The sequence below is a fragment of the Abramis brama genome, assembly GCF_963993115.1.
Source record: "Abramis brama genome assembly, chromosome: 3".
In the NCBI taxonomy this organism is placed as follows: Eukaryota; Metazoa; Chordata; class Actinopteri; order Cypriniformes; family Leuciscidae; genus Abramis; species Abramis brama.
This window is the reverse complement of record NC_139965.1, coordinates 9,342,238-9,402,291: the sequence shown is the minus strand read 5'-3', so window position 1 is coordinate 9,402,291 and position 60,054 is coordinate 9,342,238. Positions and strand designations below refer to the sequence as shown.

Sequence of the window (60,054 nt, the reverse complement as noted above, 5' to 3'; positions counted from 1 at the left end):
GGAGAGAGTTGTTCCACCACTGCTTATTTCAAATATGAAACGAAAATGTGTACAGCTAAATAACATGAGAAATAATCTAAGTAAATAATCTAAATAATCTTCAGTAATTGCTGAATAAGTCACGGCTGAAGGGCGTTGTTAGACACGACGCGAATATGAAACATTGGCCGAGGTTCTCGGTTAAAGCTAGCGGGTATTAATGTCTGGCTATAATTGTTGTAGAAATTGTGTTACTAAGACCTTTGTTCACCCAAATAGTTGAATTTCCAAAACAGCCTAATACATGAATGAACCTCATCGTCGATCATGGTCTAGTCTGAGTCTAACATCATAACTAACATGGTCAGGCTGGTTGTTTCCATGTTCTAATGCTGCGGCAGCTTCCCGCAAAAGCTCACTAACAGATTTCGCCATATCTCGTCGTCTCGATTACAATATTATTTAAATAATTTTGTTTCACACATTCAACTCATGCACACGGGACGTCGACGACTTCGCTTTACAGAAGGCGTGCCTCTAGCGCCGTTACTAGAATAAGCCACACCCACTCATTAACATAGAATTTGCATGCAGGTTGTCTTTGAAAATGAAAACGAAAATGAAAACTGTGAAATAAAAGAGGAATTAAAATGAAAACGAAAATTTACATTTGTATTTGAATTGTGTCACTATTATTGCGTGAGCATTACTAAAGAGCATTGTAAAAACTGCATTTGTACTTTCTTTTTCACGTTTGGCTTTTCATTTTAATAGTGGCAGTCTTGCCTCGAGACTGTAGTGAAAATGAAATGTGAAATCACCAATTGCATTTTATTTTTCAATTTGACAGGGATAATGCTGTGAAAATGAAATCATTTAATTTCATTCTCAATTTTGTCACATATTTTGCGTACTGTTTTCTGTAATGAAATCATTAATCTGGTTTTAATTTTCATTTTAATCATTTAATTTATTTATTTAAATTTGGCAGAAAATGCCCTCCATAGGCAACCAGCCGTAACAATCAGTTACAAACTGCCAAAAGAAAAGGGAAAATGGCTCATAATTTAAACATTTACATTTCTTCTTGTTACTTCATTCTCCGCTAAATTTCCCAAGTAAAATGTCCTTGTAACTGTTATACTCCTCCAACAAACATATTTTCCGCTGGGGTAAACTGCACTGAGCGGTTGAATGCACTTACTCGATCCGCCATGTTTTTTGTTTTGAAAAGTGTCTTATTTTACCCAGAATGCATTGCAGTGTAGTCCTACTTAATATAGTCAGAGTCTTAAGTGCTTTGTGCAACGGTCTGATTTAGATGTCTATCTGAAGTCTGACTATCTACTATATCTAAGCCATAGTCAAAGTCTATCTTTGTGAAACTCTCTCAACACACAAACCCTGTCAACACACAAACCCTCTCAACACACAAACTCTCTCAACACACAAACCCTCTCACCACACAAACTCTCTCAACACACAAACTCTCTCAACACACAAACTCTCTCAACACACAAACCCTCTCAACACACAAACTCTCTCAACACACAAACTCTCTCAACACACAAACCCTCTCAACACACAAACCCTGTCAACACACAAACCCTGTCAACACACAAACCCTGTCAACACACAAACCCTCTCAACACACAAACCCTCTCAACACACAAACTCTCTCAACACACAAACTCTCTCAACACACAAACCCTCTCAACACACAAACCCTGTCAACACACAAACCCTGTCAACACACAAACCCTGTCAACACACAAACCCTCTCAACACACAAACCCTCTCAACACACAAACCCTCTCAACACACAAACCCTCTCAACACACAAACTCTCTCAACACACAAACCCTCTCAACACACAAACTCTCTCAACACACAAACTCTCTCAACACACAAACCCTGTCAACACACAAACTCTCTCAACACACAAACCCTGTCAACACACAAACCCTGTCAACACACAAACTCTCTCAACACACAAACCCTCTCAACACACAAACTCTCTCAACACACAAACCCTCTCAACACACAAACCCTGTCAACACACAAACCCTGTCAACACACAAACCCTGTCAACACACAAACCCTCTCAACACACAAACCCTCTCAACACACAATCTCTCTCAACACACAAACTCTCAACACACAAACCCTGTCAACACACAAACCCTCTCAACACACAAACTCTCTCAACACACAAACTCTCTCAACACACAAACCCTCTCAACACACAAACTCTCTCAACACACAAACTCTCTCAACACACAAACCCTCTCAACACACAAACCCTCTCAACACACAAACCCTCTCAACACACAAACCCTCTCAACACACAAACTCTCTCAACACACAAACCCTCTCAACACACAAACCCTCTCAACACACAAACCCTGTCAACACACAAACTCTCTCAACACACAAACCCTGTCAACACACAAACCCTGTCAACACACAAACCCTGTCAACACACAAACCCTGTCAACACACAAACTCTCTCAACACACAAACCCTCTCAACACACAAACTCTCTCAACACACAAACCCTCTCAACACACAAACCCTCTCAACACACAAACCCTCTCAACACACAAACTCTCTCAACACACAAACTCTCTCAACACACAAACCCTCTCAACACACAAACTCTCTCAACACACAAACCCTGTCAACACACAAACCCTCTCAACACACAAACTCTCTCAACACACAAACCCTCTCAACACACAAACTCTCTCAACACACAAACTCTGTCAACACACAAACCCTGTCAACACACAAACCCTCTCAACACACAAACTCTCTCAACACACAAACCCTCTCAACACACAAACTCTCTCAACACACAAACTCTCTCAACACACAAACTCTCTCAACACACAAACTCTCTCAACACACAAACCCTGTCAACACACAAACCCTCTCAACACACAAACTCTCTCAACACACAAACCCTCTCAACACACAAACCCTCTCAACACACAAACTCTCTCAACACACAAACCCTGTCAACACACAAACCCTCTCAACACACAAACTCTCTCAACACACAAACCCTCTCAACACACAAACCCTCTCAACACACAAACTCTCTCAACACACAAACCCTGTCAACACACAAACCCTCTCAACACACAAACCCTCTCAACACACAAACCCTCTCAACACACAAACTCTCTCAACACACAAACCCTCTCAACACACAAACTCTGTCAACACACAAACTCTCTCAACACACAAATTCTCTCAACACACAAACTCTCTCAACACACAAACCCTCTCAACACACAAACCCTCTCAACACACAAACTCTCTCAACACACAAACCCTCTCAACACACAAACCCTCTCAACACACAAACTCTCTCAACACACAAACTCTCTCAACACACAAACCCTCTCAACACACAAACTCTGTCAACACACAAACTCTCTCAACACACAAATTCTCTCAACACACAAACCCTCTCAACACACAAACTCTGTCAACACACAAACTCTCTCAACACACAAACTCTCTCAATAGTCAAACTCACTCCTTCATCTCACACACGTTTCTTTCTCTTTGACTGGAGTCTCAAACGGGTTTTTAAAGGCTCTCAGTAACCAGTATCACCAGTCTTCACTAATGAACTATTAAACTATTGACCGTCCACACTGTGTATCGCAACTGTTCGGATCTGATTTGCGAGTCTCGTGGTTTCAGTGTCAATGATGGTGTGTTGGTGGGCATACACCAAAACCATCAACGACAACATGGAGGGATTCGTACAGATAAAGATGTTTTCTTATTTACAACATGACAATATGTAGTCGTCGTGCTGGAGTCCTGCGTCTTCTGAGGCAGCGACAGAAATGTAGGAAGTGTGTGTGGCTTTATTCTGTGCGTTCATCTCCGCCAGACTCATAATTCAACACATCTCCATTATATTGTCATTTTCTGCTCGACCGTCACTTTGCAACAACACAACCTTGTTTCTGTAGCGACTTTCAGCATGTTTCCTGACATGTTAATGTCTATTGTGGCGTGAGAAAGTGAAAAACCACGTTAAATCCAATCAGAGTAGTCAGAATTCCAGAAATGTGATTTGAATAGGGTTTTAAATGAAGCTCAAAACGGCTTTGTAAAAATCCTTTTTTTTTTTTTTTTTTTTTTTTTTGCTGCTCACACTTGTTAAAGGGATAGTTCTCTAACACGAGTTATACAGTCCAGCAATAACATTAAAGCAGCTGTTTAGTTGTGAATGTTCAAATATAAATTATGAATGTTTACATGTATATATTTTGCTGATTAGTCCATGTTGTTGCCAAGACTTTATTTTACAGAACTTGTAGATTTACTGATACTGACGTCAAGATGCAAATAAAGAAAAAGAGAGGTGGACAATGCACAAATAAGGAGGAAGTCAAATATGAAAATTGGTTTTAGAGAAATAAACAAATGACGTGATGAGCTGAATGAGGGATGAGAGCAGATATAATAATCACGTAGTTTAAATCTGCAGACAGAAACATCAGACTCAGGACAGAAACACACAACCTCTAAAGTAAGAACATGTTCATTCTTCAAACACAATTACACTTTCAGATGTTAATATTGTCTGAATGATTGTGAATCAAGTTATGCTTATATGATTATGTTTTAATATAAGATGAATATGAGATTATTTTAGTTTTTCAATGTGTTTCTTCCTCAGAAATGGACCAAACTCTATATTTGATTCTTCTTCTCATTGGTGAGTGTGTTTGTTGTATTATTTATGGTTTATAGTTTCATCAGGTTTGACCCTGTTATGAAAAGCATTAAATCAAACGCTCTCTTTCACAGCTCTCTGCTCCGTATCTGAATGTGTTCAGCGTCAGTATCACTTTATAAACGAGGAGAAGAACTGGACTGAAGCTCAGAGATTCTGCAGAGAGAATTACACAGATCTGGCCACCGTTGACAACATGAACGACATGAACGAGCTGAAGAAGAGTGTGAATGATGGAGGTGATCAGTATATCTGGATTGGGCTGCAGAGGACGAGTGCTGATAAATGGCAGTGGTCTTCAGGTGAACCTGCGCTCTATCTGAACTGGGGATTTAAACAACCTGATGGCAGAGATGAGTGTGCTATGATGAGCAATGGAGAATGGCATGATGTGTCATGTACTGATAATCATCATTTCATCTGCAGTTCATCTAACAGTAAGTGCAGCTCCATACAGTCACAATAAACAATAGTTCATAGAAATATACACCATACACTGTACAAAATTTTAATGCAATAAATGCTTCTATTTTTTAATGTAAAAAATATAGGTGAGACTATGGATATTTGTCCACTTGCAACTTTTGTACAGAAAATAAACCGATATTGAACACTGATGTTTTGTTGTTGATAACTGCGCAAAATTTATACTGTTAGTGATACATTCAAAAATATCAATTGTTTTGAAAAAAAAAAAAAAAAAAAAAAAAAAAAACATTGTTTTGACCAACATAAACTGTAATGAATTAATGAATCCATAAAATCTAAATCAACATATAATAGACATGACAACTTGCCCCATCTTGATATTTATGAACAAAACTCGTGTCCTGAGAACAAAGTTCAGTGCTTGTCTTTTCAGTGTGATTTTATTTTCTTCAATTGTTACCTGTGTTACAAAAATTCCTCTTGCATCAACTGAAATATTTGGCAGGCTTCTTCCATTTCATCGTCTCTGTTTCCTAGAAAAATAGAAGTACTGATTACTGTAACTGTAACACATCCATTTTACAAAGTGGAAGCATTCAGAAAACTCTATCTGTGTGTGAGGCAATCTGATGCATTTCTTTTTATTACAGTAGTGTAGGGCAACAGCTACAGTTCATGTATGTGTTGTAACAGCACAGTGAACAGCTCTCAACAGTTACAGTAGAGAGCAGTCTGAAGTACATCTACTGTACCTGTTTTTCTCCATGAAGGTTCTTATGATCGAGGCGAGGGTGAAGCGACTCAAGTTTGGCCTCCTTCATAGTGGACAAAGACATGGGCAACTAGAGTGGAATGAATTTCATCCGAGACTTGTCTCCTTGCCCTTGCCCTTCCTCTTCCTCCTCCAGCTCCTCCTCTTCTTCCTCCTCCTCCTCCTCTTCCTCCTCCAGCTCCTCCTCTTCTTCCTCCTCCTCCTCCTCCTCCAGCTCCTCCTCTTCCTCCTCCTCCTCTTCCTCCTCCAGCTCCTCCTCTTCCTCGTCCTTCTCCTCGTTCATCCTCTTCCTCCTCCACCTCTTCATCTTCCTCCTCCTCCTCTTCATCTTCCTCCTCCTCCACCTCTTCCTCCTCCTCCTCCACCTCCTCTTCATCTTCCTCCTCCTCCACCTCTTCCTCCTCCTCCTCCTCCTCCACCTCTTCCTCCTCCTCCTCTTCATTTTCCTCCTCCTCTTCATCTTCCTCCTCCTCCTCTTCTTCATCTTCTTCCTCCTCCTTCTCCTCCTCCTTCTCCTCCTCCTCCTCCTTCTCCTCCTCCTCCTCCTTCGTAAACCTTAGCCGCATTCATCGTGAAGCGTGCTAGCGATTTGCAAAGATTAATATAAAGGTTAATAAAATGTTACACTCACTTCTTCTTCTGGAGGTTCAGCAGGAACACGAATAGTTGGTACCGATCCTTTTTTCAGGAGCAGCTTCTTAGCAAAACCAGCTTTATACTGACCCTCGTTTGTAAAGCAGTCTGGTGAAATGATTCACGCAAACATGAAAGCATTGACGTTGATCGTGGGGAATATTCCCTTCGAAAACAAACTCAGTCACTGCGTCTTCAGCGGTTCGGATTTAGGAACATCAAAATGACTGTGTTCCTTATTACACCCAAGAACAGAACACCACAATCGCTTAGACACAGTGGCGGCTGCTGGTCTTTCAAAGAGGGGAAGCTCATTTTCGGCCTACATCATAAAAATTGTCCATTTATTTATTCGTAAATTCTACGTTCCTTTTCAAGAAAATGCTCTGTGACCCTGTTGTACCAGCTAGGCGTCTTTTCCAGTGACTTGACCAGTGTCCTCTCAGTGGCCATTGTATAAATGTAATAATATAATAAAGGTATAAATAATAACATAATAAAGTATAATAATACTACTACTTATAATATATTTTTTTAAATTATTTTAATAATTATTTTTTAATTATTACTAATAATAATATAAAATATATAATAAGTAATAATATAATAAAGGTATAAATGTAGAATTGTGTGAAATGTATTATGAAAATTGGCTAGCAATTTCGACAAGCAAATACCAAGAAATAGGTTGCAGCAGTTTGTCTTTCGACTACATTTGAAAAATCCGCGATGGGACTGAGCTCGAATAGCTTCAACATCAGCGACTTTTTATTGTATGAAATCGCTGTCAATCAAAAGGAGATGCAGCCTTTCGACAGACCCTCCAATCATCACGCGGAAGCCTGGAGTCCAGTCCAGCCCACTCCTCATTCACCCCCAGAGACGCTGAGGGTCCGCGGGCGGGACATAATCGCAGCATTTATTCAATGACCATCTAGTTTCAAAGCACTGAAAAAAACTGTTGTGGACAAAGTGGACGCCGGGCTTCAACAGGAAAATGCACTGTGATGCTATACGTGAATGTTTGAGAAGGAAATCGAGTCAGCCGACCTGCTGTATGTAACTGATTCTGAACGAACTTGTCTTTGAGATGAACGTTTTCTAATGCATTTTTAGTCAATAAAATGTTAACACAATAGTACATATTTGACCATTAATTTTTTGACATTATAGGGGAAGCCGAGCTTCCCTTGCAGTCTTAAAGAAATCCCCACTGCTTAGACGCCATTCTGCTCCAGCGTATCAACAATGGCGGACTATGATGACAGCTCACTCAGGGCGGGTCTGTGTTGAAACGCTGCTGTCAATTAACAATCGTGGGAGGGGCGTCCGACCGTAAGGATATATAAAAAAAAAAAAACACTGGATGGATTTTTATAATTTTATGATGGTTGTGTAGAGGCACTGCCAACATACATTTCAGTACAATCAACTTGTAAAAGTGCATGTACCATTATATTACCCCTTTAAGGGATTTGTGTGTAGAGTTTAGCAGTGACAGTTCAACAAATCTGACTTATGTGTCAAGGGGAATAGTGTTAAAAGTTTAGGGTAATGGGTGTGCTTTTTGATAAATGGTAAATTTTAGTTCAAAAGCCTGGTTATAGTGTTTAAGCAATCAAGAAAAACTGTAAGCCCATGTACGCTGTAAGCCCACTTTCAACTCTGAAGTCAAATTAAAAAAAGAGAAAATAATATTTTATGCTGCTCATTATTTTAACCAATCCAGTGATTTGTTACTTCCCTGACATTTTTTATTGCACACCAATCACATTATTTGGCAATGTTGAGTTAGCCTCACCTATGTGCATGCTGTCTCAGGGGACCTCACACAAAGACACCCCAAAACTGGTGTTTCGGGACCCTTCAGAAATCAACACATTTCTGCATTTTTCAGCCAATTCTTTGGTAACTACATTGATATTATGTCAAATGTGTATGAACAAATAGTACTTAATCATTTTACATAATTTTCTTTTAAATGGAAAGATGAGTTTTATTAGCTTGCGTTCAAAGCTAATCTCTTGCCTTACAGAAAGATAGACGGTAACGCTTTAGATTACAGCCCGGAAAGTACTGTGTAATTAAAATCAAAGTACAGTATAACTTTCGGTAATTACATTTTACCTATAAAGTACTTACGTGTAAGTATAAGGGAACAATATGTAAAGTTTTGGGAATAAAGGTGTAACAACCAGGAAAATACTGCGTAATTAAAACGAAATTACAGTGTAACTTTCGGTAATTACAGTGTACCTATAAAGTACGTATGTGTAAGTATAGGGGAATAATATTTAAAGTTTTGTGAATAAAGGGGTAACAATCAGGAAAATAACAAATTATTTAGGCAAATTATTTAGACTAAGTATTTTAGAATCTTACTTTTGGGAGCAATTTAGCGAGTACATACACTGCACCTTTGTGTAATAATAGTGTATAAAAATTAGGGCTGTCAAGCGATTAATCGCGATTAATCGCATCCAAAATAAAAGTTTGTTTTTACATAATACATGTGTGTGTACGGTGTATAATTATTTTCTATATATAAATATACACACATGCATGTATATATTTAAGAAATATGTGCATGTATATACTGTGTATATATATTTATATTATATATAATTTATATATAAATATTTAATATATAAATAATTTATATTATATATAAATATTTAATATATAAATAACACATTTTCTTAAATATATATATGCATGTGTGTGTATTTATATATAGAAAATAATTATACTCTGTACACAGACATAAATTATGTAAACACAAACTTTTATTTTGGATGTGATTAATCGCGATTAATCGTTTGACAGCCCTAATAAAAATACATAAAGGCTTTTTTTAAATTATGGGGTACATATCAGTGCATTTATAAAGTAGGCCAATTTGTTAAGGTGCACTGATTAAGTTTCAAGGCAAGTAAAACTATTGCAACTTTTTTTTAATAAATGCTGGGAAAATATACTCTTGTTCCATGTAGTTACAGGGTAAGTATGACATTGCGGGCTGTAAATTAAAGTGGTGTTTCTTACCCTCTTGTTTCATGTAGTTACAGGGTAAGTACAATAAAAACACATGTAAACACACAATCTGACATCACTTGGAAAACCTTTATTTGAAAAACAACTTATTTCAAAACGGATTTACAGCACTTTGTTTCTCTTGCTTGGTTTCCTCCTCCTCTTGTTCTTCTTTTTCTTTCTTTCCACTGATGAATCTTAAGAAGGAATCCCATGACATGTCTCTTGCTATTCTGTATTATGTGTTAAAAGAAAATACAGTACAGAAATGTCCTCACCATTTACTCATCTTTTACCCTCATGTCATCCGAGATGTATACGAATTTCCTTCTTCAGATTAACACAAACAAAAGTTTTTAGAAAAATAAATAATCTCTGTAAATGCATATAATGCAAGCTCATGTGTTCCTAAAAGTTGACAACAGCACATACAACAATAACTACAGTAATCCATACGACCCCAATGGATGAATCAATGTCTTCTGAAGTGAAACGATAAGTGTTTGTAAGAAAAATACCAAATATTTTACATTTTTAAACTGTAGACTATCGCTTCCGACCAACTGTCACCTGCGCGTTCATGAGAGGGTTGAGTAAGTTTACGCTTAAAAATTTAAAGCTTGACGTAAGCGCACCGAAAAACTGAATGTCGAATTATTTTTGTTTTATTAATGTTGTTAAGCTGCAAACCCACTTTTGAAAAATCCCCAGAAATGACATACCCAAACTGAAACAGATACAGTTCATGAACCCTTTGCACTAAAAGCACAAGTATGATCTCGTTTGAAAGCTGACACCTGGCAGTTTATTGTAAATTTAGAATTAATTATTGTCATAATGAAAAAAATTGTTATAAATAGCTTCAAAGTTTTGTAAAGTTATTAGAAATTAATTTTTATGAAACATCCTCATGAAAATAAAATTGAAGTTGGCACTGTAGCAATCTAGAAATGCATTACAGCTAAAGCCACATGTCTAAACATTTTATGTTTAAAATCTTAAGATAATAAGTCCAAAACTCTGTATTACAGTTTTTCTCGATTGTTTACACACATTTTCTGAAAGCATGCCTCATATTCTCAGAACTCTACACACAAATCCAAAAAAACACACACAATGGGCAAAACCCCTCAATTCTCCTGCAAAAGGAAACTTTACATTCAAAACAATGTTATTTCTTCTCAAAATGGTATTTTGTTTTCAAATGACACACACAAACCATCATATGAATAGACATTTATAAGAACCAGTTGAACACTGATGTGCTCAATGTAAAACACTATGATGAATGGAAAACACTTCTTCTCCATTCATCATAATGACTTAGGCCTTTTTTTGTTCAGTGTTACACTTACTACAGACAGTACATACATAAGTGTGTTGTAAAATATTTGAGAATATTGTTTTTATACTCAGAACACACAAATACACGGTAACAAATATATTTTATTTTTCCCACAAAAACAATGTACACAGTGTACATCCCAACCAACACAAAGTTGTACATACAGTGGTCTACATACAAAACAACAGAAGAATTTACTGTATACAGTTACAGAAAAAAAAAAAAAAAAATCCACTGTTGGCATCCATTGCTCCATTGAAGAGCTCACCTGTTGCCCTTTTATGCTAAAGCTCTGATTGCTAATTGTAAAACTGTGTGACGGGTGTTTGCCCATGTGATGAGTCAGTGTGCATATTTGAATGGCAATGTGTTCCTTGTGAAAACAAGAGATTTTCTGCTTGAAAATTGTGCCAAAAGCAGAGAATTGTGTGTAGTGTTTTGAAAAAAGTGTGTTTTAGAACTGCAATCTGAGTGTAAAGCAGGAATTGTGCTTGTAGTTTAGCAGAATTGGCTCAGGGGGTTGGTGAATGAGTTACATGTTGTGGTCATTGTGTCTCAAGTACCAGAAAATGTGTGTAAACAATCGAGAAAAACTGTAAGTTAAATGTTTTTCAAGACCATGTCAAATGACTTTATTTTGATTTGATGCTAAAATGCAACTGATGTTTATTGTCATCTTCTAACCATCTATCCAGTATATTGTCTCTATTGTTTTGTGGTGCAAACGAGCCCCATTCAGTCTCAGTCTCCCCCTACACACATTCACACCTCTCCAGCCTGGTTATGGCTCTAAATATGCATTTCTTTTGTCTGCATTATAGTTACTAACGACTGGCTATTCACAGGCTATTCATATGGTTTCAGTCCCTAATTTCTTTTCTCAAAGTTCACCTCACATTTTAAACTGTATCAAATGCATTTCTTGAATAAAGAAACATTTCAGTAAGCATTCAAAAAATAATAAAAGTATAACTTCTAGGTAGCAGGTGCACCTAGGGCTAGCTAGCATGTTAGCTTAGCACACCATCAATACACGACAATTTATGAGATTAAAACCATGTTTGTGCTCCAGACTTACTTCATAACGCAAGTCGAGTATTTTAAATAATCTTCTGTGATCTAATTTGGCTTCAGATAAAAAAATCAGACAGAAAATATACTATTGGATAGTGTTCTGCACAATGATAGTCTATTAGCATTACATTATAAATATAATCTATTATTATGAAAATACCTGGCATGGCTTGAAAAACACAGGTAACTCAAATATCATTGCAATCATGTTTATTGTCTTCAAAACATCTTTATCTGCATGTTACAGCGCGATCTCTGTAGCTTTGTGTGTATCAGTGATGTCCTGGAATGTCACATGATCATGGCTCTTCTTCATGTTCTATATATGGACTATTATTGTGCATAATAGCGCCCTCAGGCTATTGGTATGAATTGAAAACACAGTAAATCAGAGTACCAACGCTCATAAAGATTACATCGACGCATTTGGGTATAAATTCAATAAATATTATTCCTGTCTATAGAAATATGATGTAAATCTATGAGAATCTATCAATATTTCTCCAAATCTGCACATTTTTTAGCTAAAGCCCTGAAGGACGTTGTTTTGTGTATCGCTGTCATGACGACAGCACAGAGTTTTTTATGAATGAAAGCGGCTGACACGCATAATTCATATTAAAGGTATCGACTCATTTTTTCATTTCATAACTCCTGACACAAATTAAGACATAACTGTCACTATGAGTTTCTCAGAATACAATAGTGGTCAAATACTGAAACTTGAGTATTATATCTTTTTAATTATGTATAGTTTGTCAAGGTATAACATTAAATCTGATAGTAATTTTGAATTAAATAAATAAATAACGCTTCAGTGCGCGGGCGCACTGGCAACGGTTAACAGGTTTAATGTTTTTATTATTGCACACAACAAAATACAAACAATAATATATAATAATAATGAAAAACAAACCATGCAGAAGAACAGAGACACCAGTTCTCGCGCGAGTTTCACATCAAACTCCCGCGAGAATGCAATGAATGCTTAAAGTCCGCGTGAACCGGAAGTTGCAAACGACTTTTCTCCAGTGTTGTGACGTATTTCCCAGTGAAAAGGAATATTGAACAGAGGGCAGGGTTTTACTCTAGCGCTCCTCCTCTCCATCTCTGCTCATAGCAGACTAACGGTTTGAGGGGAGTGGTTAAGCGTTTCCCAACCCAAGTCCTCAAACCTACGTCATCAGGGAAGGTCCTCCAATGCAGAGGGGAGGGGCATTTTCAGATTTTGATTAAAGATTACAAAGCCAAAACATTTTTTTGTGTGGATTGACTTGCATGGATGAATTGTTCACCACAAAACGATCAATTTAGGCAAACAAAGTAAATATGGTCAATTTTGATTTCATGTGGACTTTAAAGCTTCACCAAACGCGAAGCCATTCAAGCCGACCCTGTGAAGCCGACTCTCATGCACTCGCTGGTGATAGTTGGTCGGTAGCGAATAGATGAGTAAATTATGAGAACATTTCTGGGTGTACTGTATTTTCTTTTAATACATAATACAGAATAGAAAAAGACTCCTTCTTAAGATTAGGCTAATCAGTGGAATGATAGAAAAAGAAGAGGAGGACCAAGATGAGGAGGAAGCCATGCAAGAGAAACAAAAAAGGACAAAACATGCTACTTTCTGTCAGGACTTTAGTATTTGAAATGAAAAGTTGATTTTAAAAAAATAATAAAGAATAAGAAGTGTAATAGTTGTAAATCTGTTTTGAAATAAGTTGTTTTTCAAATAAAGGTTTTCCAAGTGATGTCAGATTGTGTGTGTGTACATGTGTTTTTATTGTACTTACCCTGTAACTACATGAAACAAGAGGGTAAGAAGCACCACTTTAATTTACAGCCCGCAATGTCATACTTACCCTGTAACTACATGGAATACTTACAGTCTAAATAATTTGCCTAAATAATTTGTTATTTTCCTGGTTGTTACACCTTTATTCCCAAAACTTTACATATTATTCCCCTATACTTACACGTACATACTTTATAGGTACACTGTAATTACCGAAAGTTACACTGTTATTTCATTTTAATTACGCAGTACTTTCTGGGCTGTAATCTAAAGCGTTACCAGATAGACTGCCAAAGAATTAAGCATGTGAACTGCAAACAATAAATGTTTTGTGATTCATTTTACATTCATTTACAAATAAATACATCATAAATTGTTTTGTAGAGAAGATTATTTTCATAACTTAACTTTTTTTAAAAGATGGGCTTAAATGGTACAGCGCCACAAAACGCATGCAAACTATAGCCAACACAAGCTAACCTTGAATGAAAAAAACTTAACATCTCTCAATGTGGGCACAATGAAAATTACTATAATACTAGTCCACAGTATATTTAAGCTCCATGCATGTATTTGTAAACATATCTTACATTTTTAAAGGAAAACATTGTATTTTTTTCACCATTACTCACTGTGGAACCATTTAAGCCCACCTTATGTGTTTCAATGAGGAATCCCTCTAATTGCAAACTTTGATACATTTTCTGAAAATGTTTAATGATAACATTTCTTTGTGTGCTTTTACCTTACTAACCTTTTAACATTACTTACTACCTTAATTTACGACTATATTTAGATAGGCCTACAAATTAAACATTCATACAAATAGAGTTTTGTCCTTACATTAATTCGTAACGACAAATTATTATTTTTTCCGAAGTGTTGACAACTTAGTGTTAACTAATAATTGTTGCAAACTGGTACTACCAACAAAATATTAGTGCATTCCTGGAACTGGGCATCGTTACACTACATCCTTATGCATCACTTTCTGCCAGGACTTTTACAGGCTTTATCAGGAAAATTCACAAATGTTACTTCATATTAAATCAGCAAAATCATCCTAAATATTTTGTGAATATTTAATATATCATAAGCTGTCTTTGAACGTGTTTCTGATGCTTCAACTGCTGCACTTATTCACATGCAAACTATAAACCGACGGAAGAATAATGAACAAACTGATTCATGAATCTGTTTCCATTTTTTGTTTTTCTTAAAGTGAACACAGGACTCGTCTTTGTCAATCAGATGAAGAACTGGAGAGACGCTCAGAGTTACTGCAGACAGAATCACACTGATCTGGTCAGTGTGAGGAACCAGAATGAGAATCAACAGATTCAGAAGTTCATCAATGATAGTCACATATCTAATGATGTCTGGATCGGTCTGTTCAGAGACTCATGGCAGTGGTCAGATCAGAGTAACTCCTCATTCAGATACTGGGACTCTGGTGAACCTAATAATAGTGGAGGTCATGAAAACTGTACAGTGATCAGACCAAAAGCTCTGGGTCAATGGCATGACATCTCTTGCAATAACCAATATCCTTTTGTGTGTCATGAAGGTGAGCAGATCCTCACACACACACACAATCCATCCATCACCTCCAGATATCTTAAAGTTCACGCTACAGATTCCTCCACAGTGTTTGTTCTGCATGTTGTTTTTGATCAGTCTCTCTCTAGTTTTTGCTTGTGGTTTGTTTTGTGTCCAGATAAACTGATTCTGATCAAAGAGAATCTGACGTGGCCTGAAGCTCTGAGATACTGCAGACAGAATTATACGGATCTGGTCTCGGTTCATTCAGTCGAGATGCAGCGTCGTGTGATGAATGTGGTTAAATGTGCGTCTACTGAGGCGGTGTGGTTGGGTTTACGTCACTCCTGCACTGTGGGCCTCTGGTTCTGGGTGAGCGGAGAGACCGTGTGCTATCAGAACTGGGCTCCAGGGAACGGCACAGGAGACGAGGACTGTGAGTCTGGAGTGAGATCTGGAGCAGTTCAGTCTGGAGGAGATCAGCGCTGGATCAGCCGTCCTGAACACCACAAACTCAACTTCATCTGCAGCAGATCTGAGGAGTGAAGGATATGTTTGTGTTCTTTCATAACTGGCAAACACTTCTTATATAAATTTACTATGATAATTTCTGTTACTGAAGATTATTGGATGAGTTTTTTTTATATCGGATTTTAAAATACTTTTGTGCACCATATATATATATATATAATGTTTTAAAGACCCCGTGAAATCTAAATAAATTTTAATATGTGGCTTTATTTACATTTTTAATTTAGTCACTTCCAGAAACACAACTCAATATGTTTGACACAATCTGTTCAATCCAATGTACTTGCAGTCAACTAGAAAGCAAAAGATGGCTCTAAAAAAAAAAAAAAAAAAAAAGCAAAGCTTAAACCACATCAGTTGATTTCATGGGATCTTGGTATTTTGGTGGTTTGGCAACTTTCTTCTGATCACTCCTGTGTTTTGCACTAGTCATACAATTAAAAATGACTTGTTTAAAAAGTGATTGTGAGCATCGATGTTTGTCTCAATGAAATGAAATATAGTTTATTCTTAAAGGAAAAAGTGGAAGTTGAGTATAAAATATCTTGTGAACTGTATTTGATGTTGAAACTAATTCAAAGGAGCACCAGCTCAACTGAACTGACTTAGAAGGAGAATTATTTTACATTTATAAAAACGTGAACTCGTGAAGTAAAGTCAGCAAATTTTGTGTAAAGGAAATATTTACAGCAAGACAATGAACACATGAAACCAAAGTTGTGAACAACTGCTTTTTCTCTAGTTTCATGACTGACTTAAACAATTATGAAAATGAAGCATAAATGAATATGATTTTTTAATTTTTTTTTATAAAAAAATGTGAAAGATCTGCCGTTGTGAAAGATCACTGTAATGCATTAACATAAAGAGATCTGTGTGTATCTTTTGCGTAAAAATTGAGACATACTTAGACATCAGCACTCATCATACAAACCCCAAGAATGATGACAATAAAAAAAAAAGACTGGTGTGTGGTGAGACACTGCCGTTGTTCTGGGGCTTTCGTCGCTCTCAACAAAGGGAGCTTTTTCTGGGCTTTTTCGACTCTCTGGTCATTAAAAAAAATAATTAAACAAGAGAGTTAAATTCAAGAACAACAACAAGAACAAGAACAACAACAAAAAAGGAAAACATAAAGGATATTTAAAGGGTTAGTTCACCCAAAAATGAAAATTCTGTCAGTAATTACTCACCCTCATGTTGTTCCAACCATGTAAGTCTTTCGTTCATCTTCGGAACACACATTAAGATATTTTTGATGAAATCTGACAGAATTCTGACTCTTCCATAGGCTTTCAGAGGGACCCAAACTCGCCGGCCCAGAATAGTTATTAAAAACATCGTTAAAATAGTCCAAGTGACTACAGTGGCACTACATTAAGTTTATCATGCGACGACAATACTTTTTGTGCGGAAAAACAACAAAAATAACGACTTTATCCAACTATTAGTGTTCTTCAATGTGGGCCTCTGACGAGAGTTCACGGGAGCGCCAGGACGCATGCGCGAGAACTGAGCGTACAGCGTTCTTCTTCTACTACTACTTGTTACTGACTGCTCACTCCTTGGGAGTATTACCGCCATCTACTGTACAAGATGACGTCCCGACATTGCCGGGTGCGCAAAACGGTCTGTTCATAAGCCGAGGAAGACGCGCACTGTATCCTGTACAGTAGATGGCGGTAATACTCATTAAGAACTTAAAGGGTAACTAAACCCCTGGTCTGAGCCTGACTCCACCCACTGGCAATATTTGAAAAATGCTGGAAAAGTAGGCAGAGCCCAGTGGAGAGGGGGCGTGCATCTGAGACGTATCTCTCTGCAGGCAAGGGCGTGGTTAGCTGGTACCCTCTGACATCAGAGTGTACCACAACGTCCAATAGGAAAATTCAACTGCAGTAGCCACCGTTCAACCTGAAGAGGGCAGCACTCAGACGTTTTTACACCATATTTAGTAAAATTAAAATACTTTAAACACAAATGTCAAAAAAATTACTTGAATCAATGAACAGCACTAACAAAGCCCCATTCTTACAGATCATTAACTAAAAAAAGTTGGTTTAGGGTTTAGTTACCCTTTAAATCAACCCAAAATACTATAGGCTACTAAATACATGGGCAGCAGTTTCTTCACCAAGACCATAAAATGAGCAAGTTTTTTTTTTTTTTTTTCATTGTAAAATAAATTAATGTTTGCATCACAATAAGTGTATTGGGATTGTCAAAACATTTGATAACTAAACAGAATTTTATTAAGTTCCATTGCAGTAACAACATGTTTCTACGTGTTACAATGACTGGTAGGCCACTGTTTTTATTATTGCTTGATTTCAAATTTCATGATTTCAATTCAATTCAGTTCTTGTGATTTGATTCCGGTCTTGATTCAATATCAATTCATTTAGATACATATTAGGTACAGTAGATACATGTTAATAGATAAAGGTAAAAAATAACAATTTGAATATAAATATAATGGTTTTTTATTTATTATAATGACAACTTAATCATATTTTAATGATATAAGTAAAATATAATATGTTAATATAGTGCACATGATATTTAATTTAATTCAGTTCAATTTACGTTTATTTGTATAGCACTTTTCACAATACACATCATTTCAAAGCAGCTTCACAGAAAGTGCATGAGTCCACATTACAATTTAGAGTGATCTGTTATCAGAGGTAACGGTCTAAGTTATGTATTTCAGAAAAAGTCACGGTTAGCTAAAAATGTATTAATTTAAACTATTTAATAATTTAATGCAGAAACAATGAGCTCATTGAAGTAATGAATAATTGTTTGTTAACAAATAATTATGACATTTAGAAAATATAGCATTGCTGCAAAATTTAGCAAAATACTCCTCTCTAAAACAAATTTTACTAGCCAACTAACGTGCCATGGTCATGGCTTTCCTGGGGTAAAATAACGTTATGTGACATTATGTTCTCCAGCTGTTTTATTGACCATTTCCATGGGTAAAAAACACTGATTGATCGATATTATGTATGAGGCATATACATTTCGGTAAGTTGTACTGTATCTTTCAACCAACCTATTGTTCATTCGTGTTTATTTACTATTTACTAGTAGCTAAGAGATGATCGGTTCACTTGCTGCTTGAACTGAGGCGCCAGCGATCTGTCATGTCACATTTACAGGCGCCAAAACGGTATTTATTGTGTACATTTCGTAATAAAATTGACAGAATTTCAGAGACTGAAACCGCTATTTTTTGAAACCGGGTCCCAAGGTGGATAAATCTGAAAACGCCACCCTTGCGTTTTCGTGTGTACGGCCAATCCGTACATTTTGTGAAACGATGATGTCATCACACCAAATGTCAACTAGTCAGACACCGCTAAGTCACAGCAACAATTGCCGACTACATGCTTGTGTTCGTGCTGCAGAAGCTACTGAGCCTCTTTTATTTCTTTCTTTATTATTTACTTGAATGTATTTTTATTTCATTTCTTTTTTTTTTTTACTTCTTTATTTAGGCCTATTTATATTTTCTTTCTTATGCTATGATGCTTGTCTGTTGTCTGATTAAGACATTTCGTATTTTGTAGGGATGGGCGTTTCAAGCAAAAATAATATTCGACGATTGCTGGGAATTATTTGATTATTATTCAAAAAATGCACCCCCTACATGTTGTAGCCATTAAAGAAAATGTACTTAGTTTCATATTTATGTGTAAATAATATGTTATTTTTTAATTTGATCTATGTTATATGAAAAGTGAACAGCATGTAATCATAAGATGCGCAATATATCGGGAGACATAATTTTGACCACATTAAGTTTTTTTCTTTAAAGTGAATTTTGTTTTGTATAAATTGTATCTTAATTTTAATCAATGTTTCATCAACCAATTGCCTGGATTTAATAAATAAGAAGCAAATATAGCAGACAATTTAATCAGGACATGGAGGCACCGGCGCGACATAACTTGCATTGCTCGTGAACTGAGCTCGTCTCATAAATGAACCGAAACTCAGAAATATATCTATAGAAAGCTTGAAATGTCCACTTTTAAACAAAACAATTAAAAACTAAAAGAAACAGACAACTCTCTTATGTAATCCGCATGAAGTGTGCATTTCTCTCTGGCACGTTCACAATACTGCGAAGGTGGCGAGTCAGCATCGTCAACATCTTTAGCCGAGACTGACACAGAAAACTTTAGTTTATTAATAAACAATTAAAATGTCTCTTTGCTATATTTGACACATTAATAATGATTACTTTTGCCGGTTCTTTGTGGCAAGCTTTATGCGTCCGCTAACTATCGAATATCGTGACTCATATTTTGCATCAGGCCATTTATGGTTGTTCATATTGTTCAATAAAGTTCTTGATAAAAAAAGAAAAAAAGAAGCTACTGTGCCTAATATTATTGTTGTATACAGTGCGCAAGGTTTATGCGCATGCTCTAAGTCTTCTTCTCCGTTTTTAGTGTATGTCTGTGGCACAATTACAGCGCCACATACTGGTTTGGCATGTATACTACATCATTTTGAGTTGGTTTCAGTGGTTTCGTGTGTACCCAGATATTTCTTGAGACGACGCCATGTTTACGGATTTTTTTTTTTTTAACGGGAAAAAAAAAAATCGGATAGGGAAAGCTCTGGCTTCGTGTGGATGTGGCCTTAGACATCAGCACTGATGTCAACCTCAACAACGCTGACAATAAAAAAAAATAAAAAATAAAATACGATACAAATTTTGTACGGATACAGCTAAACGTGTCTCCGTGTGGACAGGGCCTAAACAGTAAAAGATTCAGCTACATAAATTATTATCAGGCCAATCTAATAATAATAGCGCATCACGCTAACACATATTATCAGTTCACTTCTGGCATTGCCATCGCAGACTGTTCATTATAAAAATAAAACAGTCAAACAAACATATAAAAAGTTATTCTGCTTAATTTAATTAATCTTTTGTACAATATAAAGGCTGTGCCGGTCAGTTAACTTGCTGTTATTCCAAACTCATTTCCCTTGAAGATGCTGATTTGCCTGATGTCTGATGCCTTCGTGTAGCCTATATTAGGACTTGACTGAAGTTTGAAGCCTTCTTTACATTAATAGTTCACATTCAAAATGTTACATTGCAAATATGGAAACTTTGGACGAATGAGAGATGCAGAAAGTGGAAATGACTGGAAACAAACAAGTTTGTCACATGCTTATATTTTGCCCCATTGAAAGGGGACTGCACCAATGTCTGAATGAAAGTACTGGCACAGTTTACCCCTGAGCTGTTTGGCATGTGTTGTACTGTTGGTTGTGTGTGGCAGAGTGGCCTGCTGTAGGCCAGGGTCTTGATCTAGTCCTTCCTGGTCGATTCCTGCCATGTATACTTCACAGGAATCTGTACGCAGAAAGTTGTGCAGAGCACAGCAAGCCAACACAATGTCCTCCACTTTGGCAGTGTTTTGTATATTAATGGTGGTTCGAAAAACTCGAAAATGATTTGCCAGGATGCCAAATGAATTTTCACCCACCACCCGAGCTCACGAAAGCCTGCAATTGAATATGCATTGCTCTACAGATAGCCTGCGTTTCGGATGTGGCTTCGTGAGGTACTCCTTCAAGGGAAATGCCTAATCTGCCACAATGCAGTAATGGGCCAGCTGGTCAGATTCAGGAAGTGGTGCAGGTACAGGTATTTTCGATATTCTTTTCTCCAAAGCATCCTGTAATGAACATCCACCACACACTCCACTATCTGAAATACGCCCACTGCAGCCCACATCAACATAAAGGAATCTGTAATTGCGGTCAACCAGTGCCATTAGAACTAAGCATCCTGTAATGAAAATGTACGCTTGTAGTTGTAAAATGTCGATCCAGTTCCTGGTGGGAGACGAATGTTGATGTGCTTCCCATCCAGAGCACCCAGGCAGTTTGGGAAGTTCCCCTGAGCCTGGAATCCAATGGCAACTTGCTGCCACTCTTCCACTGTGTCTGGGCACTGAAAACAATACAATTAAAACAAAAATTAGTTTTATTTGTCAGACCCTTTATAACTCGTAGTCATTTTGGGATGTTTCACTGTCCGAAAGTATACAAACTGCACTATAAATGTTGAGAGAGAAAAAAAAAAACATATACATGCATACCTTCAGGTATTTCTCTTTTAAGACCTGGTAGATAGACATTCCCAATTGGAACTGGTAAGAAAGGCTCTTGAAGCTTTCTCCTGCAAAAATTACAATCACTTAACTTCATTATAAATTTTCCACACCTTTTCCAGTATCAAATCAAACACTTTTACTGCAATTTCATTACATTACATCAAATAAACAAACAAAGAATAAACCTTTAGCTTGCTTACCTGTTGCCAAGAACCGTAGTGTAATCATCAGACGTTCCCCTGGCCTGCGGACATACAATCCCAGTTGTTCGTGTTTCTCCTCTGTATGATTGGACTGATAAGTTCCTTTAACATGTGAAACTGAATTGGAAAAAGCTGAGCAAATAAAATCTGAGGTTTCCGCTAACTCCTGGGCCCGTATTCATAAAGAATCTTAATGCAAAGAGTAGCTCCTAGTGACAAAATTCTAAGAAAATTCTTAGAAATGTGGGCGTTTACTCTTAAAATTAAAGAAAAAATCCTAGTAACGAAAAAAGTAATTCAGAAAGCATCTTAACCCTTAAAAGAGGTCTTAAGTTCAAAATTGTTAGGAGCACGGACGAGGACTTTTAAGAGGCTTAAGAGTTTCTTTAGCAGAGGAGAAAATGGCAGAAAGACGAAGAGGGAGAAGAAATGTGTTGCAGACAATGGATGACAGTGAGTTAATAAGACGCTATAGATTAGACTGTGCAGGGATCATGTTTGTGACTGATCTTTTTAGAGACACGCTAATATCTCCAGCACAGCGCAGAAATGCCATAGCACCTGAAATGAAAGTAATCACTACATTACGATATTTGGCAACTGGGAAAATTCCATGTTTGATACATTACAGTTTTTCTCGATTGCTTAAACACATTTCTTGAAACTATGCCTCGTATTCTCAAAACTGTAAACACAAATCCATAACGTCTCACCCAATTCCCCAAACATCCTATTTTCAGGTCAAAATGAAGCTCTACACTCAAAACCATTCACTCTCGCTGAAAAACCAAACTTTGACCTCAGACTGGACACACAAGCACTCAAAATCACACACACTACAACATAGTCTAACTCACTGGTGCAATAAATTCAAAACAACATTTCCAAAACTGGTAAGTTATGTTGCTTGTGGTTCCCCCATCACAAACCTTTTCACATGATGAACACAAAAGACACAACCAGTGCATACATTGGCACATTTTTATTCATACACAGAAAACACAAACACACAAAAATATTTTTTTTACTCTTTTTTTTTACTCTCTCCTCTAATTCTTTTTTTTATATTTACTTACAGTAAGATGTGTGTGACCAACATATGACAGTAAAAGAGCACACACAAACCATATTCTAATATGGAATTTGAATTGTATTGGAATAGTAAAGAGTGTTGGGACATGACAGGAGGGCCTCCACTCAAGGAGACAATATGATTAACACGTCTAAGAATGTTCCACATATGGTTGAAATACCATCATTTGCCTAGAAAGATAACATTCTGGGAGTCAAGACTATAAAGGAGAAAGGATGCCCTCCCCTCACTGTCACACTCTGCAGCCACTCTGTGTGACTGTACGACTGCTGGCCTTTTCTTGCAAGAAAATAAACCTCATCAAAGACTATTGGAAATGTTTGTCTCTTATTCAGTGATAGAATTTTGTTTGCCACCACTCCTCCCTGAAGGTTCTCGAGGCGACGGTAAAGCGACTCAAATTTGGCCTTACTCATAGTCCAGCCTCCCTCATAGTCATACCATTGATAAAGACGTGGGCAACTAGAGTGGCTTGAATTTCATCTGGGACTGCTTGTCTTCTTGTCCTTGCCCTTCCTCCTCCTCATTCTTATCCCTCTTCCTTCATGTCTTTCTGGATCCATTGTTCCAAACCGCAATAAACTGATTTGGGCCATTTTATATATCTATTGAAGGTTCTGATTGATGTGTGTTACATTTTGACTCTTAGTGTTTCCACCTGGGTAATTGTGTGCTAACTGAGCTGAAGCTGTGCTGACTTGAGTGAACAATATTGAATGCTAGTGCTTTATACATGACAACATGGTCTAGGCAATGAGAAATGAAGGGATTTGTGTGTAGAGTTTTGCAGTGACAGTTCAACAAATCTGACTCATGTGTCAAAACAGAGAATAGTGTTTATAGTTTAGTGAAATGCGTGTGCTTTTTGATAAATGGCGTTATGGTTTTGAAATTTTAGTTCAAAAGCCTGGTTATAGTGTTTAAGCAATCGAGAAAAACTGTAAAACCAACATTCAAACCACCACTTAAATAGACATTCCAACAATCAGTGTAATTGGAAAGAGTGGAACAATTTTTATCATTCTAAGCCAAGCAAATACCTTATAGGAAATTAACAGCATGGTAAACAAAAAAAAAGGATTTATATATATAATGTGTGTGTGTGAGAACGGTCAAATAGGAAAAATTACGCATGTAATTTCAAAGTGAAGGCTTAGAATAGACCCTATACTTAAAATCACCTTTTTTCCCCTTCTTGGTCAACCAACCAATCACGGTCTTCAAAAGATTGTGTCATACATAGCAACGGGGTCAACCCCGCCTCCTTACTAAGATAAAAGTTTTTGTCTTTTCCTTACTCAGAGTTGCTCTCAGATCAGTCCCGAATCGCTCTTAAGCTAAGACTCCTGCGTAAAAGTGTTTAAGATAAATTAAGAGTTTTCTGAGAGGATTCTTAGAATCTTTATGAATACGGGCCCAGCTCTCTACACAGGTTCGGGAAAGCCCCTTGAGCCTGTTTCTGGAGTATCCATGGTTTCACCCATAGACATAATAGAGAGTAGACGCCGCATCGACCGCCACTGCCTACTGCTGCTGACGAGCCGTGGGGCCGCCATCTTGGACAGGTCACCCGCTCCACTCAGTGTAATCTGTTTGACAGGTGCAATGAGCTGTCAGCGCATTTAATTAATCATACCTCACTGAATACCGAACTGATTTTCACTTTTTTTTTTTTTTGCTGCAAAGGTCATACATGTAGCTATGATACAGGACACATTTTAATATTCATAGTGGGCTTAACCGTAATAGAATATTCTGATATATGATATAAAGTGACCAGACGTCTGAGATCAAAACTGGGAACATTATCCCCGAAAAGGGGGAAAAAACTGGGACATTTCCAGTTTGAACTATCAATCTGATTGAAAAACCTAATGTTGTATCTTCAAAAACAAAACGGGGACAAATGTATTTTTTTTTTCTGTATTCAGCCAGGGACAGGCAACCAAAAACGGGGACTGTCCCCTGAATCCGGGGACGTCTGGTCACCCTATGATGTGTGATGTAGGCTTTGATAGGTATTTTGCACATCACACACTATAAATATGATAGAGTAGCAGAAACGGATAGTGGCAATAAAGTCAGATATTTGAATAAGTTGAAGAAACAATATATGATTATATTATTATTCCTTTTTGTTAGGGTGAATTACATGTGAATAATACACAGTGTTGGGCAAGCTAAATTGTAGTGAGCTAAGCTATCAGTTACTCTGCCGTGAATAAAGCTTCACTACACAAAAGCTACCACCCAGTCAAATGTAGCAAGCTAAGTAACACAAACACAGCAGTAGGCTAGTTCACTACATAGGAAGCTACTTTAGTTTGCACTAATTTCACATGACAAGAAAAGTGTTGCTTGTGTGGCCAAGCTACTTGATAAAAGGAGTTAAGCTACTGAAAAGTGACTTGATTCAGGAAATAGTGAAGCTATACCACCAAAATACTAAGTTAAGCTAAGCTACAAGTAGTGACTGCCCAACACTGATAATACAGTCTGTGCCACTTGTGTAAAATTCGCTGGCCAAAAATAGCATTCGGATGAAATTTAATGAAATATGACAAGAACAATAACACTCACTGTTTCTCCTGTTTCACGTCAGAGATGGAAATATTGTCCAGTCTGAACATCTAAATGTAGAAATAAACAAATGAGTGATGAGGATGTTTACACACAAATGTGTTCAGGTTTTATAAACACGAAAAAAAAAAAGAAAAAAAAAGAAACTGTAAACAGCAGGAGTATGAAATGAAACAAAATAATAATTTTCACAAAGAGATGAATTCTAATTTTTAGGGGTTTGTTTGGTTCAAACACGAACAGATAAAAAGTCTGTGTTCACACTGTCAGTCCAAATCCAATTATTGTGTATCTGACTGGAATCTGATCTAATTGACCGTCCACACTGTGTATCGCAACTGTTCGGATCTGATTTGTGAGTCTCGTGGTTTTAATGTCAGTGACGTTGTGTTGGTGGGCATACGCCAAAAACATCAACGACAACATGGAGGGGTTCGTACAGATAAAGATGTTTTCTTATTTACAACATGACAATATGTAGTGGTCGTGCTGGAGTCTTGCGTCTTCTGAGGCAGCGACAGAAACGTGGGAAGTGTGTGTGGCTTTATTCTGTGCGTTCATCTCCGCCAGACTCATAATTCAACACATCTCCATTATATTGTCATTTTCTGCTCGACCGTCACTTTTTAACAACACAACCTTGTTTCTGTAGCGACTTTCAGCATGTTTCCTATAACAACCTCTGACATGTTTATGTTGAGAAATTGACAAACCACGTGAAATCCAATCAGAGCAGTCAGACTGAAACAGATTTCCAGAAATGTGATTTGAACAGGGTTTTAAACCACATGGATGTATTCAAAACGCATTTGTAAAAATCATTTCATGTGATTTTTTTTTGTTTTGCTGTTCGCACTTGTTAAAGGGATAGTTCACCCAAAAATGAAAATTACCCCATGATTTACTCACCCTGAAGCCATCCTAGGTTCTTTCAGACGAATACAATCAGAGTTATATAAAAAAAAAATGTCCTGGCTTTTCCAAGCTTTATAATTACAGGGAATGGGAGCCCTAAATTTAAAACACAAAAAAGTGCATCCATCCACCGTACACATCGTTTTAGGATCTTGAGTTTGTTGCACAGCCCTGTTTGTTTGAACCGCGAGAGGTGTCAAAGCTTACACTACTCCTACATCTACGCCATACATCGTCAATTGTGACTCTTTTGGTGTAAGTGGACTTGCGTACGGCCGCCTGCTGGAAGCTAGTTATTTTAGTCAATATAGTTAAATCTCTATAGTTATAAATATGGATGTTTTTCTTGCACAAACGTATCGCTTCAGAAGGCCTTAATTAACCCCCCAGAGTCATGTGGATTACTTTATTACTTTTATAATGGATGGATCAACTTTTTTGGCCTTCAAATTTTGGGCTCCCATTCACTGCCATTATAAAGATTGTATTCGTCTGAAAGAAGAATGACACATATGTCACATATACTCTTAAGGGTGAGTAAATCATGGGTCAATTTTCATTTTTGGGTGAACTATATCTTTAAATATGATCAAAGAAATCCAGCATTGCATCAGTTCAGGTGATGTCAGTAAAGCTTGTATCAGCTGACAATCAACTGTTTCTGATGTGTTTTGACACACACATCACAGGTTCTTTTAAATCCCCACTCTTCTGTTGCATGTCTTCACGCTGGATTTAACTTCCCTCCTCCATCCCCAGCTCCACCTTTAGCCTGGAGATCTGTGATCTGATCTGAGATCTGTCTTGTCATCATCTTCAGTGACACCACTACGTAACATGTACATCATTCTTTCTCATGTATTTTGGCTTGTTTACAACAACTCATGTTATAATTAATGTTATATTTTGCCCAGAACAGACCCATATTGCCAAGACTAACTGCATTATCATGCAGTATACACATTTGACAAAAGTGGTCCTGACTGAAATAAAAACATACATGTCAAATTGAACCGGGATGTACCTCGAGTTAACAGTCCAGCAATAACATTAAAGCAGCTGTTTAGTTGTGAATGTTCAAATATAAATTATGAATGTTTACATGTATATATTTTGCTGATTAGTCCATGTTGTTGCCAAGACTTTATTCTGCAGAACTTGTAGATTTATTGATACTGACGTCAATATGCAAATAAAGAAAAAGAGAGGTGGACAATGCACAAATAAGGAGGAAGTCAAATATGAAAATTAGTTTTAGAGAAATACACAAATGATGTGATGAGCTGAATGAGGGATGAGAGCAGATATAATAATCACGTAGTTTAAATCTGCAGACAGAAACATCAGACTCAGGACAGAAACACACGACCTCTAAAGTAAGAACATGTTCATTCTTCAAACACAATTACACTTTCAGATGTTAATATTGTCTGAATGATTGTGAATCGAGTTATGCTGATATGATTATATTTTAATATAAGATGAATATGAGATTATTTTAGTTTTTCAATGTGTTTCTTCCTCAGAAATGGACCAAACTCTATATTTGATTCTTCTTCTCATTGGTGAGTGTGTTTGTTGTTTTATTTATGGTTTATAGTTTCATCAGGTTTGACCCTGTTATGAAAAGCATTAAATCAAACGCTCTCTTTCACAGCTCTCTGCTCCGTATCTGAATGTGTTCAGCGTCAGTATCACTTTATAAACGTGTTGAAGAACTGGACTGAAGCTCAGAGATTCTGCAGAGAGAATTACACAGATCTGGCCACCGTTGACAACATGAACGACATGAACGAGCTGAGCGAGCTGAAGAAGAGTGAGAAGAGTGTTCAGGATATCTGGATTGGGCTGCAGAGGACGAGTGTTGATAAATGGCAGTGGTCTTCAGGTGAACCTGCGCTCTATCTGAACTGGAGACCTGAACAACCTGATGGCAGAGATGAGTGTGCTATAATGAGAAATGGAGAATGGCATGATTGGCCATGTAGTAACAGCCTGACTTTCATCTGCAGTTCATCTAACAGTAAGTGCAGCTCCATACAATCACAATAAACATTAATTTATAAAAGATACACCATATACTGCACTGTAAAATCTAATTAGTTACATTTACTTAAAGCATGCAAACTGATTGCCTTAAAAAAACAACAACAAAAAAACAACAACAACAAGCGAAACAGGAATAGTATGTTGTACTGACAAAAGTTTAGTTAGTATAGTTCATTTACACAAGAATTCTAGTAACTAAAAAAGAACTGAGAGTACTAGATAATTTACTTCACATTTACTTAGTATAGCTACACTGTTAAACCTTGTTGTAAAAAAAATTCTGACAGTAACATGCCCTTTTACATTAAAACAGTAATATACCATAGAAAACAATGGATTCTGAGAAAATAGCCTACTGGAATATTCTGTGAATTAACAGTGCTGAAAGTCGACACTCAGTGTGATACACACTCGACACTCTTGTGTTCCAAATCACACCCTATACCCTCATTCACTATTCCCTACATTAGTTCACTGATATAGTCCACATGACATGTGAATGAAAAGAAGTGAGTGAAATCTGACACTGATGAACACCTGATAAACAGAATCACTGAAGGACAAAAAATAGAAACACAAGAACTACAACTGACTTCCAGCCAAACCAGTTTAACATTATTCCTTTCATACATGTAGAAAAGTTATTTTTGAGAATTAACAGAGATTTAGATGTTAACAGAGATTTAGATGTTTTATTGAAAAGGATAAGGTTTGTTGTCACCGATATAGTGATCAGTGTTTTCTTTAGGTGGGCTCTTGACCCTTGACTCATTAACATTAGTTTTTCTCTGGCTTCTGTGACAGTGAGTTTATAAAGCACTTTTGTTACGGCAAGAAAAAGCCAAGAGGAAGTTGATCAGGTGTTGTTGGCTGTTGTGATGATGCTGTCTAATTTTGGTAACACTTTACAATAAGGTTAATTTGTTAACATTAGTTAATGTATTAACTAACATGAACATTTATCACATTTACAAGTGCCAACGCTCTACTGTTTGAGCTACAGGAAAGCTGAACTAACAATGAACAATACATTTGTTACAGTATTTATTAATCTTAAACATTTATTAAACTAATGTTGACGAATACAACTTTTGATTTTGATAATGTATTAGTAAATGTTGAAATTAATATTAACTAAGATTAAGTAATGCTGTAGAAGTATTGTTCATTATTAGTTCATGTTACCTAAGGTAGTTTACTAATATTAACTAATGAACCACATTGTACATTGTTACCAATTCACTGAACTGTTCCTGTGTCTAATCTTGAATTTCATGGGTATTGTAACTTTATATTTATTGATTATAGTATCTCTGTGATTCTACAGCATGACATCCAGCAATGTTTCAGAAATCATCTATTTTGAAGGATATTAAAATCATAGTGCATAAAACAATTTGAACTCCTGCATGACTTAGACACACACAGACACCAACAATCAGCACATGAATCTCAACAATGGTGACAATTAAAAGTTTCATGTTGCAATGCATGCTGGGTGCCAGCATAGTACAAAACTCCCAGCATGCACAATGGTCTTTTTTTTATTGAGATTGAGATTCATGTGCTGATTTTTTTTATATCTGTGTGTGTCTAAACGATGTTGTAGTGCTGTTTTTATTTATTTATTTTTAGTATGATGCGTCTAAAAAAAAAAAAAAAATCATTATAACTGATTGTTTTTCGCATTGGTGGTAGTTAGGGATGCACTAATACTGACAAAAGTATCAGTATTGGCCCGATACTGAGCTCATGTACTCATAAAAATGCTCCGATAGCAGGCAGCGTGTAAACAGTGTTTGTGTCCAGACAAAGAAACACTGACAACAGAGAGTATAATGGGGATAAAAAATAATGCTGTCTATGAAGTAAATGTATCTTATTAGTGGAATATTAAATGAAATATAGTAACGCCTATATAGCTGTGGTGCACGAGCTGATAAGAGAAAAACGCACAGTGGATTGAGTGCGAGCTGTTCGACCTTATAAGGTCATAGCCAATTGAACCTTTCTCTGCCTTATTAGGAAAGGAAATAATTTCTTATAGGAAAAGATCAATAATATTCATTATCATTATAATATTCAGATCATTATTCGTGACACTCATGTAGACACCGTAAGAGCTACAGCAAACACACACACACACACACACACACACACACAAAGAAAAAACACTGTATCACTCCAACACAGTAACCAACATCACAATAAAACAATACAATTACAAAAATGACAAACATTAAACTTAGTTACCTTATAACCCTGAGGAAAATTCCCTAATGTTACTTCATTTAATATCTTCATAAATATTTTATGAATTTTTAATATATCTCATCCACTGTAGAAACAGTCTTTGGATGACACGTGTTTCTGATGCTTTCACCACTGCTCTTATTCACATGCAAACTATAAACTGACATAATAATAATGAACAAACTGATTCTTGAATCTGTTTCTATGTGTTTTTCTTAAAGTGAACCCAGGACTCGTCTTTGTCAATCAGATGAAGAACTGGACAGACGCTCAGAGTTACTGCAGACAGAATCACATTGATCTGGTCAGTGTGAGGAACCAGAGTGAGAATCAACAGATTCAGAAGTTCATCAGTGATAATCACATATCTAATGATGTCTGGATCGGTCTGTTCAGAGTCAGAGACCCATGGCAGTGGTCAGATCAGAGTGACTCCTCATTCAGAGACTGGGATACTAATGAACCTGATATTAATGGAAAACTTAAAAACTGTACAGTGATCAAACCGAACGCTCTGGGTCAATGGCATGCCGACTCCTGCAACAGCCAATTTCCTTTTGTGTGTCATGAAGGTGAGCAGATCCTCACACACACACACAATCCATCCATCACCTCCAGATATCTTAAAGTTCACGCTACATGTCTGACATGACATATTCCTCCACAGTGTTTGTTCTGCATGTTGTTTTTGATCAGTCTCTCTCTAGTTTTTGCTTGTGGTTTGTTTTGTGTCCAGATAAACTGATTCTGATCAAAGAGAATCTGACGTGGCCTGAAGCTCTGAGATACTGCAGACAGAATTATACGGATCTGGTCTCGGTTCAGTCAGGCGAGATTCAGCGTCGTGTGATGAATGTGGTTAAACGTGCGTCTACTGAGGCGGTGTGGTTGGGTTTACGTCACTCCTGCACTGTGGGCCTCTGGTTCTGGGTGAGCGGAGAGACCGTGTGCTATCAGAACTGGGCTCCAGGGAACGGCACAGGAGACGAGGACTGTGAGTCTGGAGTGAGATCTGGAGCAGTTCAGTCTGGAGGAGATCAGCGCTGGATCAGCCGTCCTGAACACGACAAACTAAACTTCATCTGCAGCAGATCTGAGGAGTGAAGGATATGTTTGTGTTCTTTCATAACTGGCAAATCTTTTTTCATCAGATAATATTCTTATATCAAAGTACACTGTAAAATCTCATTAGTAAAAAATAGAATAGTTTACATACACAAGAGTTCTAGTATATAAAAAGAACTGAGTGTACTTCATTATTTACTTTAAATAAAATTGAATTGTTGCCATTATTGTGTTTTGTATGCTGAATGTTGAAGTCTGTGTGTGACTCATGGTCAATTACAAGATATTGTCCCAAATCTAGATGGATTATATCAACACAAAGTTTCACAGGGGGTTTATGACCAACAAAAGAAGCAACACTTTTTTTTTTTTTTTTTAAGATCATTAATTGATATTAAACACAGTCTGTGTGTGTATATACAGTATGTATATACATATGAAAATGTATGCAACTGAAGAGTATCTTATGTATAGCCACTTTAATATATTTGATCAGGGGGTGCTGGGGTAGAGTATTTTAAACAAAATACTAATATTAAACAGCCCAAACAAGATGAGGAACATAGAAATTAATGAGGACCATACAAATGAATGAGGACAGAGTTATGTGAGAACGCTCAGAACTCATGATAAATTTTAAAAACACAGCACAAAAATCTGCATCTTACCTTATGATAGTTAGAATCACTGTTGGATTTTACAGTGTACAATGATAATTTCTGTAACTGAAGAGTATCTTTTTAATATCAATATAACGTGCATCTAAAATACTAAATGTGCACTATATATATATATATATATATCCTTACAGAAAAAACACATGAATTTCACGTTATCGCATGTTTTCCACATGTGATCACATGTGTTCTCATGTGAACATAATGGAGCATGTGGCACATGTGGAAAACATGTTACTATAGGTTATAATGTGGAGCTCATGTGAAATATATTTGCACATGTTGTAAAATAATTTTTAACATGTGAATCATGTTACCACGTCACAAATACTGTACATTTCCAGCTTGTAATGGGAAGTTCAGATAATTTTACTGACTTGGATCTTTTGAATCTCGTTCATAATTAAAATGTTATATGTTAATGGACAAATCCCCAAACACAACTTACGCGATGTTGATGTTTCATTCATCCCCATAAGCTGAGCTATGCATTCTAGTGCCGGATACAAAAGTGATAATTAAGTACTGACAAGCACAAATTTTTCGCAAAATTGATTAATGTAAATAAAAAGGCAATGTAGATAAATTAAAAGGCAATACATACACCACAAAATGTAAAAAAAGACCAAAGTAAAAATACTGACCAGATGCAGATTCTTAGTTATACAATATGTATTGAAGAACTATTCACAATTACAGGATTCCAACATCCACATAAAAAAAAAAAAAAAAAGTAATTCAATGGCACTAATATTGAGTAAGATGAAAATTATTGTGAAGTTCATATAAAAAAAGATATATATATATATATATATACAGTGGTGTGAAAAAGTGTTTGCCCCCTTGGTAAATATGATCAAATATGGCTGTAAAAAATAAATCTGCATTTTTAATCCTTTTGATATTTTATTTTAAAAATGTGCAAAAATCTAACCTTTCATTGAAGTAAAATAATTGAAAGAAATTAAATCAACTCAAAATACTATACACTTACACTGTACTTACTATACGCCTACTACAATTACAAAATACATTGGCAGCGATTTCTTCACCAAGACCATAAAATGAGCAAGTTTCATCAGTAACAAGATATTTACAGATAGATGAATTAAACCTGTCGCTCACATCTTTTAAGTTGTTGCACTTGTGATAATGCCGTAAGTCACATGATAACGTTAACATGCAGATAATGTCTGGATCACATTTATTTTATGTCCGGATTTTAGCCTTCATTAAGTACTTATTGAGATTAAGTAGCAGTGAGTGTGTGGTTTTGAACGTAGCCATTGTAATGCATTAACACTAAAATGCTAAAGAGATCTGTTTGATATCTTCCAAAAATGTTATAACATCTTTTGTGTAAAAATTAAGACACACTTAGACATCAACACTCATCATACAAATCTCAATAATGATGACAATAAAAAAATAAATAAACACTAAAAGTTTCAGCTGCATAAATTATCTGTGCTGCAATGCATGCTGGGAGTCATGAGTGAGTTCTGTGTGCTGCGATGAAGCGTCACCATTGTTGCGTTTCATATGCTGATTATTGATGTCTGTGAGTGTATAAATAACACTGTATTTATTAACTTCTTAATCACAACATTACATTATTTTTTTGCATATCTGATCATCACGTCAGTGCTGGATGTCACTCCATATTATCACATGGTGGTATGATATTTAAAAGTATTAATGATAAAACACACTTCTGATCAGTCAATTAGACTTCAGATGTGAACAGTGAATAAGAGCACCTCCCAGTGTCAGCATTAAATACAGGAAACATCTGATGATATTCTTGACTTCTTGTCTAGTCTTGATGTCCTCTACTGCAATAAAAGTGTTTTCTGAACACACTGTTCAAGCAGCTAAAAAATAATAATCATTCTGGTTAGCCCAGATGAAACGAACATTGCGCAGTGTGCACACTATTAAATGTGACACTGAATCAGTGTTGGAATTAATGTGATAATTAAGTGATTAACTGAGTGATGATTGAACATTATTGAAGATATCTGCTGTTAATAAATAATGATAACATTTCAACATAAAACATTGCAATAGAAATAGACTACATCAATGAGGCTTTGCATGATCATAAGATGTTAAGCTCATTTTCTGGACAACGTTCAGGCGATAGCTCTGTGGTCAAACAACATGTTGCGGAGTTTCAAACATTCTGAGATTGAATCTCAGCTCTACCATATTCATAATTTTGTCTCTAGTTTATTTGTCAAAAATAACTTTTGAAATGTTCATTTATTGACGCGAAACACTTTTCGGAGATTTGTTGTGTTTGATTTGATTTGTGGTGTTTTTCTGTCATTTTTTTTTAAATAGGTGTTTAGACGATATAACATTGTAGCCTATAGGCTACATGCAGTTAACCGATGTTGGCGACAGCGTTTATGTTTTACCGTTCTTGATGCTTAAATATGTAACTGTTTATTAAAGTCAAGTGTTTTGTTTAATTATCAATGGCACATTACAACATAAATTTGCTACATTCCAGTAGAGCTGCTGCACAGACGACAAAACTGATGAAGGAAGGTTGTCAGCCGATCGCACCAGAAAAATTAATGTTAAAAATGCTAAATTATTGTTTTGTGAATCATTCACAAAATTGAGATGACTGACAGTGATACCCGGCCATAGCAACGAAAGAAAATTTTCAAAACAGATCTATACATTGAACAAATCAGAAAAAGACTGATTTAACTACTAAATAACTAACTAACTGAACTAAATAGTATTGGTTTCAATATAAAAAAAAACAATGAAAATGTAAAAGAACACTAAAATTAATAAAGTTTGAAACCCCATTGCACATTTCAAGGTTTAAATAAAGTGTCGGGACAGTTATCTATTTAAAACAGGGTTGCATCGAGTTTAGAGTTTTTTTCCCTTTGCGATGCAAAATAAGAAATACAGAATCTTATTCTTGCGACATTTTAAATTTGTATTGCCAAAGAAATAGCAGCTAAATTAAACAATTAAAACAGTACAAAATGAAAATGGTTCAAAACAACAAATTAAGAACAGGCGTTTTTCTTTGCCTCTCTCTCGCGCTGGATCTCTTTTTAGCAAGTTTCTTTTGTCTCCCTCATAAAACACATCATACAGGCTAATAATAATACTGTAGGCTATATGTCGCTGCGTGTCGTCCACACAAATCACGAAATAAAAGAAAAACCATGTAACAAATGATTTAGCCATTGTTGCTTCAAAGACACAGAATGCCTAGTTGAATTCACCTTACAAAAAATGAGGTTGATCGTGAATTAAAGTGCTCTGCGCCCATTCGTTTCATAAACAGTTCATGTTTAGATAATGCCAGATTGTTGACAATCATACACACTGCTCAAACATTCTAAAGCTCTACAAAACCAGTTGAAACAACTGGATTGAACACTTCAAATTAAATTTTGTGTGAAAAACCTTTAAATACAATAAATAAAACTACAATAGGCTATAGGGCCTACATTTGGACACAGAGAGATTTATCCTGAAAGGAATTTTGCCTCTTTTTCTTTGCTCTGTATCATCAGGCTGGCTATCCGACACTCTCTATATGAAAGAGGGGTGATTAACACTTTATAGTCCTGCACCCCCACGATAAAGCCAGTGAACTGCCCCTCCAAACCCCCCACAGGCTATCTGAGTTTGAGACTGACTTAAACCAAAGAGAAGTCACTATTCTAGACATTAGCATTAGGCTATTAATTTAAGGAATTAAATAATTTAGGCAATATGTAGTAATGTGTGTCTGGAAGTTTATTAACTAAATATTGCATTATTTCAATAATTGGAGAATTAAAACGCTATTTCGGTTTGGGCCATCTTTTTCCAAGCAAATCTAAATACAATCTTCAAACGCATGTTCATTTGTTATCATGAACAAAATGTTTTCAACTCAATATTAAATTCCACAGGGATCTTTGGATCCTTACAACCAGGGTGCATGTGTCAGGATACAGGCACAGAGACAGAGGTAAGTGAATCCAAACACAGCTTTATTCAAGTTAACAATAGTGCAAGGTGAGTATTCAGTGAGTTCAAAAGCAGATTCAGTGAAGATCACTCGGTGCGGGGCAGACAGCAGGTAAGCATGTTCACTTCAGGTTTGTAGATACCAAACAGTTACAGTTCATAAATACTTGTCTTTTCTCTTTCAGATGCAGTCAATAGTAAACAAGCTCGGAGGAAACACTGGAAGCTCGGGAGAACAACAAATCACAGGCAATAGGAAATCAAACAGGATTCCTGGAGACAGCAGAACAATGACACAGAGGTTAGTGTTTCACAGGTGAGTATACGTTACTTCTCGGAATCTTGATGCATCAGAGACTCAGGAGACAATGGATCATGGTCTGTTCCTGTTGGAGACTTGACAAGGAACTTCTTCTTCTTCTTCTTCTTCTTGCTAGTGATGTTACATATGACACTGAAGCTTCGATGCGCGTATCACATAAGCAAAACAATTTGTAGTGAAGCCCCGTATCGAGGCGTGTATTGGTTTACTAGAGTCACGTGATCGATGACAAACGAAGCCTCACTTTCTGTCCAGTCACGTGCGCGTTTCGCTTTGGGTGTGGAAGGCTCGAACTCCAAATCGTATTTAACGAGTCATTGTTGCCTCAGTCTGGTTGATGGGTTTGTGAGGAGAGTACTGTACTGTGAAAGTTAATCAATATATTACGAGTAAATTAGCAACATTTATTTTTCACCACTTCTTAGACTATTATTTTTTGTTGCTGTGTCTTTTTGCTTTTGTAAAATCTTTGCACTTTTTGGTGATTTTAGGTAATTTGGTGTTGGTATTTGGGTTTAGGGTGGGATTAGGGGATAGGGTGTTGGTGTTTGGTGAAGGGTTTGTATTTAGAACAATGGCAACAGCCAAAAAAAGGAAGACTTCCCCTATCTGGGAATATTTTGAGCTTATAGCTTCCAATGTATGCATATATTATTTAAATATAAATTAAAATGAAATTTTTTTACTTATTATATTGTTGTATGTTATTTCTTACTTTCGTAACTTTTTTTAGAAGGTGAGATGCTTGGTGTGTGACAAACAGCTTGTCTATGGAAACAACACATCATCCATGCTAAGGCATTTCAGAGCTTTACATGAGACTGCACAGCCCCACAACAATCCAAGCACACAAAGTAGGACTGTTGCTTCATGATTTTTATTCATAATTGTGAATGCATTATCATGATTTCAATTAATGTATGTATAATATATATTACTTCTTTCATTATAGCATCTCGCAAGCAAATGGTTGATGAAGCATTGGTCAACATGGTCATAAAAGCCTCATCCATGCCCTTGATCCTTCCTATATAATCCCAACCAGACAGGTGAGTAGCAGAGGTTGATTTTGATGTATACTCTATATAATAAATCTGTATAATAATATAATTGTACTAAAACTATGTTTTGTGAACTCAAAAAGGCTTTAAAGAAAATGGTGGCTTCAAAATATGAAGAAGCAAAGAGGACGGCCAAGGCAAACATGGAAAAAGCAACTGCTGTGTCTATAACATCGGACATGTGGACTTCTATCAACATGGATGCATATCTTGCAATAACCTGCCACTATATTGATGATAGTTATAAGCTGAATACAGTGTTGTTGGATGTTGAGAAGTTCCCAAACAGGCACACAGCGGAAAATATGGCCCTGGTGAAAACGAATGTCATGATGGAGTGGGCAATCAAGGACAAAGTGAAGTGTCTTGTCACAGATGCAGCAGCAAACATGATTGCTTGTGCAAGAATTCTGCAAGTGAGACATTCAGTTTGCATTGCACATGCACTTAACACCATGGTTAAGAAGTCTTTTGATCAGGTACCAGCTCTGTGTGACATTCGAAACAAAGCAAAGAAAGTAGTCACCTATTTTCGAAGCAGCACCTCTGCCAAAGAAATGTTGACCCAGGTGCAGCAAAAGATGAACAGGCCAGCTCTGAAACTAGTGAATGAAGTGGAAACACGCTGGAACAGCACTTTTCACATGCTTCAACGGCTGCATGGGGAAAGGCAAACTGTGGGAGCATCCCTTGCCTCACTGAAAACTGATATTGCTCCACTTCATGCACAGGACTATGAAGCCATACAGCAAATTCTGTGTGTTCTCGGCCCATTCCACCAGGCCACAGTAGAGCTGTCCGAGGAAAAACGAGTGTCTGGCTCCAAAGTAATTCCATTGCTAAAAATGATTCACCATTCATTACAGGTTGAACAACTAAGGTATTTATTTTTATTTATGTAGAATACTAGTTAGCAAATTTTGATGTTTTTTATAATTTTTTTTATTATTGCACGGAGTAAATCATTTTGTATTTCATAGGTTAACCATGCCAATCACAAAAGAATTAACTGAAAACCTCATCAGGCGTCTGAGGGAACATCTCTGGAATATGGAGTCACTCAGCATAATGACCATGGCAACTCTGCTGGACCCAAGGTTTAAAAAGTTGGGTTTCCTTAACCAAACTAAAATGACCGAGGCTGTCAAACGGCTAAAACAGAATGTGGCAATGTCATCAGGGCCGAAGATGAAAGACCATCCACATCAAGACCATCCACATCATCAAGCACTCAGTCGACAGAAGCGCCATCATCAACCCAACAGCCCAAACCAAGCTCAAGTATGTATTTATTATTATTTTATTTTTTATTATTGTATTTTATAATTGTTGACCGTTGATGTGTGTTATATATACAATTTCTCCTCACACTTCTAAGGTGGAAACCTTTGGCTTCTGTTGGACAGTGCTGTGGACCAACACAAACAAAGCTCAAATGCCACTTCTGATGCAATTGTAGAAGTGGATAAATACCTTTCAGAGACAAACATACAAAGAACTCAAGATCCACTTGAATACTGGAGAATGCAGAAACATGTCTACCCCCACCTATATACACTGGCATTACAGTTTCTTTGTACCCCGGCCTCCTCTGTACCATGTGAAAGAGTGTTCTCTAAGGCTGGGGAAGTACTGTCCAAGAGGAGAAATAGACTCAGCCCCAACACTGTGAAACAACTTTTATTTCTTAATAAAAATAATTAAAAACTTTATTACCTTTCTGTCATTCCTACAGTTACATAAGCACTATCAGTAACAAGTGTCATAAGCACAATTAATAACAGATGATCCTATCAGACAATGTCCTTATTCATTGTGTGTGTGTGTGTGTGTGTGTGTATGTGGAGAGAGAGAGAGAGAGAGAGAGAGAGAGAGAGAGAGAGAGAGAGAGAGAGAGAGAGAGAGTGAGTAGGCCATTAAATCTTATTGAATCATATAAGCTTATATTATATTTTATTGTGACACTTTAATGGGAAAATGAATTTATTTAATGAACAAATCAAACACAAACATGTAAGGCTTTTATTTGTACACATATCATTGAAACTATGGAGTGTGTTGTGGTTGCTTCATCTGCCAGAGCTTCTAACACAGGCTTCTGGCTGCTTTATTTTAAATAACCACCAGATGGCGCTGTTCTCGACACTCTCAAAGCTTTGAATCTTTTCCCGGAACAGTCAAGGGAAAGCCTCAGTGATTCATGAGGCTTCATTTCCCCATCCCTACTTCTTAGTGATGTTACATATGACACTGAAGCTTCGATGCGCGTATCACATAAGCCACACAATTTGTAGTGAAGCCCCGTATCGAGGCGTGTATTGGTTTACTAGAGTCACGTGATCGATGACAAACGAAGCTTCACTTTCTGTCCAGTCACGTGCGCGTTTCGCTTTAGGTGTCAGAAGGCTCGAAGCCCAGATCGTATTTAACGAGTCACGTTGCCTCAGTCTGGTTGATATTTACAATTATTGATATTGACATTTAATAACAGATGATCCTATCAGACAATGTTCTTATTCATTGTGTGTGTGTGTGTGTGTAGAGAGAGAGAGAGAGAGAGAGAGAGAGAGAGAGAGAGAGAGTAGGCCTACATTAAATCTTACTGAATCATATAAGCTATTATATTTTATTGTCACACTTTAATGGGAAAATGAATTTATTTAATGAACAAATCAAACACAAACATGTAAGGCTTTTATTTGTACACATAACATTGAAACTATAGAGTGTGTTGTGGTTGCTTCATCTGCCAGAGCTTCTAACACAGGCTTCTGGCTGCTTTATTTTAAATAAGCACCAGATGGCGCTGTTCTCGGTGCTGTTCTCGACACTCTCGAAGCTTTGAATCTTTTCCCGGAACAGTCAGGGGAAAGCCTCAGTGATTAATGAGGCTTCATTTCCCCATCCCTACTACTTCTTGCTTTTTTACGGCGGATCGCAGACAAATATGTGCATTACCGCCACCTATCTTGGAAATGGACCATTGACACTTCCAATACTATAACCTCTCAACCAACATAAATTCCCCTTATTTACCCGCACAGAGGCTTGACAAGGAACTGAGGCTATGGTGAGTGTTTTATAGAGCTTATTGATGAGGCTGCTGATGGTGAACAGGTGTGTGTAATTAGTAATCTGGAGAGAGTGCAGGTGCGCCAAAGAGGATTCTGGGAATTGTAGTGTATGACAGAGCCAGGGAGAACCAGGGAAACCGTGACAGCATGCAATTTGTGAATAAAGAGGTTTTTATTTTATTTTTTTATTCAAATAAATCTCGAACCACAGTGCTTTGTGGTGCTGCTGCTAAATAACATTTATAGAATAATTATGAACTTAAATGGAACAAAATCGCAACATTTCGACAAATAAATTATTTGATCTGTTCTTACATTTTAATTCGGGGCGATTTACATTTAATTAGAGCGAGATTTTCACTCTTGCCTTGTCCTTTCCTCATTGGGAAGCGCTCGCATGATAGCTAAACATGTTTGAGTAGATCCTCTGTACCTCTCGGTTTCATATGGATTACATAATCAGATAACATTTATTACATATTTAGACATTTAAAGGCTTTTGACATAGCCTATTTCTCATCGTGAATGAGCTGAGGCAAGTGGCTTTCGGTTCATTTGTGTGACGCGCAGTTCCCGGAGACAGAGACGACAGACAAACTTTTGTTGTTAGCCTAATATGAATAAAAGTTTACAGTTTTGAACGATGTAGGAAACTCTACTCTTATCTGTATGACCAAATAATTACGGAGTAGCCTATATTAAGTTCTTTTAGCTGTTATGAGAAAAATAAATCCAAATGAACGCGCCAGCGCGTTTGCCGAACACTAATTCAACATGCCAGAATAAAACCCCGACTTTAGAACAATGCGTAGCACCATTCGGTGTGGTGTGCCAAAAAAAAAAAAAAAAAATTTTTTTATTATAAACTTCAATATTTCATTCAAAACAATCTCAAAATGCTTTGTGACATTTTGAAAAGCCATGCATGCATTAAGGCCACTGGAACCATGAACGTAACTGAAACGCTGGTTCTGATTTTATTGTTTGTCGTTTAAATGTGCGTGTTGCATATCTTTATTTTATATATTTTATATGGTATATTGGTGAAGTATAGCCTAGCATTTATTACTGTGGAGGGGGGATTTAAATAATTCAGCAGAAGCAGGGATGTTTAGACCAGAAGGAAATCCCTGTCCCCCCGGCAAATCGCACCTTGCTTAAAACCATGTTTTAAAAAACTCTATTTTATTTTAAAAACTATATTTTTTAACAGAACTGCTTTTGAAATTACGATTGGAATTATTATACAGATGTAAATTCAGTCATTCTGTTGGATAATATTTGTTCCTTAGTGTAAATTTTAATTTCATAAATATAAGCAAAAAAACAATATGGTGTAACAGTTTTAGAAATAGACAAATCTCTCTGCATTAATAATATAAAATGCATTAATAATCTAAAAATTACAGTAGCCTAGTCCATGTTTGTTCGGGATTTGAACCCGTGTCATCTAAAATGATCGAAATCTAAGTTCTACCACTCGGCCATGAATTTACTCACTGAGAAATACCCAAAAGTTTGTTTGTCCAGCAGTTAGTGTTCGCTCACACGAGCGAGAAACGCTCTTCATTCGTCTCATTCCTCAATCGAATAGTAAAACATAGTCAGCTTCATTGCACCTAATTTATTTATTTATTTATTTTTTGTTATCGCACTGCTCCCCCAGGGAATAGACTTCTGTTGCCCACCGACGTGTACAATATGAAATATAGGTTATATTGTTATCGTCTCTATTTTTAAGTTTTGATTTTATTTTTCTGTTCTAAACTTTTTTTTCTATTCTGTTTACCATAGTTGTAGTATTTCATCCTTACTGTTAATTGACATTAACCCCACTTACATTTCAAAATGCGGCAATTGCTGCTGTTTTGAACAATATCCCTTTGCGCCACCTGGCGGTCATTTCGCGAAAGACTTTGAAATGCTGGTTTATTTTTGCCGCGGCGGCTAGCGTGGCGGTAATAGGCATTCTGGTTGATTACCTACTTTAGCTCCGCACTCAATCAGCTATATGATTCAGAATCTTTCTCCTTTACGAAGCAAGCATCAAAGCATTGGATTACTTCTTTCTGTTGACGATGCCTTTAAGTTAACAACGCTCTCAAGCCGCTCCTTTCTGTCATATGGCAAGAAGGATGTCTATCAAGAAGTGTTTCGCGTGTCGAGGTCCGATGGTGCTGCCTGACACACATGACGAGTGTATGTTCTGCTTGGGCAGGGCTCAAGCAGACTTGGCGCTGTATGAATGACAATCACCTTCGGGCCAGGATTTTGACCATCTTGAACTGCCCGCCAACCACCTCTCCCCGCCGCCGAGCCGCGTGCGACAGGCCCCTCTGACGACAGAGTTCCAGTGCGGGTCTTTAAAGGTCTCTTTTGTGGGAGAGGTCTTCACACTTCACATAAAGTTCATGATCTGGTCTCCTTTGGCATCACCGCTGCAAACGACAATGATAATGTTATGTACACAGCCGCTTCCTGCTCCTACCCAAATCGCCGATAAGGCTTATATGGCAGCTGGCCAAGTAGCGTCTGACAGCTGACAGACATGCGGGACTCAGAGAAGGCTTGACTGCTAGATGCGCAGTGGGCTTTCTCTGAGAAGTTTCTAGAGGCTCGGAAACAATCCAAAGCACAGAGTCATTTTCTCCCGAAGCGTGTAGCACTGCCTTCGTCAAGCTCCCGGTCGTCATCTGCCCCACAAGCGTACAGGCGGCAGGATAGATCACCAGCACAATCTTCTTAGGCTCGAGGAAGGACTCAGAGCCGGCTGTGAGTCCTAAAGTGAGGCAGTTCAAACAGCGCCCTGTTGTCAAGCAGCGCACTGCCTTAGATGCAATTCGAAGCACTACAGCCACTCGCCCACTTTGCCAGTGCGTGGATGGCGCTGCCAGCTGTGCCAGAATGGGTGGCAACACAAATGAAGTGTCAGGTTGAGACGCAACAGTTTTGCAAGCAGAAATGTATTCCCTCCTGGCAAAATAGACCATAGAAGTGGTGCCACCAGACCTCAGAGAGAGTGGTTTATACAGTTGCTACTTTTTAGTTCCCAAAAAAGGACAGGTGTCTTCGCCCTGTTTTGGATTTGAGACCACTGTAACGCTCACTGGCAAAACGCTCATTCAAAATGATGACTGCGAAACAGATCCTCGAGCATATTCAACCAGGTTAATCTTGGTGGATCTAAAATAAACCTATTTTCATATCCAGATAGCCCCTCATCACAGGCGCTTTCTGAGATTTGTGTTTGAAGACAGTATATGAGAATACAAGCCTAAATTCAATCTGTTCATCAGCAATGACGAACAAAAAGATATTTCACAGTCCATACAAGTTTCAGTGCTGTCTTGAAACAGCGATGATGCAGAACAGATAAATGATTCAGGGTGGGAGGCAGTATTACAGTGTCCCATTCTATTAGCCAGTCCTTCCCAGTATCAATCTCCACCAAGATTCCCTCAGGGACGGCTGTTGCCGGCTCACACCCCGGTCAGACTCATGTTGGGGCTTCATTTCCACTTACGAAGCAGAGATCTTCGACCAAACAACACCGAAATCCGTCCATCAGACAGATGTCGTCGCAGGTGGCAGATGTGGAGAAACTCCTCCACGTAGCGCTCTGTCGCTCCTCTCAGAAATGGCCTCATCAGGGCAACGTTAATGGAAGCAATTTCCACTCTTGGTTTTTGGTCCGTTCTTCTGTCATGCATACTTGAAGATGATGAAGAAGATTAGGATAAAAGTCTTTAATAACAAACTCAGAAGGTAATCCGAAAAAATGCATACGAAGAAATACAACTAATGCATTAGGAGAACAGACAACAGAACATTGAAAATACTACAACTTAAGTACAAGCCAAATGAATGAAATAATGATAAACACCTGTGCTGATTAAATGAATTGCGATGACAACTAAAGATTGGCCGGAAAACTAAACAAAGGAAGACAAGAAACTGGCGAAAATAAACTAAAAGTCCATGAAAATGAAACTAAGAATGAGTGTCTGTGACTTTAAGAGCCCAACTGATGGAAACACTAAATCACCATTATGATGAGTTCAAATAAAACAGGGTTAAACCCCTGTTAATTCTCAATAACTTTGGTAGACTTCTAACAGATGTCTGGAAAGTGCAGCTGGTAATGCGGTTTGTGGAGTTGTTTAATCCTCCTCTGTTGAGATCTTTAGAGATTTAATGTATTTTATATTCAGTTGATTTAATCTAAGGCTGTGAGTGGAAGTCAGTTGTAGTTCTTGTGTTTCTGCTCATCTCTTTTTTCTGTTCTCTTCTTTCCTTCAGTGATTCTGGTTGTTGGCTTATTAAGACTGATATGGCCATATTTAATATACACAGATTTTGTGGCTCGGATAAGGTCCAGATCATCATTCCACATGTGGGCCAACACAATGTTGCTATCTGGGAACGAACCTACACAAGCTTAGTATTGGTGCCTGTGAAACTATCATTCCATCTTCTATATGAATCCTGCTAAGGTAATGTGAATCATTTATACTTCAGTATTTTGTGTTTTTTACCTGGTAATAACTGAGCTGACATTATGTTTGCCATGTGTTTATCTCACAGTAAGATTTCCGTGGCTTTGATTTTGAAGGAATTTGCTGTGTAAATGAAGGTGTGTAGAAGTAGGAGGTTCCGAAAACAAAAAACAAAAAACTAGTCATTCTGGTTATTCATGTGGCTCATCTGTGGTGTCAAATGACTCATTCAAGGGTGTTTTGAGCACGAAACTCTTCAAGCTGTTCGCTAATACACATCAAATGGCATTTGTGTTTATAATATTTTGTTAATTGATCATATAGAACATCAGGAACCATAACTGGATAAGATTATAGATGAAACAATTAATAAAACATAATTTTATACATTGAAGCACCTCAGTTGAAGACAGGACAATAACATGGGAGGTAAGAAATGACACCTTTAAAAAATATGCCTTTCATCAAATCATTATTCTAAAACATGATTTTGAAGTATTTTTTTATCTTTGACTTTGAACTATTGCAAGTGTTTCTATATTTAAAATAAAAAGCTACTAGAGTTTTTAACCTTTTAAAATTCAGATTATACTACCTGTCCTAAAGGGACAGTTCACTAAAAAATTAAAATGGTAATTTAATTTAAATTTTATTGGTTTCATTCATTATTTTGACTTTTTATACCATAATCATGAGTAAGCATTACATAATTTTGATATTTTATGGCATAATCATGAGTTAGTATGGAATGATTTAGATTTGTATGGCATACTTATGACATTTGATGTCATCAATATGACTTAGTGTGTAATAATTTAAACTTTTATCTCATAATCATGAGCATAATCAAAAGCATGATTTTTTTTTTTCTTACTATGGTTATGTTTAAGAAATCATTTAGATCTGTAGGCTTCATATTTATTTTTTATTTTTTTAAGGAATAGTCAATTCCTTTACTAACAACAACATATTTCTCAAACAGCTTCTGAGTCTCAGCCTGAGAAAAGGATTGTGCTTCTTGGGAAAACCGGAGATGGCAAGAGCAGCGCCGGGAATACGATTCTCAAACAGCAAGTCTTCAAGAGTAAAGCTTCACCTGAGTCTGTGACGGCTGAATGCGTCAGTGGAGATCGGAAGATCGATGGCAGAAAGATCACTGTTATTGACACTCCTGGACTCTTTGACACCGGATTGGATGAGGAGACCATCAAATCCGAGATCATTAGATCCGTGATTGAAAGCTCTCCGGGTCCAGACATGTTCACCATCGTCCTGAAGGTCGGGAGATACACGGGACAAGAAATGGAGATTGTGGATAAAATAGTGGAGTGTTGTGGAGAAGACACCTTTAATCATTCAGTGGTTTTATTCACTCATGGCGAACAGCTGGAAGGTCAAACCATCGAGGAATTTGTGAAGATGAGTCCAAAGCTACAGGAGCTTGTTGATAAATGCGGAGGCCGCTGTCACGTCATCGACAGTAAATACTGGAAAAGGCGAAAAATGGGATACAGGAGCAACAGAGTTCAGGTGAAAAATCTGCTGGAGACCATCGAACAGAAGCTGAAGGACAGTAATAACGGCTGCTACACCAATGAGCTGCTTCAGATAGTGGAGGAAGAGATTCAAGAGGAGATGAAGAACATAGACGAGGTCAATTTGTTGCCAGAAGAGAAGCGAGAATTAGCGAAGAAGATTGTGCACAAAAAACTTCTCAATCGGCTTGCGGGAGTGACCACAGGGACACTGACCGGTGCTTTTCTGGGCATCGGTGTCGCAGTGGCAGCTGTTGTGAGTTTACTGATAGCCACCAATATTCCCGGAGTGGTGAAAGCAGGAGCGGCAGCAGGAGCCGCCGGAGCAGCGGGAATAGCAGCAGGAGCAGCAGCGGTGAAGGCTGGGATTGTTGCTGCAGGAGCTGGTGTTGGACTAGCTGGATCAGGTCTCGCTGCAGCTACAGGCGTTGCTTTTGGAGTTGCAGCTTTTGCCGGAGCGATCGGAGGAGGAATTACTGGATACAAAGCAGCAGACGAGGGCGATTCGGTGTGTGAGACAATAAAGAACACCGCCAAACTCAACTATGAGAATGCCAAAGGTGCAGCGAAGGTGGCACAGAAACATCAACACAAACTGTTAAATAATGAGAACAATACCACTGATTAGGGAAAAGAGCAGCTTTTAGTGATTTGTGGAATAGATTATATTATCAGTTGTATGTGCTTTATCGTTTTTGTCTAGATTTGTTTTTAACTCTCACTATATTACATGTATACATGCAGTCACATTATATTATTTATTATAAAGTGTTGGTTTAATTGCAAGTTAATTAGAATTATAATTAGCTAATAATTATAAAATAATTATAAACTATTGTAAAGTATTATTTATTAGGTGCAGTGAAAAGGCACAGAAATAAACAGACTTGTTAAAAAAAAAAAAAAAAAAAGGAGAGAGATGGAGAGAAACCAGTTTTACTCAGCGAACAGACCAGTTTTGTAGTTGACTAAAACTTATCTTTGTTGTTGCACTTTTGTCTAAATAATCCATGGGGATTTGTTTTTAGTTTTCTTTAATTATAAGTACATGCAGTACCATTATATTATTTATTATGAAGTATATATTTTTGTTTTTATAAATTAGAATTGTAATTTTTGCTATTTGTGTAGGTCACATTTACAATATAATCTTTGCCTGCATTACAATTGCTGAATCTCCCATCGCATTCAGTACATTTTCTCATGGTAGGTGATTTGTTCCAGAAACATATACATATACATATATATATATATATATATATATATATATATATATATATTTATATATATATATATATATATATATATATATATATATATATATATATATGTTTATATATATATTTTTATGCTGGTTGAAAGTCTCTTCACCTCCTGATAGCAATCACTAAGTGGTCTAAATGTATTTATTTATATGTGTATACTGTCTGTGGAAGGTGCAGGACCATTCTTAACAATATGAACTGTTGAAATGTTAACATAAAATAATAAATAAAAACCAAAAAATAATTAAAAAAAATACTTTGTCCCAAGTGTAATTTATACACTTGTGTTTTCCCAAGGGTTAGGACATTTCCACCTCAGGGAACAGATAATCTTTAAAAACCTTTAAATGCACTTTGACTGGAGAAACCTGAGAATAATTTGAGTCCCTGAAAATTTGCTGTTTATTAATATTAAAAACAAATTTAGGTTGTGTTGTTGAGAGAGAAACATACTGAGAGTGAACGAATTGAGGGCATGATGAACTGAGCATGAGAACAATTTACAAAAACGCAATGTAAAAAATAATTGTCAACTTGCACTCACCCTCATGCCATTCCAAACCTGCATGATTTCTTCTGTGGAAGATGACATTTTTAAAAATTACTCACTGTTTTTTAATGAAATAAAAAGTCAATGGTATTCAATGCTGTTTTCATTGTGTGGACAAAACAGATTAAACATTCTTCAAAATATCTTATTTTACATTCCACAGAAAAAAAGTAATACAGGTCAAAAGCAAATGCAAAAGCTGCTTCCAAATCTTCAGTCCTCATTCTCCTGGATCTGTCTGCTGCCTTCGACACTGCGAATCATCAGATCCTTATGTCCAGCCTCTCATCACTGGGCATCACAGGAACTTCACTCCACTGGTTTGAGTCCTATCTCACAGGTAGGTCCTTCAAGGTCGCATGGAGAGGCGAGGTATCCAGAGCACATCAGCTGACCACAGGGGTTCCCCAGGGTTCAGTTCTTGGTCCCCTCCTCTTCTCCATCTACACTACATCACTGGGACACATCATACAGGCACACGGTTTTTCCTACCACTGCTATGCTGATGACACGCAGCTCTTCCTCTCATTTCAACCAGATGATCCCACAGTAGCTGCACGGGTCTCAAGCTGTCTGGCGGACATCTCCACATGGATGAAGGAACATCACCTGCAGCTCAACCTGGCAAAGACTGAGCTTCTCGTCCTCCCTGCCAATCCGTCTCTACAACACGACATCACCATCCAGCTAGAGTCATCATCAATCACCCCATCAAGGTCGGTCAGAAATCTTGGAGTAACGTTTGATGACCAGCTGACCTTCACAGATCACATTTCAAAGACAGCTCGATCATGCAGGTTTGCACTGCACAACATCAGGAAGATCAGGCCTTTCCTAACTGAGCATGCAACACAACTTCTCTTCCAGGCCCTGGTCATTTCTAGGCTTGACTACTGTAATGCTCTTCTGGCCGGACTTCCAGCATGTGCAACCAAACCCCTACAGATGATCCAGAATGCTGCAGCTCGTCTTGTCTTCAACGAGCCCAAAAGGGCCCACGTCACTCCTCTGTTCATCTCTCTGCACTGGCTAACCCTCGCTGCTCGCGTCAAGTTCAAGGCATTGACGCTTGCTTTCAGATCTATCACAGGCTCAGCTCCCTCCTACTTTCACTCACTCCTACAAGTCTACATCCCTACCAGACGCCTACAATCGGTCAACGAGCGACGTCTTGTGGTTCCATCACAGAAAGCCACAAAATCACTTTCCAGAACATTCTCATTCACAGTTCCATGCTGGTGGAACGCTCTCCCCACCCGCATCCGGAATGCAGAATCCCTGACAACATTCAAAAGACAGCTGAAAACCCATCTCTTCCGTGAGCACTTAACCTCATAAATAAAAAAAATAAAAAAATAAAAATTCCTTTCCCTTTGAAACATCACTTATCAGGCTTATGCTACTCTGAATAATGCCTGAACTTCGTATTTTGAGCACTTCTTGCGTTGTTGTTGTTTTTGCCTCTTCATGATGCCTCGCTTAATGCCACGCTTGGTGCGTGTACCTGAGACTCGTTTCAATAGCGTGCGTTCTCTGTAGGCACAGATGAGTTGCCATGAGAACGACTGACATCTCTATCTTTTGAGCAAGTTTAGAGACGTACTCCAGAAAAAAAGTTCACGGAGAAGCAGAGGCAGAAAGCACACCCTGTTTATTTTCTTTATTTTACAAAAGCACAATGTTTTATCTCGATTGTAAGTGGAAAAGTAGACATTTAACAGTTTCTTTTTTTTATATTTCTTAAGTCTGTATGACCATAAATGACTAATAGTATAATAATAGTAAAACATAAATAATAGTATTTTAAGTCTATTTTGCTGCTATGTGAAAAAAATCCGCGCCGGCACATTTGTCGACCCCAGAGGGGATTAAATTGTGACTAAAAATATATGCTCACTCACATCAAGACGCCGCTGCAGTGATGGAGTCTATGCAGGAGGAGCAGAATTTGGCACTGCGTCGCTTTACAGCGCGAACAGTGCTGTTACAACCAGCAACACTACACCTACGTCCCATCCAAACCACTGTACTTATGCTAAAGCTAGTACTAAAGCTAATGCTAGTACTAAAGCTAATGCTAAAAATCTACCCTAACTTGAAGCTTTCCTAACTGATGCAATACTATGCTACTAACTAAATATGCTTCTAACAATACTACACTAACTGTAAATTAACTACCTAGGCTACACAAAATAATCTAAATAACTATATAAATGCTATGCTAACTAGATGCTAATATAGGCTATCCTGATAATTTTTTCAATACTCGCAATTCCAACTTATTACTTGCTACAGTGTTTTTGACGAAACAAGATGTTTTTGATTTTTGGCAGGGTGTTAGGTATAGGCATAAGGTTTTTAAAAATCCATGGATATAAGTTGGGGGGGGGTGGCCCCCCTAGTGGCAGTTGTCCATAAAATCCAAATTGGCCCCCGCCGAAAAAAGAAAAAGGTTTTATCTCAGCTTCCTTTAGTCTTAAATTGTTGTAAAATGAAAATTATCTACTTTGTTTGATACAAGGAATCCAATTCTGATATATTCTTCTTATTTTAAATCAATTTCCATGTTAAATCTATTATCATAGTTCAAATAAACTGTCAATATCTCTGAAAAAGTCACATTGAAATTTTACTGAGGGCCCTAGACCCATATTTTTACCTCCAAGGTATGCTTTTCTTTGTTGATTGGACAGGTCACTATCACTATAGTGTCAAAAATCACATGTTGTGACCAAAAGGACCATTGTTGAGGCTTTAAATTAACACAACTTCAGAACTATGCCACAGTGAAAAGTTATATTAGGCTTTTCAACATGTTAAGGATCAATATTACATTTTAGTCAAATAACACACAAAAAAACTACTTAAACATCATGTATTTATAAAAAAAAAAAAAAATGTTTCACTCTTCATCATTATTAGTACAGCCTCCCTCACACTTGCACAATGTGGCACAGCGAAGTCCAGCTACTTTGGCCTGTTTATTTTTGTTCAGGATATTCAGCTACAATTACAACATGTTGCATATTTATGATCAGAAATCCTGATGTGTGGGAAACCCAGAGGACAAACTCTCTGGAGATTATCATGTGAAACGAAACAATATCCAATCAGAAAGTGAGATGACGGAAGACTGAAGCATAACAAACGTATTTATGGCGCAGCACAAAGTGAAATTGACGTGGACAGCAGAGATGGAGGATCAGCTTGTTGATTTGTGGCAAATTCCGTGAATTTTCTGTGAAAATCATTCCAAACAATACCATCGCAATTTCTTCCTGCATATCGTCCACCACGCTTATACTTTTTTTCCCTAATTGGAATCAATAATGCTGGGTATACACCAAAAGATAATCAGGCTGATTTTGGGCCGATTTCCGACAATCCTAGCTATGTCCCGATTATCTTGATGGTTCTACAGATTATCTTATCAGCTTTTTCCCTTGGTGTGTTTCCTTGGTGGAGGTGTGTTAAGAGTGTCCGAACCTGATCGGAAGAACGTCGGAGACGCCCCGATCGCGAATCGTAAATATTCAACATGTTTAATATTTACGATGAGGACCTCCGAGGACAAATGCGCGCTCTGGAGATGATCACGTGAAACAAAACAATATCCAGTCAGAAAGCGAGATGAAGGAAGACGCAGTTATGGCGCTGCACAAAGTGAAATTGATGTGGACAGCAGAGATGGAGGATCAGCTTGTTGATTTGTGGCAACAGCACGAATGTTTATACAACGTGTTCTGTGAAAATCGTTCCAAACACTATCATCGCAGTTTGTTCCTGCATGATTATTCTGAAGTCTTGCGAGATTTTGGGAGACTTCCTGTGTTCACAGTCGAGACTCTGGCTGAAAATCTGTTTGTGTGTGGTGTGCTGTCTTTGTCATCATGGCACATCACACACTATAGGAGCAAAACGCTTAAATCTAGGATTTTTTTGTCCTCATATTTGTGGTCTTTCACATTTTGAAAATCTTATAAGATGTAAAAAATATTTTGGTGTGTACCCAGCAATCGAAATAGGAATTGGAATCGTTAAAATTGAAACGATACCCGACCCTACTTACAGCAGTGCTGTCCAGTCCTGGTCATGGAGGACCACTGTCCTGCAGAGTTTAGCTCCAGTCTTCCTGTAGTTTCTGCTGATCCTGAAGACCTTGATCAACCGGTTCAGCTCTGCTTAACTGGGGTTAGAGCTCAATTCGGCAATCAGGACTGGATGGCAATAAATACTGAAAAGAGAGAAGACAAACAACATTTGAATGATATAAACCCAGTTTAAAACATGTCCAATAACATCTGACAATGTAGGCTACATATGACACCACTGTACTGACAAATACAGTATTTGTTAAGTGGTTGAGGATCATCTCATTCGCGAAAAAAAAAAAAAAAAAAGTGTATACCCAAAATATTAACAGATAACATAAGTAAAATGTTTATGAAAATTATTATATGGTGGAAAGAAAGTTTTTGTTTTTTCAAATGTCTGACAAATCTACAATGCAAAAACTGAGAATGTATCAGATAGTGATTTGAATATTATACTTACATACAGTAGCAGAACCAATGATCTGATTACACACAAGGAAAAGGGAGAAAAGAAACAAATTAATATTTGAGTCAAATTTTGCTCTGTATGGATTAACGTGCTGATGACGTATACTGTACATTCAAGATAAATTACATTCATATTTAATGGGAATATTATTTCATGGCCTAAATGTTTTACTTCCGTTATAATTAATAATTAATTAAATATTACAGATGGTTGATTTCATTTCAGTTATCAATTAAAGTTATAATTGTAAAATCAGTTATTTTTAGGTCATGTCAACATAGTAATATGACAGTAGCTTTAAATTACAAAGCGCACGTAACGTTATATGTAAATACATTATTTGCTGTCGGTCAGCGTGCAGTGTTTATCGATGTCTATCAATTATGAACAGTCATAATCATATGTACGGAGATGTAATAAGAGTGTGTAGCTTATGTATTGTATTCACACTACAAAAATCCTCATTTGCGTCACTATTTAAAACTTTTAAAACAAAGACATGACTAATTCAGCTCCACCATTATGCCTAACTCGGTCGTAGTTCATCGCGTAAAAATAATAATAAATCAAATCAACGCCAAAAGGTGTGTAAAACAATTATAAGTAATGAATTGATGCAGTTTTAAAGTATATATTACCTCAGAGATTACCAGAAAACAGACTGTCTGAGCAGCTAGTCGACCGTTATAACAAGTTTATCATTTAAGCTGCAGCAGAATAGCTATAATGTACAGCCTATGTATAATCAGATAAACACTAAAATGAGTTTATTTTAAAACCAATCAATTAATTAATTACTATTTTGACCTGTTTCATTAATTTTAATAGAAAACTCAAATTACTATGGACATTTAAAAAGCTTACCAGTTTGGAGCAAAGCTGGGCGGTGTCAGTCGAATCCAGAATGACAGCTTAGCGATGCAAAGTTCCAGCAGTCTCACTGGTTAGAATTAATCACATGACAACGGCATCTACTGTATTACTAATTATACTTTTTTTTTTTTTTTTTACTTTTGCCATTTGAGAAATAGAATTTTATATAAAACATATAATTCATTAGTTATTTATTTCTCAGTATAAGCAATTATCATTTTATAATAATAAATATATCACTGATGAATACCAAAACACATCAGTCAACGATCAACAATTTGCATTGTTTTATTGTGACAAATAAGTTCATTTTATTTAATAAATACCGTAACACTTTCTATGAAGTCCATTCCTATAATGAATTATAGCTCCATTTATACTTATTAATGAGCAATTAGTACTATTCTATAAATATATTTATAAAGACTTATTAAGACCTACTGCATTTTAAGAACAGTTATGGTTACATTTATATTATTTGCTTTCTCAATGTGCATGCTCATAATTCATTACAGACGGACTTAAAGGAGAAGTTCACTTTTAAAATTAAAATTCTGTCATCATATACTCACCCTCATGTTGTTTCAAACCTGTATGAATTTCTTTCTTCTGCTGAACAGAAAGGAAGATATTTAGAAGAATGTCAGTAACCAGACAGTTTTTGGGTCCCATTGACTTCCATAGTAGGAAAAAAATATACTATGGAAGTCAATGGGACCCAGAAACTGTCTGGTTACTGACATTCTTCTAAATATCTTCCTTTCTGTTCAGCAGAAGAAAGAAATTCATACAGGTTTGAAACAACATGAGGGTGATTATATGATGACAGAATTTTAGTGAACTTCTCCTTTAAACGTATTAGTCAGTTGTATGGTTTCATGAATGTACTTATAAAGATGGAACCTGCATTGCTATAATTTCATTATGTTATTTATGAATGTATTAATAATATACAGTAAGTGCTGTGATTTGCTGTGGTCTAATGGTGTCTAAACTACTGTAATATGGTCTATCTGACTTTATAAGTCTGTCTGGGAACAGCTGCTAAAAGCAAACCGGTAGAGACAGTTCTTGTCTTGCTATCTTGTTGACTGTGTGCAGTTTTAGTTACTGTAAGTATGGGAAGGACTGTTGAATGTAATGACATTTTACTGGATTGTTAAAAATAGTTTGATTAACCCTGAGCCTTGAGCTTCTAATCTTAAAACAATGATTTAATAACTGTACTGTGCTGTTATGGTGGGTTGCCCACAGTAAACCCTCATGGTGGCCCAAACACACTGTCCCACATAAAACCCACACTTAACCACAGTGGGCCCGCAATGGCATGTTTGCTGGGATACCTGCAGTTTATTAATGACAGGACAGTAATTAATGCATTACAAACACACCCTCAGTTCTGGTCTGTGAGGAACACCCATTAACACTGTAACTGGGTGGTTGACATATAAGCCTGAAAAAAATGGCTTTTTTAATTTATTTGTTTATTTCAAATAATAGGCACAAAAAATATTGAGTTATGTTGTACTGACTCTTGAATTTCTGTGGTCTTTTAGATTTTGGTGTGACAAAAGTTATTCTGTATAAAATGAAAATAACTTCACCATACATCTTTATCATTACCCTCTCAAGATTTAACTTTGTGTGTGTGTGTGTGTGTGTGTGTGTGCTGATTTTATATATTTTTTCTAAATCATCAGGCAAAGACAGACATCTCTCCTCAGCCTTTCCAGATATTTTAGATTAATTATGGTTAACCCCATTATAAATCTATCAAAATGCTTGCTGAGATCTTGAGAGATTTAATGTCTTTATCTTCAGTTGGTTTCATCTAAGGCTGGGAAGTTCTTGTCTTTCTGCTCATCTCTTTTTCTGTTCTCTACTTTCCTTCAATGATTCAACTTTTTAACAGGCTTAGGCTGAGATGACTCCATATTTAATATACACTTAATATATTCTGGTTTGTTTCCTCGCATTCGACTGACAAGTGGCATTGTTATGGCTATCTGGGAACAAACCTTCACAAGTTTACTTGGTGCCTGTGAAAAGGTAATGTGAATCATTAATACTTCAGTATTTTGTATTCTTTTCCTGCTAATAACTGAGCTGACAGTTACAAACATTACTTATATTCAATTAAACATTAATGGGAATGACTGAAGAAGAAAAGAGAAAATCTGTGTGCCGAACTGATTATGTCATTGAACAGCCAAACTCAACTCATGGGAAATCTGTATCATGTGCGCTTGTAATTAGGGCAAATTGAACGCCAAACACGGGTGGAAAAATTGTCCTGCGGTTTTTATCCAGTTACACAATGTCTCCTTTTGATGAAAGAACTTTGTGATTGAAAAGAGTTATAAATGAATGAGGACGACAGAAACTGGATGCACATCAGTGATTAGTCAACCCGAGACACTGCTGGTAGGATGACTGTTTGAACAAGCTTAATGCCAATTTATATTCATATTAATGCCATATTGTGTGTTATTTGTAATGTTTATGTTTTTTGAGACATTTTACTAATTTATATTGGGTATGATAAGGTTGCATTAGAGTGCATACGATTCATATGTGTATTTAAAAGTGTTCAAATGTGCATACCGGTTAATGCATTTTATTCTTTTTTCTTTAAAGGTTATCAACCTAATTTGAGCTTGAGCTTAATCCAGCCTTTTCTACTAAAGCAATGACTGTTTCAAGTTACTAATTTAACTGCAAACTAAGCTCATCTGTTCTAATCAATTGAGATGTGAATGGAAATCAACAGACTGCAAATCAACTAAGATTGTAACAACTTTATTGAAGATTGAAAGTAAAAGCCATTTTTGAGATGATCCTTGTGTCCGTGGTTGACTAAGCTCTTTTTTGAGTTAGAGGCAGGACATGTGTAATCCAAGAAGTAACTCGACAATGTTTGCCATGTGTTTATCTCACAGTAAGCATTTCATGGCTTTGATTTTGAAGGAATTTGCTGTGTAAATGAGGGTGTGTAAAAGTAGGAGGTTCCAGAAAACATTCAGAGAACTAGTTATTCTGGTTATTCCTGTGGCTCATCTGTGGTGACAAATGACTCATTTAAAGATGTTTTAAGCAGTGAAACTCTCCATGCTGTTCTCTGATACACCTCCAATGACATTTGTGTTTATAGTAGCTTTTTTTAATTTATTATATAGAGCACCAGGAACCATAACTGGATAAGATTATAGATGAAAACAATTAATACAACACCTTTTAATACATTGAAGCACCCCAGTTGAAGACAGGACAAGAACATGGGAGGTAAGAAAACCTTTTAAAAATATGCCTTTCATCAAATCATTATTCTAAAACATGATTTTGAAGTGTTTATTGATCCTTGACTTTGAACTATAGCAAGTGTTTCTATATTTAACATAAAAGCTACTAGTTTTTAACCTTTAGAAAATCAGATCACACTACCATTCTTAAGGGGACAGCTCACCCCGAAATGAAAATGCTATTATCATTTATTCACCCACATTTTGTTTCAAAACTGTAGGACTTTATTTCTGCTGTTGAGCATAAGAGACTTTATTTTGAAAAATGTCTAACATTTTCCCTACAATGAAAATCAATGGGGTTAAATGTTGTTTTTATATGCTTTAAAAGACAATATAAGTCTGTAAATTTGATTAAAACAATAATTCCTTTTAATAACAACAGCATATTTTTTTTCAAATAGCTTCTGAGACTAGAACATATGACTTTTTATGGCTGATTTCAACTTTTATGAGATTGACAACTTTTGTAATGCATGTGTAATCATTTTGTAATCATAATTTCAACTTTTTGTCTTACAATTGTGACTTAGTATGTCATATACTCAACTTTTAATAGATATGAGATGTCAATTTTTAATTTTATGCCATTACTTATGTCAATCTCTTTCACCGCAATTGACTTATGTCATTATTTATGTAATAATTTAATTTAAATTGTATCTGTTTCATTCATTATTTTGATTTTTTATGCCATAATCTTGAGTTAGCATGACATCATTTTGATATTTTATGGCATAATCATGAGTAAGTATGACAATTTAGATTTTTATCGCATACTTATGACATTTGATGTCATCAAAATGACAGTGTGTAAAAATTTCAACTTTTATCTCATAAACATGAGCATAATCAAAAGACTGATTTTTCTTTTCTTGGTTATATTTCTTTCTTGTTTTTTAACTATGGTTATATGTTCAAGAAATCATTTAAATCTGTAGTTTATTTTTACTGGAATAGTAAATTCCTTTACTAACAACAACATATTTCTCAAACAGCTTCAGAGTCTCAGCCTGAGAAAAGGATTGTGCTTCTTGGGAAAACCGGAGATGGCAAGAGCAGCGCCGGGAATACGATTCTCAAACAGCAAGTCTTCAAGAGTAAAGCTTCACCTGAGTCTGTGACGGCTGAATGCGTCAGTGGAGATCGGAAGGTCGATGGCAGAAAGATCACCGTTATTGACACTCCTGGACTCTTTGACACCGTACTGGATGAGGAGACCATCAAATCCGAGATCATTAGATCCGTGATCGAAAGCTCTCCGGGTCCAGACATGTTCACTATCGTCCTGAAGGTCGGGAGATACACCGGACAGGAAATGGAGATTGTGGACAAAATCATGGAGTGTTGTGGAGAAGACACCTTCAATCATTCAGTGGTTTTATTCACTCACGGCGAACAGCTGGAAGGTCAAACCATCGAGGAATTTGTGAAGATAAATCCAAAGCTACAGGAGCTTGTTGATAAATGCGGAGGCCGCTGTCACGTCATCGACAGTAAATACTGGAATAAGCAAAAAATGGGATACAGGAGCAACAGAGTTCAGGTGAAAAATCTGCTGGAGACCATCGAACAGAAGCTGAAGGACAGAAATAACGGCTGCTACACCAATGAGCTGCTTCAGATAGTGGAGGAAGAGATTCAAGAGGAGATGAAGAACATAGACGAGGTCAATTTGTTGCCAGAAGAGAAGCGAGAATTAGCGAAGAAGATTGTGCACAAAAAACTTCTCAATCGGCTTGCGGGAGTGACCACAGGGACGCTGACCGGTGCTTTTCTGGGCATCGGTGTCGCAGTGGCAGCTGTTGTGAGTTTACTGATAGCCACCAATATTCCCGTAGTGGTGAAAGCAGGAGCGGCAGCAGGAGTCGCCGGAGCAGCGGGAATAGCAGCAGGAGCAGCAGCGGTGAAGGCTGGGATTGTTGCTGCAGGAGCTGGTGTTGGACTAGCTGGATCAGGTCTCGCTGCAGCTACAGGCGTTGCTTTTGGAGTTGCAGCTTTAGCCGGAGCGATCGGAGGAGGAATTACTGGATACAAAGCAGCAGACGAGTGCGATTCGGTGTGTGAGACAATAAAGAACACCGCCAAACTCAACTATGAGAATGCCAAAGGTGCAGCGAAGGTGGCACAGA

General features: G+C 37.0%; 4 protein-coding genes across 4 annotated transcripts in view; all 4 read left to right on the top strand.

The window, feature by feature from the left end:
- Positions 1-4,493: 4,493 nt before the first annotated feature.
- Positions 4,494-16,360, top strand: LOC311080048 (C-type mannose receptor 2-like). Its single transcript, XM_084109812.1, has 5 exons — positions 4,494-4,537; positions 4,688-4,726; positions 4,819-5,181; positions 15,051-15,395; positions 15,546-16,360. Exons 2-5 carry the CDS (start codon positions 4,690-4,692, stop codon positions 15,911-15,913), a joined length of 1,113 nt encoding a protein of 370 aa, XP_083965938.1. The 5' UTR covers positions 4,494-4,537; positions 4,688-4,689; the 3' UTR covers positions 15,914-16,360.
- Positions 16,361-28,372: 12,012 nt separating this feature from the next.
- Positions 28,373-32,250, top strand: LOC311079885 (C-type mannose receptor 2-like; the record flags this gene model as incomplete). Its single annotated transcript, XM_084109607.1, has 4 exons — positions 28,373-28,409; positions 28,502-28,867; positions 31,377-31,718; positions 31,883-32,250. The coding sequence occupies 4 exons, from the start codon at positions 28,373-28,375 to the stop codon at positions 32,248-32,250; spliced, it is 1,113 nt and encodes a 370-aa protein (XP_083965733.1).
- Positions 32,251-46,059: 13,809 nt separating this feature from the next.
- Positions 46,060-48,264, top strand: LOC311080046 (GTPase IMAP family member 7-like). The gene is made up of 2 exons (XM_084109810.1): positions 46,060-46,266; positions 46,820-48,264. The coding sequence occupies exons 1-2, from the start codon at positions 46,260-46,262 to the stop codon at positions 47,998-48,000; spliced, it is 1,188 nt and encodes a 395-aa protein (XP_083965936.1). The 5' UTR covers positions 46,060-46,259; the 3' UTR covers positions 48,001-48,264.
- Positions 48,265-57,682: 9,418 nt separating this feature from the next.
- Positions 57,683-60,054, top strand: part of LOC311080047 (uncharacterized protein) — a 3,225-nt gene continuing 853 nt past the window's right edge. The window contains exons 1-2 of the mRNA XM_084109811.1: positions 57,683-57,905; positions 58,921-60,054. The exon at positions 58,921-60,054 is cut by the window's right edge and continues 853 nt beyond it. Of these exons, the coding sequence (XP_083965937.1) occupies positions 57,899-57,905; positions 58,921-60,054 (1,141 nt within the window). The 5' untranslated portion in view covers positions 57,683-57,898. The remainder of the gene's footprint in view (positions 57,906-58,920) is intronic.

Excerpts from the sequence above, each read along its gene's own strand:
- LOC311080048 (XM_084109812.1), top strand. The coding sequence starts at position 4,690 with ATGGACCAAACTCTATATTTGATTCTTCTTCTCATTG. Across the intron at positions 4,727-4,818 it reads TTTGATTCTTCTTCTCATTG|CTCTCTGCTCCGTATCTGAA; the intron begins GTGAGTGTGTTT and ends TCTCTTTCACAG. Across the intron at positions 5,182-15,050 it reads CATCTGCAGTTCATCTAACA|TGAACACAGGACTCGTCTTT; the intron begins GTAAGTGCAGCT and ends TTTTTCTTAAAG.